The 71,437-nt window shown below is 41.1% G+C and overlaps 3 protein-coding genes, 1 long non-coding RNA gene and 5 other non-coding genes across 12 annotated transcripts; 4 read left to right on the top strand and 5 right to left on the bottom strand.

Moving 5' to 3' along the window:
- The first annotated feature begins 26,675 nt into the window (after positions 1-26,675).
- On the top strand, positions 26,676-39,841 carry ctps1a (CTP synthase 1a). 2 transcript variants are annotated; one of them, XM_030063668.1, is made up of 18 exons: positions 26,676-26,809; positions 28,260-28,441; positions 28,559-28,729; positions 29,611-29,705; positions 29,912-30,028; positions 31,626-31,709; positions 32,219-32,299; positions 32,389-32,540; positions 34,627-34,759; positions 37,072-37,160; positions 37,292-37,386; positions 37,522-37,584; positions 38,038-38,081; positions 38,170-38,266; positions 38,343-38,398; positions 38,503-38,599; positions 39,377-39,521; positions 39,745-39,841. In XM_030063668.1, exons 2-18 carry the CDS (start codon positions 28,276-28,278, stop codon positions 39,827-39,829), a joined length of 1,770 nt encoding a protein of 589 aa, XP_029919528.1. In that variant the 5' UTR covers positions 26,676-26,809; positions 28,260-28,275; the 3' UTR covers positions 39,830-39,841. The 2 variants fall into 2 exon arrangements, with proteins under 2 accessions (XP_029919528.1, XP_029919529.1); XM_030063669.1 differs by lacking the exon at positions 26,676-26,809 and adding an exon at positions 27,360-27,396.
- A 1,316-nt stretch (positions 39,842-41,157) lies between these two features.
- LOC115367507 (uncharacterized) lies at positions 41,158-42,916 on the bottom strand. The gene is made up of 4 exons (XR_003928927.1): positions 42,852-42,916; positions 42,610-42,664; positions 41,957-42,053; positions 41,158-41,778 (listed from the first exon to the last, which is right to left on the bottom strand). It is a non-coding gene; the product is annotated as an uncharacterized LOC115367507 (long non-coding RNA).
- Positions 41,839-41,913, bottom strand: LOC115368457 (small nucleolar RNA SNORD99). Its single transcript, XR_003929036.1, has one exon. It is a non-coding gene; the product is annotated as a small nucleolar RNA SNORD99 (small nucleolar RNA).
- On the bottom strand, positions 42,402-42,533 carry LOC115368451 (small nucleolar RNA SNORA44). The gene has a single exon (XR_003929030.1). It is a non-coding gene; the product is annotated as a small nucleolar RNA SNORA44 (small nucleolar RNA).
- On the bottom strand, positions 42,733-42,817 carry LOC115368458 (small nucleolar RNA SNORD103/SNORD85). Its single transcript, XR_003929037.1, has one exon. It is a non-coding gene; the product is annotated as a small nucleolar RNA SNORD103/SNORD85 (small nucleolar RNA).
- An 87-nt stretch (positions 42,917-43,003) lies between the features above and the next one.
- Positions 43,004-43,141, bottom strand: LOC115368459 (small nucleolar RNA SNORA16B/SNORA16A family). The gene has a single exon (XR_003929038.1). It is a non-coding gene; the product is annotated as a small nucleolar RNA SNORA16B/SNORA16A family (small nucleolar RNA).
- Positions 43,142-43,901: 760 nt separating this feature from the next.
- rab42a (RAB42, member RAS oncogene family a) lies at positions 43,902-55,336 on the top strand. Of its 3 annotated transcripts, none has more exons than XM_030063291.1 (3): positions 43,902-44,101; positions 45,746-45,981; positions 47,027-50,802. In XM_030063291.1, exons 2-3 carry the CDS (start codon positions 45,767-45,769, stop codon positions 47,466-47,468), a joined length of 657 nt encoding a protein of 218 aa, XP_029919151.1. In that variant the 5' UTR covers positions 43,902-44,101; positions 45,746-45,766; the 3' UTR covers positions 47,469-50,802. The 3 variants fall into 3 exon arrangements, 2 of the variants coding, with proteins under 2 accessions (XP_029919151.1, XP_029919150.1); XR_003928926.1 differs by lacking the exon at positions 43,902-44,101 and adding an exon at positions 55,325-55,336 and having other exon boundaries at positions 45,644-45,981; positions 47,027-49,465; XM_030063290.1 differs by lacking the exon at positions 43,902-44,101 and having other exon boundaries at positions 45,644-45,981.
- Positions 51,687-51,821, top strand: LOC115368454 (U11 spliceosomal RNA). Its single transcript, XR_003929033.1, has one exon. It is a non-coding gene; the product is annotated as a U11 spliceosomal RNA (small nuclear RNA).
- Positions 52,854-71,134, top strand: gmeb1 (glucocorticoid modulatory element binding protein 1). The gene is given in 11 exon segments (XM_030063289.1): positions 52,854-52,955; positions 54,532-54,671; positions 56,893-56,946; positions 57,102-57,197; positions 57,200-57,222; positions 57,926-58,029; positions 63,749-63,897; positions 64,671-64,796; positions 66,618-66,755; positions 67,193-67,315; positions 69,104-71,134. Coding segments are annotated over 9 exon segments (1,626 nt in total). The 5' UTR covers positions 52,854-52,955; positions 54,532-54,671; positions 56,893-56,924; the 3' UTR covers positions 69,949-71,134.
- The last annotated feature ends 303 nt before the right edge of the window (positions 71,135-71,437 follow it).

Genomic DNA, 71,437 nt, shown 5'->3' with positions numbered 1-71,437 from the left:
AGCGTTCATAACTGCCTCAATTCTATAAGTGACAGGGTGGAACTTTCCTTACAGCCAGACAGAAATAAACTTTCTGGATATCAAAATCACAAAAACTCCCTCGGGGGAGTTGTATACCACAATTTTTGTAAGGACACAGACCACAATACCATTCTGCATGCTGACCGCTTCTACCCTCCTCACCAGCATCCTGTTTGGACAATTCCAGCACCTTCAATGCATCTGCAGTCGAGAGGAGGACTTTGATCAGAAAGCTGTAGAAATGCACTTTGTACAGCGTGGGTATAAACACAAGGATTTGGAAACATCATACCATAAAGTTAAACCTATGGATAGGAAGAGAGCTCCCACCAAAGACGTCTTGGTTCCATCAACCTGTGGGCACCTCACCTTGTGGCAACTGTTGCCATTGGAGCAACATTTCTAAAATGGATAGATTTGCAGATGTGTATGCCAATAAGACAAAGATAAAATATCTCTTTGTCAGCTGTAACACTTCTTGTATATGGCCTGGAATGCCCTTATGGAAGTTTCTACATGGGGAGAACAAAAAGGAGATTTAAGGATAGACTAGGGAAGCATAAAACTTAGGAACAGACTGAAAATGCTCCTCCAATGAAAAAAACATTTTTGATTGTCACTTTAAAGGCCACTAAGAGGCTGTTCCCACCTGGTATTAACATCCGTCCTGAGATATCTGAATAGAAGCTGACACCTCTGAGTACAGGTGTAAACAGCTGCAATGCATCCTTAATGCCTCCGTCAAATGTGTCTGAGATCCAATCAGGATGCATTCGGACATGGCCTGGGACACTTTTGTCTGCATCACATTAGAGGGGTAAACAGACATATGTCCCAGGACACATCGATGGACCACCTACTAACTTGACATCCTCTGTCTTATCCAGGCCAACACCCCCAACACCGGCAAGACCGTCACTTTTCCGTCCATCATGTTAAAGGCAAGCAGGCAAAGTGCAGGTCGGCTACAAAGTAACTGGTTAATGAATAAAAACACAAACTGTCTACCTGCAGGGTGGAACTACAGGGGAGCCAAAAGGAGCTCAGCTCCCCTTAATAAGACATGAGCTCCCCTAAAAAATGATGCTAGAAATTTTGGGGAGTCTCTAAAATATGTATTGACAATATGCAGGGTTTTTCTTCCATATAAAATTCAGAGGCGGCAGCCATTCTTAAACTTCATGCCCCAGCATGATAAAAAAACACATTCTGTCTAACCCTAGATGTGATAGAGTTACTGTAGGAATACCACAGAAATATTATAGGTGGCCGTGTGTATGTGGCATTGCAGTTGCAATAGGAATACCACTGAAATATCACAGGTTGATTTATCCACCTAAGTGGAGAACCCTCTCAGACCTGCTGGAATAATTCAATAATCTAAGCCTGAACGTGATTGGGTCGGGTCTGTAACAGATGTGAAATATGTCTTCAGTGATTAATAGAGCATTAAAATGGGGCTGGATTGAATTCGGATGTCCCCTTTTGTTAAATACCTGCTGCCTGCTAAATGCTGTTTTATTTTTTGCATGGAAGGAGGACTAGCACAGTGGGAATTTCATTTCTCTCACACACTCTCTCTTTCTCTTTCTTTGAAATGATACATGTGTGTCTACATGCATCTGCTGCATGGCGTCCTGATTCACTGGTTGAGGTACGTGACGTGCGGCCAGTGACATTTTTTAATATCAGTCATTGATCCTGTTGTGTATATTCCACATCGACATTCCTGGGTGATGATAACAGCACGTGGAATTACCAAGGCTAATATCTGCTGAGAAGGTTGCGTACAGCCAAGGTACCTTTTTGTTAGTGTAACATTGATTTAATCAATATGTGAATAACTGCTGACAAATGGTAACACATGCCTTTGCATCCCCGCAGAGCAGAGACTGCCACTGCTGCTTTGCCTTTTTAGAAACTGAAAAAAAAACAAAAAAACAACTGGCTTACATTTTATTGTGGCTTATTTATTTGTTTTTATCAACTGGTGTTAATAGATTTTTGCCTGTTTTTATTAAAGGGCCTGTTGAATGCTTGATCAATGTGGGGTATAGCTAAGCTGGGGTCAGAGTGCACGGTCAATCTTCCACTTGCTTGCATGCATTGACGTGTGCGTTACTTTTTTGGGGTGTTTAAGCCTGTGTTTTATAAATTGGTTTGCAGTGTGTGTATTCTATGCCATTGTCTCAAAGCGCCTCCTGCTTCCAGTATTGGCTGACCCCCTTTCAGGTTAGGCAGTACTTTTAATGTAATGATTGTTTTATTTGGCTCTGGCCGTTTTGAACTATTAGGCATTGGATTCTGTTTTTAAATGCTTTTTTTTTCTTTTTTTTTTATCTTGATCATGTAGAACTGTTTAAGTAAATTAGCCCCTTTGGCACAAATGCACATCTCTGATTCTAGTTGTGGATTGACCTGTGATGGTGCAAACCCCCTGAATCCAAGTTAAAGTGACCTTCTGAATCTCTAGCATATTAGGTGTATTCTTTGGGTGACACAAGGTGGTGTTCTTTTTGAAAACAATGTTTTAGGGTTTTTTTGTACTATAATGTCTAATGCTATGTCATACAAATAAAGAAAGTCAGAGGACTTCATTACACATCATTTATTAAGCAAAATGTGTTACTGACTAATGAATCACACTGCAAATATAGTCTAAATCTAGCAACATCTCCGTGTTAGCTCAAAGAAACTCTGAGCAATTGGTGGTGGTGACAAAATTTAAAATTTGTATCTTGGTAGTGATGCTTAGCAGCAAAGATGGAGACAAAAAAAAAGGATGTTGTGGATTAAAATGGAAAGATTTCAGATATACAGTAGATTTCAGTGGGGGGTGGAGAGGTTCTTAGGATTCAAACCACATGTCCATCAGTTGAGTTGTGACTCATACTCTTACACCATGCCTACGCATCTATCCCTCTGATGCCCACCAGTTTTCTCTGTTTCTGTCTTTCCCTCTCCATCCCTGTCTGTTGTTGTCATGCACGCACACTCAACACACACAGGGACAAACACACACACACACACACACACATTTATGGACAAACCCCCCTCTTTATTCTGCAAGGCAAAAAGCTAGAATACAGTATTCTTCGCTGCCACCGATCTGTGCCCTCCTTTTAAACATATCTCCTGCCTAATTCACTCAGTTACATAACAGACAATTATACAACCAATTCACTGTGCTCCTCAATGACTAGCATCGCAAGGGCACTTCAAGCACAACGGGGAAGGGGGGATAATGGCGATAGGGGAAGAGGAAGAAGAGTGTGAGTGATGTTAATAAGGCAATGAACTACAGATAAAAAACACCATGAACTAATGATAGGAACAGTGGCGGACTCAGGCTTTTTGAAGGGCAGGGGCAAAAATTAAAAAGGGCACCTTTCAGTAAGAACCTTTCAAATTTTTATTCACCAGCACCTCTGAAGTAAAACACAGAAGCAACTATGAACATTTGCTTTACACACAACTCACTCTTACATTTGGAGAAAAAGCTATTCACACCAAACTTTAAAGTTTTGTGCAAATTAGATTCAGATTCAGATTCAGATTCAGATTGCTTTATTAGTCCCCGAGGGGCAATTCGGTTTCTACAGCAACATAAAATACATACAACAATAAACAACTGGGTAGACAACCCACTAAAACACATTCTAACATTACATGTGCAAAAGGGCAAATAGGCGCTCAGTGCAAATTCTGGGGTGCAGGGACCATACAGTATTCACAATATTAGTCCATAAAAGTCAAAAAGTCAAAAAAGAGATTATGCTACAGTTATGCTACAGAAAAAGCCAGTGCAGATTCCAGCAGAGATGCCATCAAAATGCTAACAGATATGAGGCTAACCGGTTGGCTCTTTGTAAATAAAAAAGGTGCAGCAAAGCCTCTGCAGTGAGTTTGGGGGCAGCCCTCGCCTGCTGTCCCAGCCTCACTTTGGGACAGTCGGCCCCACACCACACCTGCGACGGAGACCAGAGAGCGCTGCGGCTCCGTTTCTCCACTGGGAGTTTTTATTTCCATTGTGAGGACATTTGCTGGTGTTTCCTCAGTTGGAGGGACGTCTCAGAGGACACCTTGTGAGTTTTCTTCAACAGAAAGGCAGCGAGGGAAGCTCCTGTTTGTCCCGCTGTCAGGCCTCCTGTCCTCCAGCAGCACTTCACATTTTCTCCACTGGAGGCTCATCCAGGAAGAAACTTCCACACCCTCACACATGTGCACCTCTTAGGGCACCTCTCCATTAGAGGAGCACCTCATTCATTATAATTTATAATAATTATTATTTTATTGATTGCATAAAAGGGGCACCTTACGGGGCATTTGATCTTTTTTTCCCATGTGAAGGGCAGACAATGGGGCACATCCTATATTGTTTTTGGCACTCTAGAAGGCATTGTAGCCTTAGCCGTGCTTTTTCAAACAAGAGGGGCACGGTGGGGGGGGGGGGGGGCGGTGGTTGCCAGTGTTCAGAACTGCAGGAGATCACTACTGTTAAGTTACAGTAGCTTTTTTCCGCCTTTCTTGTGAAGCTTGGATGCTTACAGTTGTACTGAGCACCACAGATCTGGTTGTTGCTGCGTCAAACCGCAGCGTGTGGCAGTGCTCGCTCAGCTCACAAAAACAATGGACAAAGTATATTCTGTATTTATGAGCTGCAGAAATCATAGACCCGTGAAACTGTCTTATCAATGTAAATGGGAATCCATATTTACCAAACTTGTCTAATATTTCTGTTGCCCAACCAGTAAAATTCAATTGAGCAGCAATCCATTCATGTTCGCCTATTTGCACTTAACAGTTAGGAGTCTGAATTATGAGCTGTTCAACTGTCCTACTTAAATTATTTACAGTATATTCTTATTTAACTTGATATTCAAATTACATAAAATTACAGCTCGGATATTAAATTATTGATTTCTTTGATTGGTGATCACATCATACATTCACCCTGTTATTGATTGTCATTTATTTATGGCCCTCAAGTGATATGTCGATTATTTCTGTTTCCTCTACAGCACAGCTGGAACTTTCAGTAAAACGCCACCTAGTGGTCAGACTGAGTCCTGCCTCATCCTTCCCTGGCAGCCTGACCCCTGGCCATCACCCGCCTGCTCATCTCGTCAGTGTCGTACCTGATCCATAACCTCACGTTTACAATCTGGGTTAACAGAAAACTGAACTGGGGAACATGGGAGCCTTTGTCATGTTCCCATTAAATACCATCTAAATCTGGAGAATGTAGGACCTTGGGAGCATAGGAAAGACTCCTGAATGTGGATATGAATGTATGCTGAAAACATGCTGAGGTTCACAGTCTGAGCTCATGTTTGAGCTCTAAGAACAGCACAGCACAATGTCATGCAAATATGTTGGGATGAATCATTTACAAGAAATAGATGATATTTATGGATAATATCCAAGGGGTAAAGTGGGAGAGAGACTGAAGGAGGGAGGAGCACATCATTCCAGTGATAACTAAGATACTCCAGATATTTTTGTGTAACAGCCCAAACTTGGAAAGTGGTGCCATGTTGAAACCAAAACAGGTAAACCATAAGAAATTAATACGGGATGAGGGAAGGATTTGGTGTAAAATTGTCAATTAGGATTTTCTTCCTGCAGTTACATCAGGAAATTCGGCCAGGCAGAGACCAATAGAAGTCCAGTAGTGATAGAGTCTTCGTTCACATCCTCTCTAACTGTGTGGTTTACAGCTTAATTTGTTCAGGCTCAAGGCAAACTGCAGCGCACCAGGGGCCTGCCGGGGTTTCATGAATTCAGTCAAGTGGTCAGAGATCAACCACCAAGTTATCCCAAACACTGGGAAACAGCTTCCTCCAAGCAAAAATAAATCTCGACACAATCTCAGTAGTTTTAGAGTGGCGGTCCCCATCCACCAGCCTCCTGTTAGGGTTGCACTGAGATATTTCGTTACAAAAGGGCCTGTCACTGTGGTGCACTTCTGCTATGATGGATGTGATGCAGTTTGATTGATTACATATTTACGGCAGAATTGATGAATACTACACTGGTTGTCTATGTTTTGCCATTATCTACTCACTCCCAAGGACGTGCTGAGGGTGCCGGACCAAAGAAGTACCAAAGAGAACATGTTACTACTGTGGTTAGGGCACTTACCACACATAGTACTACCATAGTAAAACTGCGGTAATACTATGGAAAAATATAAAGAATCACCATAAAGAACCACTAAAACTGTGAATTATGTATGACAACATTACTGTGCTGTGTTTTTATCCTGTATAGTTGTTATTTTTGGCATAAACATGGTCAAGTTCATGATTTTAAATATCAACATCAAATATCTAATATTTTAAGGCTTGGCAGCTTCAGTTAAAACATATTGGTATAGGCATCAACTTCCAAATGCCTGTATCACATGAATAAGCACCCATATGAAACCCTATTTCACACTATTACTCACCCAGCCCTGCATATAAAATGTAGTTCTGATTCAAGTAAACTACTGATTAACCGTTTCATCTAGACCGTTACTTTTTCTCTGGATTTGCTGCCATAGCCACTTGGCTGCTCCCTTGACAAGCGAGGGTAACCAGTCCTGCGAGAAAGCCTGTCCAAATCCATCCTGAGATTAGCTCGTCTCCTGTGCTGTTTTCATGCTGATCCCTGTGAGCTTCCTACTGCTCACTCACAACAGAGCCTGACATTCCTGGGAACATGTGATTTTCCCCTCTGTTTCCCTTCCCCGTACCCCTGGCCACCCCAGCCGCCTGGACACGTGACCGCGGGCCTGTCACTCCCTGGAAAACAGCCCAGCTGGGAGCTTTATGGAACTGGAAGCAGAGCAAGTCAGAGTGTGCAAAATGTTGTCTTCTAATATATTACTACCACTGTACCTGCTGTTGTTACTACTAATACTACTGTTAATACTGTAATACTGTCATTGCTACAACTTGTCAATGAATACAGTACAGAGTACCACCACTTTGGACAAATGTGCATATAAACATTTTTCTCCAGTTAGTATTTGATTTATGAACAAGACTTGATGAAGTGTTGGATTTGCTGTGCTCTTTTTGTTATGTTATGGTTGCCATGTGTTTTTGTGTGGACGGTTTTAGCGTTGTGTGGGTGTTTTTATTGCTGTCGATTTGACAGGCAGTGGGCACAAAACAAATTTCCTCTCTGGATTAATAAAGGGAATCAATCAATCAATCAACCAGATAAAACTGATATCAGCACGGTAAGACATGCAGATGCAAGGCAAGAAACTACAAAAGTAAAACACACAAAGCAATTAACAAACTATCAGTACATAAAAATAAATCTATGAAAATGAATATTTAAAGACAAGATAAAAATGATACTAATTTAACCAGCCTAAGCTCCTCAGGCAGGTCGATCCACATTTGAAGTTCCAAAGGACTTTAAATGACCCAGTTTAAAAATGTGGAAAGTTTGCAACTGTAACAGTTTCCTCAAACAGAAATAAAACACAAGAGCAACTGGAGGCCATCTGTCCAGATGGATATAAGAATTGGTTTGAATGGGATTAGTCTGCATCACTCCTAGCCACTAAAGATGGTAAATGAAACAGCTGTGGTGCACCACACTCTAATCTTGTACTAGCCAACATATCCAAGAAGGTCACTAGGCCAGCTGTTAAAACTTAGCCACACATCTGCTTCTTTGAGAAAAAAACATATACCAGCCCACTCGGGGAAAAACATGAAATATGCAACCAAACTGGGAAAAGTGAGGGCATGAGCATCTTCTGATTCTCTGTTGTTATAATTCATTCCAAGGTCGAATGGGTTTTGTGGAGTGAGACAACACAAAATTTAACATCTGCAAACACTCCCATAGTGTTTATTTGAGGGTGATGATGTATTTTCTGGGCTTAGGACTTGCCAGTATACCAGTATAATATTGCCCTTTAATTAAACAACTTGGCAACTTTGCACATTGGCAGATCCAAATAGCTGTGAGATATGCATTCTGAGGATACCTCCTCAGTATTTGTTCGAGGTAAAATAAGGGTTTAATAAAATTCTCAAAAAACTGAATGTCACAGATGACCAACCAATTTTTCAGCAATTAGTCACACTAGTGTGGCAAGTGGGTGCCATACAACAAAAATATGTAGCATGTGGTTTTTCAAGCACATGCATGAAGACATGCGACCATACCAGGAGCATGGAGTACACAGTATTTCGTGGAGAGGGATTTTTCCTGTTTGCTCTCTCAACAGGTTGTTTTCAGATGATCAGATGATGTCCTCTGCTCTACAGAAGCCACAGTCCAATTTTTCAGACGGGGGCCTTCCTGTAAGCTGACGCACCAGATGGTTTGCTACACAGAGCCATCTTAGAAGTTGTCATTGGAAACTGTTTGGAAAAGGGCAGGCACTTGCAAAATACACTTAGTGGGTGATTGGATGAACCATCTGTCAGTTACTTTTTATCACGGGCAAACTTCAACCAATCACATTAACAAATCATAAGACACAGTAGGACAGTGAGAGAGGAAACAAGATGCAGTCTAAGGAACGTTGACTGGCTATGTAGTTCACATGTCTATAGATGATTCTTGTTAACTTCTTAAGGAAAATTTGGGCATCCAGTTCTGATCCAACCTTCTAACCTCTGTAGGAGCCGCCATTATTGACGTTTCTTGCTGTCATCACACATAAACCACGCCCATAGCTGCCAGTAGGATGCTGATTGGTCTGAACCACTGTGTTTTGGTTACAAGCACAAAACGTGAAGCTTGATAAGATGGATTCTCACATGATTGTGATCACGTTAATCCAGGTAAGCCTTCCACTCCCCTATCTGAAAAGATTTACTCATATTTTTATTTTATTCTCTTTGAAAAACCCCGTCCAGGAAATTTGTACTGTTTGTTGGGAATTATGTATTTTGTTTCCTACTACAACTGCTGGCCGCCTAGTATGGACCCAGTATCCCTGATCAGGAAAGGAGCAGTTGGATGGGATGTTACTAATGATCAATGCAGCCTGTTCAATATCAGCTCAGTTAAACAAAATAGAACGAAAGGCCACAGCAGAAACAAACATGGTACATACTGGCACTCTGTCCATCTGCTTTGTGTTTACCTCTCTGAAAATCTATGCTCCTCAGAGGATGAACCCTGTCGGTTTTGGTGACGATATTTCTTCTAGCAATATCCCCAAGCCAAAATATCAGCCTTTCACACAAGAGATCCATGAGAGGTAATAAGTTGGTTGCTATGATGAGAGGAATCTTCCTTAATACTCCCCAAAGGAGGGTTCTTCTTGACTGGTGAACCTATGACCTTACCTGTCAAGCTGACCTTTAGCCAAAACATCCACTTTGATCATTACAACTGTCCTGAGTGGATTGACATGAAATTGGGAAGCACTTTCATGCTACCCAGAGGATGAACCTTGTCAGCTTTGACAACATTATGACTTTTTCTCCAGTGTAACCCTCAGGCCAAAATGTACAAAACCCATCCTCTCGTTACTTACATTCCCTCATCATTCACCAAGCCCGCAGGGAACCACAGGCACTTGTTATTTCTTGAGCTAAGTGTACTGGCTTTGCCTACGTGGAGTGTTTAACAGTTGTTCTATACCTGATGCTCTCACCTTCACACTTCCTGTAACACAACATACAAACAAAGTTACCAGTAACAGACAAAGAGATTTAGCACTCAGGATTCATTTTGAGATAACAACTCGAGTTTCTCCTGATAGACAACAGTAGTATTGCAATTGTTAATAAGAATAGAGTTGTTTTTGAAATGAACAAGAATCGTGTATTTGTCCCCATTTGCTCGAATGAAACCGTAGGTGGTCCAGCAGCATCATCAGTGAGTAGGAAAAACATCTAAAATTAAAATATTCCAAAATGTTATTTTAAGTTTTGATTAGTCATTTCCAGTGGGCAGAGAAGATTTACTGTCAGTGGGCAAATCTGATTTCAGCAAAAAAACAGATAATGATGAGTCAAGTAGTTGCGATGGGACACTCCTCTCAGCTGGAGCCTCATTTTGTGATTCAGCCTGATACAAAAGGTGCATTTTTGCATAAAATCTTGCCAAGTGCAGGTTTTGAAAACTGAATATTGTCCAAGCCCCTCCCATTCACATCCAGTATGTTGAGGGTCCTCTATAATTCAGCTCCAGTGGTATCTGTTTGTAAAGCCTACAGTGGAAGCCTCATTTGAAAGGACAATGATTTTTAATGTCTGACCAGTTTACAACAATTTCCCCACATTTTACATTGGAACAAACCATTTTGCAAATCATGCGAGGTTACTCCAGATTTCACATGTAATCAACATCCCTCGAGGTTGTCACCGGTCAGAAACCACGGAACTCATAATTGACCATGTAAAGCAAACATTTCCCCAGGGACTATTTTCTGGCACAGAGACCATTTCACTCCACCCAATTTCAAGTCATCAAAACTGCAGCTTTTAGGGAAACTAATGTGGGTGATTTCATTACTGTGATGGAATACTGGAGTGAAAATGGTTGAAGTCTGAAAGTTCATTTTCATATTGCAGTGGAATGAATGGAAATCAAGGGCCAGATAAAAGGGAGGAAAAATGATATCACAGTACTATTGCTTGCTTTGGGAAAAGATTAGCAGAAACATGAAGTATATGCATTTTGTAGATACTACGCTGAACATCCCTGGTATGGTCCTTTTAAAGAGCTGCTAACCTACCTAACTGTAGTTAATCATAATTTCAGTGGAGATTTTTAGTGTCCAGCGGTGTAAATGCTGTAAAAGACTGTAAAAGACTTCCAATCCCAACTGGAGTAACATTCAAGGGAAACACTGAATTCTTATAATTTTTAAGAATATTTTGGTTAAAAAACAGCCCCATCTAAAGATATTGTATGTCATCACAAAACATGAACCGTCAGCTGCCTCAGTCCAAAAATATCTGTATCATATCGACCTTCAACAACTCATATTGGTTGAGCACTAGTGTTCTCTCCTTCAGCTGTCTCATCCAGGGCTGTGACAGGGTGTGGAGGACTCTGTTTTTTTTTTTTTTGTTTTTTTTTTATCTAACTGATATCCTTGGAGCCTCCCCCTCGCCAGCTGCACAACAAGAAGACGATCAGCTTTGGGCATTCAGGATGGTCATGGTCAGGACAGTCACATAAACCCAAATGGGAAAAAAACACAATCTGTCACCGGGCGGGACGTTGACTCAGACATTTCACTAGGCTGCGTTCAGACACGAGTAGCAAAACCAAGGACAACGTGGACACACTCGCACCCCCCTTTCCCCTTCATCCAGCAACATTTATATGAATGAGGTCCTAAAGAGAGGACAGGAGAAGAGGAAGAGGAGGGGAGTCTTTGCCCTTCCCCTCTCTGTCTCAATCAATGGCAGCAGGAGGGGTTTGATTTATGTTTCCTAGTATCTGTGCTCCAGGAACAACCCCAGCTGTTCCACCGACACTGCTGAGGCCAGGGGAGAGATGGGTAATGTAATTAACCAATGAATGAAAGGGGGAAAGATGGAGAGATGAGTCTGTGTATTGCTCAGGGAAGGAGGAGGGGGGAGTGGGCAAGGCATGGAGGTACAGTTGCCCGCTGATGTTCCCAAACGACAGAGCGATATCTCAGCATGTACAAAAACCCCTGCTCGAATGTCATCCTCTCAGCATAATTAAATGAGATAAAAGTCGCAGTGGAGGACCGACTGAGCCAGCTCAAAACCTGACGACTATATCAGCTCCGGCATGACTGTATACGGTTGGTTCATGTTTCTGTGATAGAAACATGCTCAATTACATCTCTGTTGCAGCTCGGCTGGGGCACTCGCACATGCTGTAGCATTAGCAGATGGAGAATATGTATGTGGCATTAGACAGGGGCTTTTCCCCAGGAGGGTTTGCAAAGACCAACAGACATTTTTGTGTATAGTTCACAATGGTTTTATGTAGTAGCCACAGTTTTACCATGGTACCTTATGGTAGCTATGATTTTTATAATCTTAACAATGGCACTACCACAGTTTTACTATGGTACTCTATGGTAACTGTCCAAATCATAGTAAAAATTTTATGGTAACTATGATTAATTAGTAGCAATACTGTAGGAAAAACAGTGGTTAAACCATAGGAAAACCATGGTTTATGGTTTTTACTTTCTGCCAAAAAAAAAAAAAGTTACCATTGCCAGTTCATTTTCATAAGGGTGGTCTACCTCATAGAATAACTGTCCTCTGGTGGGGTACTTTTCTAAAAACTAAACTGGCTTTCCACAAAGACACACGGGAAAGGAGGCACTTATTAAAAAGTACTCAAAAGAAAAATAGGACAAGACTTAAAGGGGAATTACGTAATGCATGACCTCTAATGAAACAGGAATTGCAACAGCATCACCCACCCACCCTTCCCTCGAGCTGTGGTGGCCTTAACACAAATAATAAAGTCATATCTTTGCAATAGAGAGGATCAAGCTAGCTAATTAGAGCAGATCCAAAAGGTGATGGTAATATAACACCATGCTAAACATTGGAGTAAGATTTCTGCTTTTTCTTTTTTGGCTTGAGAATGAAGTTTTTTTTTTTTTTTTTTTTTGCCTTCGTAGCTGAAATGTCACTTGATGCCAGTGGCTTGCTTGTATAACACCACCCTCCACTGCTGAGGTCTAAAACAGAGAACAAGGCTGACAAATTGAGCTCTGAAAAGCAGAAATCTCAACCTTTAGTCAAGTAATCACTGAGTCATTGGTGCTGATCAACAGCCCTGTCAACACATTTTCTGCTATGGGACAGTAACTTACTGTAACTCCAGTGCTGACCCTTTGACCTCAATTATTACCATATTTCTCACCAATGACCAACATCGGGCTAATGCATTTCAGCATTTAAGCTTTCATCAGAGCATCATAATAAACACCAGTCAAATAATCAGTATGATACACTTAAATTGAGACAAACTGCAGTGTATCTCACGCTGGATCTCATGATATAAACACAACGAATTCTGTATCATTTAATCAAGAAGAAAACCCAGCCAGGACTGATGGTCAACGCCATGTCAACCTGATAAGATTACAGTACCGCTTCCAAGAGCTGACACTTAGTTCCAGCTTTAATTTTCTTAAATGTGGCTATTTTCAAGCAGAAAATTGCATGCAGGCAAATTTTCTCCCTGAATTCTATTCAGGTTAGACTCCAAAAGCCTGTGAACCTCTCCATTTAAAGCCACACTAATGAAATTCTTTTAGGGCTAGCAGCTCTTTAAGGCAGGGTGACCTACTCCACCTACTCAATGGCAGGGAGACTTTGGGATTAGGCTTTTAAATGAGGAATTAGCTGGCAAAAACATCATTGAATAATTAAACCAGTAAATTAAATGGGCAAAGAAAATAAAACTGTATTGAAGGTTTTTCCAGTTTCTTTTGTGTAGCTGTGGTCAGGGAGGACCCTCCATCATCACCATGGTGTAAGACAAAGTAACGCGCCCATCCCCCCACCCTCACAGCCTTTACCCTGCTCCGTTGTTGGGTTCACACACTCGCATGTCAAGCCAGTCCTCCCTGTTAACGAGTTAAGGCTCAGTCAGTCAGACCAAACTACATTTTTTCCTGGTGGATCAGTGGGATGCGGCTCACATCACATACTTGGAATGTGATGGATTAGACAGTGTGATTGGACTGCTGTTCAGTATTCAGGCTGGTATTGGCCCTTTATTAAAAATGAAACATTTGCCAGTCAATATTGGCTACCTCCAAAATTGTGGAAATTAGAAATCTTCAATAAAACCTACCCCACTCCGCCTTAAGAAGCAGCTAACATTCAAAGACAGAATATTTGCACAAAATATTCACTTTGGTAGTTTGACTATAGAAATATTACTGTTGGTCTTGGCTTTAAAGACTAATATTGGAAAAAATGTTTTGATGGGCCTGGTTTGGCTCTGTTGTGTGCATCTATTCTCATCCACCTATCCATCCATCCATCCATCCATCCATCCATTAGTCTGTTGTTTCTCTTAACTGAGTGACTGTATTGATTCTCCCTTGGTAGAATGGAGAATAATGGGAAATAACCACTGTAAGTATGAAATTCATATTCTATTGAATTGGATGTAAGGAAATTTAATATTGCTTACTCTGATGAGCATTGTTAAGCAGTTAGGGAACTAATGTTTGGTGGTGCTCTTTTCTTTGTCCCTTCAGACATGGTTGGTATCACTGCTCATGCTAACTACCCAGCTCTCTGTTTATTCCAAACAGACCGGAAATAGAAGACGCATGACTTCCTGGACACGGTGTACATCTCTTATATCAACAAAACAAAGCACTAGAATGTGTTGAAAGTCATCTTGCAGCACCCACTGTTACGTAAGCAATTACAAGATGTACAGATTTGTGTAACCTTTGAAGGAAAGTGCTCGGGTACAAGATTGCACACTTATAAGTGCAGTTCCATGAAATGACCTCTCTGTAAGTCGTAAGAGGTGCATCCAAGGTTTTGCACTTTTTTGGCTTGTGAGTGACACTGTGTACTAAATTTGGAAACTTCTTCCCTTGTGCTGGCTCTGACTGGACCTCCTAACCGCCCCTGATATTGACTAAACTCCTGAACACAGCCTGATTTGTAGTGATTTTAACGTTGCTTAATGCTGTGGGGTCATGGAAAGTTACGAATCCAAATCAAACAGATTTAAATTCCTTCAAAATCAAGCAAGGGGAATAAATATCACTGCAGTTTATGACTGATTTCACAACAGCGGCCATACAGGTTGTATTTAAAATCTGCAATGTGCTGAAATAGACAGGTGAAAAACAGAACGAAGCTGGGATGATGACAACTTTGGCTCCCAATTTACTCCAAACAAACTGGAACTGTACAATGCATCACTTTCCCAGGAGAGACCTACCAGACACTGGGTGTTTAGAACAGCGAGTGTAAAAACTTTCCTGAACTGGCTTTGGATTTTAGCATTATATATCGGTGAGAGTTAAATAGTACCAAAACAGAAATGTATTTACATAAAGATTTCTTTTTCATTGTGGATAAATGACAATCCGCCGGTGGTCATAGTAGAAATGATGTAACCAACGTGCACAATGGATATTGTATTGCTGTGTTTCAGTTCATCCATTAGGTAAAGCCGAAAGTGAAATTTTCTCCACCCACAGAAGAACCATAAACCCCTTCAATAACATGCAGATCATAAACTGCATTTATGAGGTCTCCACATGAAAACAGTGACTTGTTTAGATGCAAACCCACCAGTGCTGTGCTGTCTTGTAATATTATCAGTGCGTACAACAGTGTAAATACATGGGCAGAGCACATGTAGCGCCGGCACGACCAGCAGAAGCAGATGGAGGAACGCATACACCTTTCTATAACATGAATGGAAGGACACCAGTCAGTTTCATCTGAGATTGTGTCTTTCAGACTGGCCTCTCTGCCTGCTGCCTCTCCTACATCTCTAATAGGAGGAAATGGCTTGTGGCGAGGAGGGGATCCAGCCCTTCTGTGGGAGTTTAATTCAATCAGCGCTCTGGTCAAAAATGAATTAAAACTCTCTCATTAAGCGTCATGTTCCAGAGAGAAAGCTTGCTGGTGCTGCTCGCAAGTAGGACTGGGGTGTTACATGGAAGCATCAGTCCCCTCTGCAAACAGCTATCTGTCTCTGAGTCAGCCATCAGTCTCTAACTCCATCTATTTTTTACTTTAATTTGCAGTGCTAGCTCTCACCCACACACAGTGTGCCCAATGAACCCTATGGCAGATGATTGAAACAACAGTGAGTGGACATCTTGTTGTCTAATTTGAATGAGCAGAGAGTAGCACACTGACATAATGGAGACTGCAGCAATCCTTGTCTGGACTTCATATTTCACTGAGCACAATGAAGATAATATACTGCGATCCACATCATAGGACCATTGACCTTTCCACAGTGCATTGTGACTAACCACTTTGGACCGTGGCCATTTATTATATGGAACAGAGCAACAGAAATTGTTGTTTTGTGTTAGGGGAGAGAAAGAGGAACCTGTGTGTTGAAACCCTGCAGGAAAACCTCTCTCTTCGACCATTCCAGTTTTGCTGCAGGACTCATTTCTAGCTCTATGACTCTGGAGGCACATTAACACTTTGCAACACTTGCACTCTGTTGCTCGTAAATGTGGTGATCTGCAATTTGAAGCATATTCCATTGTTCCAAAAAAAAAAAAAATCATTAAAAAATGTCAGAAAAGCACTGGGCACCTTTAACTTGTTTTCAATTTGTGGTTTAAAAGAAAATGAAAGACAATAAATCAATCAGTTATCTTTCAGCCAAAATTCTGATACCTTATTATCTTTTGTTTGGCAATGGGATGTGAAGAATACAATGCAAAAAACTCTAATGTTGATAAGGCGTGTAATACAACCCAGATGAATCAAACAATCATGTTATTTGAGATCATCTTCTTGAGCCGTCTCAAAGCCTCTGTGCAGGAAAATGCTGTATTTATGCTGTATTTATTTAATTATTTTTTTCCCTCTGTACTCAGTAACTTCCTTGAAAATTTCAAAGTAAAGCATGAGCGCCACCTGCTGAAATAAAGTGGAACACACAGTGGCTCTGCTGCTGCCTTCAATTGCTGTCAGAAATTTTAGAATTGCAAGTTCACAGAATCTCTGTATCTGTATAAATGCAGTTTCTACTCTGAGTTTTGTTTTACTGTTTTACACACACCGTTTTCCCTATCCTTATTTAAATTCCTTCTTCTGAAACTGTCATTTGATTGTTTTATGCTGATAAAGAGAAGTGTGTTTGTTTGTTTCAAGGATTCAAGGATTTTTATTGTCATATCTAAACATGCTGTTCACATGAAAGGTACAAAATTAAGTACTGAGATCCCAGGGAAAGGAGACATACAAGTTTAAAAAAAAATAAAAAATAAAATAAATAAATAAATAAATAGTAAGTAAGCAAAAATAAAAAAAAAAAATAAAAATAAATATATATATAAAAATAAAATAAAGTAAAATCACAGTAGGGTAAAGTAAAATCACAATAGGATAAAGTAAAATCACAGTAAGATAAAGTAAAATCACAGTAGGGGTTTGTTGTTGGGGTGGTGTCAAACAACAGCAGTGCAAATATTATACTCTTGAGTTTATTTATATTGCTTCAAAGCCATCTAATAAAAAAATGGAAAAATTTGTGACACTCAGTCAGAGGCGGTCCTGGCTAGTTTTGCGCCCTGGGCGAAACATCCTGTTAACTAAGAATAACACACTAGAAATTACTCATAAAGCTATATCACATATAGCTTACAAAATGTCATGTCAGTGTATAGGAAGTTATTTAGGTTACCATAGACCTACGTATAGCAAAAAAAATTAAAAATTCCACAGTCAGAACGTATTGTTTACCAAATCCACAGACTAACAGGCCAATGTGAACTTGCACTTGTTGTGTTGCAAACACAAACTAGCCTATGGGTGAAATTAAATCCATGACATGATGCCTAAAATTCTAATAGTTGCTAGTTCAGCAAAACTAAAAACCAAAAAAAAAAAAAAAAAAAAAAAAAAACTTCTGTGGCTAAGTGGCAACATATTAGCAAGAGGCTAATAAATAGGGTATAGAGGGTATAGGCTACTGTTTCATTACATGCACAATTAACGTCACGCATAGAGACTTGCATACCTTTATCTTTTGAACGTTTCTCCTCTTCTTCTCTCCTTCTCTTTCTGAACTGGGCACCTGATGTTTTTTTTGGCCTTTTGTCCATGATACTCCATTGACTTTTGTTGTTGTTGTTGTTGTTGTTTTTTGTTTGTTTTGTTTTGTTTTTTTTTTTTAACATAACCCAATAAATTACATGTAGCTATAAGGGGTCTATATTAATTTTATGAATGAAATACAATTTATTTGGAAGCAGCAGTTTGTGTTGTTTGGCCTGGGACCTTTCATATCAGAGGTTAGTCTATCCCCCGCCCCCCTCCCCTTTGCTTTTCCTGAGACTCACAACCTGCGCACAGCCTCTGCAGTCGCAAGTTGATCCCCCGCGCCCCCCTCCCCCTTGCCTTTTCTTCTGACACACACGACCTGTATACATGACTCTCAGCAGCAAGTTGACGTGATAGTAGGGGCGCCTTAGCGCCCACTGCACCAACTTGACATGGAAATGAGCGATATTAGTCTAGAAACGTTTTTTTTTTTTTTTTTTTTTTTGCGGACGCACTTTTTTTTTTTTTTTTTTTTTTTTTGGACGGCGCTTGTGCGCCCCCAAGTAGATTGCGCCCTGGGCGGTTGCCCACATTGCCCATAGCAAAAACCGTCCCTGCACTCAGTAATCCATTGATCAACAGATAAATCTATCAACAAAGTAGTAGTCAATTTATGGATAAATCAATAAACATGCAAACTGATGATTAAGTGTATAAAATAATATGTAGACAATACCTAAACAATATTAAAATGAATCAACAATTTGAGAGTCAAAAAACAAATTAATAAATAAAAGGATGAAAAAAATCATTGGCACCACAAAGAATTGAAAATAAAATAATAGACCAATTGGCAAATCAAAAACACAATAAGCAATAAAAGAAACTACAACTGACAAATAAAAAAAAAAGTAACAATCACTTAGTTATAACACTACAACCATTTTTTATTAATTCATTATTACTTCACCAATTTGTGTACTTACTCATTTTTTGATGATGAGTCTGTTGATTCATGTATACATTGTTTTACCCATTTATCCATTTACATTTTTTGTTTGATTCTTTGTTTGATTATTGATTTGTCAGTTGATTCATCTATTGATCAACTGATTGTTGCAAATCGGTCACTATAGGATAAGACATGCCTGTAAACAGCGACTTAATAAATTTTAAATTGCATTCCTGATGTGCATTTTGTCCTCTTCATTCTGCTGCTGAAACACAGCTTGATTTCAGAAATAAGACAGCCACAAAAATCTCCTCTTGTCACAGAGTCCACTGTCTCTCCTGTCTTATGAAAAAGCTGTTAGATTTAAGCTTTGTACTTGAAAAGCCAATTCATGGCATGCATTTCATTCATCCTCCAGACAATTCTGTTGAAATAGCAATATATGATTTGCTATGAGGCAAGGCAAGTTTATTTAGATAGCACCATTCAGACACAAGGCAATTCAAAGACATACATTCATTTAAGTCACTAAATAAGCAAGTGGTAAGTAAACTTTATATAGGACTTTTCAAAACAGCAGTTCCAAAGTGCTTCACAGTGAATAATAGAAAACCAAATGCATAACAGTACACATGATAAAAACAGGAAGTAAAAATTCAATTTATAAAATAACAACAAACACTTAAAAATAAAAGCAATAAAAACAAAGTAAAAGCCAAATAAAACCAACAGGAATTACAAAGCAACACATTATAAAAACACCAGTTTGTACAAGTAGGTTTTTAAAAGTTTTTGAAAATGTGATACAGACTCAGCTGACATGACCGTGAGGGAGAGGTGATTCCATAGTGTTGGAGCTAAAACAGTGAAGCACAGTCTCCCTTTGTTTTGAGACTGGATGTAGGACATTGAGGAGCAACTAGCCAGATAATCTGAGTAATCTTGGTGCAGAGTATGGAGTTATCAGTTCAGAGATACAGGAGGGTGTCACGCCATGAAGGGCTTTGAATGTGACAAGGAAGATCTTGAACTGAATTCTAAAGTGTACAGGCAGCTAATGTCAGTAAGCCAAGATGGGGTAATATGCTTTCTTCATTTACTGTTGGTCAGGAGCCTGACTGCTGCATAGTGAACCAGTTGGACTCAAGCAATAGCAGACTCCCTTAAACAAGAGAATATTGAGCTGCAATAATCCAGGCAGGAAGAGAGAAAAGCATGGATGATTTTCACTACAATGTTCTTGGTTCTTGAGCTGGAAAAGCACAACTGAACTAATTACTTTATCTGTTAATCAAAATTCAGATTTTGATCGAACACGACACCAAGATTTCTAGCAGCTGGTTTTATATACCCCACTGAGTCTTTGAGATTTGGACTAATACTCTCTGAAAACTGATCTGGGCCAGTGACCAAGGTTTCTCTTCTGTTTATATTCAGCTGTAAAAAATAAATAAATAAATAAATAAATAATCAGTGACATCCAGTTTTTTATAGCCATAAGGCAACAATGCAGACATTTGAGATTTTTAGCTCTTCAGAATGATAAGATACATAAAGCTGGGTGTCATCTGTGTAACAATGGTAGGCAATAGTTTTAAACTGATGAATAATATGACTAAGAGCAAGCACATTTAAGCCAAACAGAATGGGACCAAGGACTGAGCCTTGTGGGACCCCACATGACATCAGTAGCCACTGTAAAAGATCTTTCTGTAAGATATGACGAAAACCATCTGAGAGACATTCCATCTATGCGACCCGGTGATTTAGTCTATCCAGCAAGAAGATATGGTCAATAGTGTCAAAGGCAGCTGACCCATTTAACAATACTAAAATGAAGTGATGACCTGAATCTGCAGTCATCAGCATATCATTTGTGACTTTCAACAGAGCAATGTCAGGGCTATGCAGCTGGCAAAAATCAGACTGAAATGGGTCGAGAATGTCATTGGCTGCCACTATGTCCAGCAATTGTTTAGCAACAGCCTTTTCCATTATTTTTGAGATAAAGGGTAATTCAGAGATTGGTCTGTAATTCTGGGGGGCTGTTGGATCAAGGCCAGGTTTCTAAAAGGGGCTGAAAATGGGCTTGTTTGAAGTAACCTAACAGAGACTAAAAGACACTGTATGCGTGACTTTATATCAAGCAGACAATTCCTGGAAATTGGGGTAAATTCAATAAACAGAACTCCAGAATTATACTTTCTTGCAGCTATGAGGTTTAGAAAGTATGAAAGTCCCTCTTTTTTAAGTAGGGAATTATAAGCAGACAAAAGCTGTTGTTTTCTTCCACCTTTGTTCTGCTGTTCTACATTCTCTTTTTAGATGGCGAGTAGCATCACTCACCAAAGGTGACGGATTTAACTGTCACTTTGTCCTTGCCCTAATGGGAGCAATTTGATCTAAAACTGATGAACATAAGATATTAAACTGATCAACCAAGCCATTTACATCATGAAACTGAATTAAGCTGCTACAATGAGCAGATAAGAAAGAGGAATAATTATCAGCAGATCTCTCATTAAAGATTCGAGAGTGAACTGTACATTTTGGGAGGCGAGCAGCTACTTCAAGGGCAATATTAAAGATGGCAGATTTGTGATCGGAGACAAAATCTTTCAAGGTGAGGGAGTTAACAGAGAAACCCACAGTAAAAAGTCCTGGGCTGAGTCCAAAGCGTGGCCTCATTCATGTGTGGAATGTGGTACATGTTGTTTCAGGTTAAAAGATTCACAAATACTTAAGAATTCAGAGGCAATGCTATTTTTGGGACTGTCCACATTAATATTAAAATCTCCAAACAATAAGAGTTTGTCATAGCTAAATAACAATACAGCAGACAGGGGTATCACAATGGAATCTGAACATTAACTAGGAGGTTTCTTTACTGAGATGAGGTTACAGCTCCCATGCTTTTAATTTTTTAATAGCCACAGCAAGGCCACCTCCATGGCCTAGGTCTAGGGTAGTCTAGGGGAATTTAAGAACATAAAAGGCAGGACAAAGCTCAGTAAAAGAGCTAAGACCAAAAGAGCTACACTAAATCTTAAAAATAGAAAATCCAAATTGCAAGTTGTAATAGAATTTAAAACAATGATCTCATTTGCTTGTATTTATGAGGGCTAAATTAACAGACATAGTGAGACTCATAGGTTGAGGAGCAAGTTAACATCAACTGATGACACACGTGCACATGGACTTGGATCCATGCCAACGAGAAGGGTGGGATAGGGGATTGGTACATGTGTCTGCAAGAGGGTGTTTGTAACAAATTTGTCCTATCCTTCCTTCTTGTCAGAGAGACTGCAAACTGTACATGATGTTTGCGTTAACACTCTTATTCCCTTGCGGTTTGATGGAAAATATCCTATTTGTGCAGATCCTTCCAGAAATAGTTAAAGTATATTTAAATAGCAACACAGTAATTGAGAAGCCAGTGATGCATGCTAAAAAAAAATACAGCAAAAATTCTCACAGGAGTTCCTCAGTGTAAGGATGGGACCATGCCTTGTGTCATAACAGGAAGGGCAGTTTGATGGTGGTTAATAATAACAGGTGCAAGTTCAACAATCCAGGATTTTCACCCCATCAAGACATTGGGTGATTCCATTTGGAGTTTCAACAAACGTAATTACAGAATCACCAGTTAGGACAACCTCCGGCTCTCCATCTACAGAGCCACCACTGTAAATGGAGAGATTGGCCAGGCCAAAGTGGGGGGCAGTATGTTTCATGTTTCATAGGTTTCATGTGCAGAGGAGCAGACTGAGCAGAGGTAGCAGCAGCAACAGCAAGAACATAGTCTGCATAGTCATGGGTGGATAGTATATAGATAGAGGCTTGAGATATAGGGAAGTGAGTCAGAGAGTTAGGACTTTTTTGAGAACATTTCTTGACCCGAGGCATGGCTCCAGCTCTATGTGCAGGCCACTGTGTGGAGGGGGGCACATTGTCAGTTAACTTGTCTGATGGTTCAAAAACTTTTGAGAGTGGTAATGCATCCTCATCCATGTTTTGGTCAAAGAGACAAAGACAGCCCAAGAGAAGGCATCCCCATGAACCAAGCCAGGGCTGGGTGGGTCCAAAGCAGCTAACCACACTTGAAGTTTAGTCTGTTGTTGGAGAAAGCAATTGATGAAACTTGAAAAAGTTCAGAGCTAATGCTGGAGATCTCTGCAGCAGACTGCATTGTTGTCCACCTGGTGACTCAAGCAGTCATACCAGGTAAGACCAGGTGGGAACCTTAAGCACTTACCTTGGATGTTTTTACACTGGAGACAGCTAACCTGCTAAAATCTCAAAGCCAGCAACGGCTTTGGTGAGCAAAGGACAATCCAGAGCAATGAAAGTCAAATCATGTGAAGGGAGAAGGATCCAGGAACACTCAACACAAGGTCACACAGAGCTTTTGTGTGAGGTAGACTGAAGAATGACTGATTTCAAACATGTGGATGGATGGGGCCTGCAGTGCCAGAGGCTGTTGAATTGAGCGTGAGGACATCACTAGAAAGAGGTCACAGTGGGATCCTCACACAAGCACACACGCACACACATGCACACACACAAATGGTTGGGATGCTGGTAAACCCGTGATGTCGTGCCAGGCAGATGTTGTTCCCTAGTCTGACTTTATTTTTGCCTCGAAATGCCTTGATGATGTCAGTGCTGCTTAGCAGAAACATAAATAAAGGGCGTCAACCACATTGCCCACATGGAACAAATTAAACTGAGTTCCTGTGAGCAATGTACTCACGCTGCAGTACATATTTCTGTTGGTGGGTAAGTGGGAGGGAAAGTGATAGACTAGATTTAAACGATTTAAAGGAGCCGGCAGATTTAACAGGCCTCATGTATTCAGGAGGCTTGCTCCACAGGTGTTGAGCGTAGAAACGGAGTGCTGCTTCACCTTGCTTAGTTTCGATCATGGAAATACTGAGTAAACCGGTTCCAGATGACCTGAGGGGTCTGGATGCTTTGTAGCTTACAAATAAATCAGAGATGTATTCAGGGCCAAGACCATTTAGTGCTTAATAGATCAGTAATAGGATTTTAAAATCTATCCTTCTTTGACACACATAAAGCCAGTGCTGTGATTTAAGGACCGGTGTAATGTGCTCCACTTTCTTTGTGCTAGTGAGGACTCTAGCAGCAGCATTCTATATAAAAGTAAAAAATAAAAGCATGAAATAAATTAGATTTGGAAAAATAGTCTAGCCTGCTGAAAATAAACAAATGAACAAGTTTCAAGTTTCTATGTTGTAGAAAATTCTTGCCTACCCACTCACTGATTTGTTCAATGCATTTCATCAGCAAATGTAAAGGACTGAAGTCATGTGGTGACACTGTGGTGAGTGCTGTGTCATTAGCATAAGAGGTTTGAGAATAGACCCTTGAGGAACTCCATGTGTGATTTTGGTTTGCTCAGATTCATAATTACCAAATTACACAAAGTACTCCTTACCTTGTAAATATGATTTGAACCTCAGTGCACAGTGCCAGAAACCCCCACCCACTTTTCCAGCCTGTCAAGCAGTATCTTATGGTCAATCATGTCAAATACAGCACTGAAATTCCAGTAATGCCAAAATCAAAAGTTTTGAAAACAATTGTTGTGCAGCAAGAAAGCATTAAGTTGTTGAAAACAACCTTTTCAATGATCGTTGCTAAAATGGTAGCTTTGATATGGGCCTGTAGATACTTGTTACAGAGGCATCCAGATTAGACTTTTTAAAAATAGGTTTAATAACTGCAGCCCTCAGGGCCTGACTAAAGAGAATTATTAACTCTCTGTACTACATCTGATGCTATACAGTTAAAAACATCTTTAAAGACTTTAAAGTGTCAAGACAGCAAGGCCTTGCATTTTGACTTTGTACACTCTCTTTTTTTGAACTTTTACCCGTGTAGCATTCCTTCATGGAGACAACTTTGATCTTCATGGGGGCAATGATATCAATAACAATCATAACTTTAGAAATGAAAGTCTTTAAATCATTTAAATCAAAATCATTGACAGGAATTGAAGGCAGAGCTGGAGTGGGTATAAAAGCCTGGGTGAATAATATGCCAGTGTTTTCATTGATATAACACTTTCTGATTACCTCTGTTAGTTCTGTTGGTGTCAGCAGAGATGGTTATTTTAAAGAAAACACAGTAATGATCAGAAAGGGCAGTATAAGGGACCACAACCTTATAAAGTGTCATTTATTATGTGTGGAATCTGTTACATGCTGGGAAAGTCTGAAGTTATGCAGCTGTTCAAGAGTCTTTTGCTCAGCAATCTTTTGAATTTGCAATATGACTATTAAAATCACTATGACAACACGGTTAAAATCAATACATACGGCAGACAGTACTTTAGAAAAGTCATCCAAAAAGTGTGCATTATATTTTGATGGCCTGTAGATGGTTACTAATTTTGCTCCACAGGAGGATCTCAACTGAAGTGCAATATATTCAATTTTCCCTTATGAAAACTTTTTGCACTGGTAGATATTATTAAATAAATAGCATGTTCCCATACAACTTACTTGCATTCTTAATTACGTTTAGGGGACAATATATTTTGTTGCAAATTACGTTTCTTTCTGGTATATCACAAATATGTTTCTGAATGTCAACATACTTGTGTATCATGCCAGGCGGCATTCCTAAATTTAGCCACTAAAAGCACTTGGTTATGGCTAGAGAAAAGTTAGGTTTAGAAATTAAAAAAACAACTTGGTTAAGGTTAGGTTTAGGCATAAAAACCACTAGGTTACAGTAATGTAACATTTGCAAAAAACAAACACCACTGTCACTTTGTGTTACACTTGAACTCGGGTTGCTTGGGCGATTGTTTGACCATCCACAACCCCACCTGCCTCCTAGCCTTAAAATTAAGGGGTTAAAAATGTTCTGTGATATGTTACAAACATTATCCTCCAAGTTCCTATTGAAACACAACTGAGAATGCAGTTTAGCTGTATGAGAATGTAATTTTTAAGAGATACTGCTCTTTCCTAAGTACTCTAGCCTCATTGATAAAATGGATTTGTGAGGGAGCTGATTCGATAGCAGCTCCTATACTATTGTTTTCATGTGACCAATTTTTAGTTAAGAACATAAAATCAAGGTTATTCTTGATAATACAATCATATTACTGACTTGCCAGAGACCTGATATTTAATAAAGCTAGGTTTAGTGTACTAAAGGCATTGTCTGACGCGGTCTGTGGCTATAGCACACAACTGGAGTCAGATTAGATAGCTGTGTGCGTTGAGTACACTTTGTTCCTTCTGATGCTGGTGAAAACAGGAACAGCAGCTATTGGAGCTGCTCCTTGCTGTCTGGGGTGGCCTGTATCAACAGCAGCGGGTCCATACCCACTATGCAGACGGAGACATGAGCTGGACGGGAGGGTGGGGTAAGGACCCAGTTGGTCCTAGATGTCAGCATGCCCTGTAATGCTGACTGCAGGGAGATTGCCCCTCGTCTGTCTGGATAAGCGGGAACTTTTGGTGCCACATACAATACTAACATCTCGTCAATCCCTTTTATCTGCATACGGCTTGTGTGAGCTTGTGTGAGATATCTCTGACAGGCGGGGAGGGGGACTGGGAACAATCCCAAGACATGTAAGACATTACGTAGACATTATCATTGTACTTATAAGTGTTCACTAATCAGGCACACCCATAGTCTGCATTAAACTTAAATCTTTGCTTCTTTAGAGCTTATATTACAACTTTTAATACAATTATGAAAACGTTTGCACTTTCAGTAATTCATTGCTTTGAACACTGAAGTAAGTGGTTGTTACCAAATAATATGAATGCAGCACTCCCCCAAATTTACCAGCAGCACTTGAAGGCGTCATATTTTGTGTATCCTCAAAGCTGGAGGAAGTAGTTTACGCCGAGTACGTGAAGGCAGCATGTTTTGCATGTGAATAAATGATGTAACGCTAGCGCAGCCAGGAGGAGCCAGTCGTGCTCCATACACGTGTAGTGTGAATCTGTTGATGGATGGATCCTATAGCTAATTGCATTGTAGCAAAAGAGTATTTAAGCCGAATTTGAATCGTCCGGGAAAGGTCTTGTGGACCGTTTTCGTCGCTGACGAGTTCATGTGAGGAGCAGCTTTGCCAAGGGATATTTTGGTGAGCTGAAATTTGATGCCGGGCACATTGAGAAGCCGCCAGTTTGCTAGCGAGCGTAAGGTTACCAAGCCTAATGGTGCATAGCGTAATGTCGGGAATACTAGTACTAAGCCTGCCTAAAAATAATTCCGTTTGAAATAGTCAAAAAAGCCAAGTGACCATTTCAGTACAGTGCTTGCTGCTATGCACGTGCACCTTCTCATTATTTTGAATGCCATTTGGCCAAACGTGCGTTATTACCATGGGCATCTGCAGCTAACTTGATGGAGCTGCGGGGAACACGGCAGCCTGGCAGCAGGCAGTCACAGAAGATGGCTTTTACAACTTACAGCAATGTTTTTTTTTTTCTCTCTGCTTTGTGATACATATTTATTCTCACAGAAATACGATGTCACAAACGGCTAGCTGGGCGTGTTAACAGCACTGGCGGCATTACTTTACTTAGGTGTCGCCTCGTAAACTGTGGCCACCTGGACTGGCGATGTGCCAGCGTGGGGTCTCCCATGAGCCGTGTGGGGCTCCTCTGTCCGCCGGTGGTGTGTAGCCAAACGAGGGCTCCAAATGTGCCATGCTTCCACGTGAAACCGGTGGGTTTCGGAAACGCTGGAAATCTTAACATTATCCGCAGGACAGGTGTTGGTGTATTTGACTTTCACTCTGTCTGCCAAGTTTGTCTTAATGCCCCGCATGGTTTGGCAGAATTAGCATGGATGCATAGCGGAACTGAATACAACAAAATATGGTACTGTAAGCTTATCTTTCGTATCGACAAACAGTGCGTGTGTTTAGCATATTTTAAATCTGTGGTCAAATCTTTGGGAGTCTTCGGCGCACGCCATTACTTCAACCTGTACTGTTGTCATCAAAACCTTAACTCCTTTGTCTTGTTAAGCCCCACTGTGTTATTACACGAAACTCCCCGCGGATAGCTATAGATAGATAACCAGCGGCGTGCTGCATTTCTAAAAGCTGGAAATTTGGGGAAGACAATTGTGCTGCCTGTTGAATTTGTCAGAAACCGACTATTTGAAGTGTGTCCACATGTTCTACCAGCTTTACCAATTTTCCAATTATCGATGTAACATTAAATCGTCTGATTGTTAAAAAGAGTTTTACAAACAGGGTTAGGACCAGCTGACGTTCAGAGGTCTTGTCCTATTAAATTTTTGCGTTTGGTTTGTAAAAGAGTGGAACTTGCATGGTTTTAAAGTTCAGCAGGCTTTTTGCTGAATTAAAAAAAAGCTGAGTTTTCTGCCTTTATTTTAAACTGTAGCCCAATCTGAATTAGTTATGTCTAATTTACTATTAAATAGGAGTGGAGTAAGTTTTTGAAATGACTAGTCTATCAGTATTTTTCTCTGCAATTGCTCCAGATTGGTCGTGGCCTCTGAAACATTAGAATACCTTACAAAAAGTTTCTTGTGTTATTAATCCAGTCTTGTGTCTCCAGATTCCAGACCACTACAATGAAGTACATCCTAGTTACTGGAGGAGTCATCTCAGGCATTGGCAAAGGCATCATTGCAAGCAGCGTGGGCACAATCCTCAAGTCATGCGGTTTGCATGTGACGGCCATCAAGATTGACCCCTATATCAATATAGATGCTGGCACATTTTCACCCTATGAGCACGGTATGCTGAGGAATTGTGTCTTTATACCTCTGAATAATATTCAGCATTGGCCATATTCCTAACTGAACAGTTGCAGGTCCTGTATGTGTTATGAAAGTGTCGTGTTCACCTGTTCAGGTGAGGTGTTTGTGCTGGACGACGGGGGCGAGGTGGACCTAGATCTGGGAAATTATGAGCGCTTCCTGGACATCCGGCTAACCAGAGACAACAACCTAACCACCGGCAAGATCTATCAGTCAGTCATCAACAAGGAGAGGAGGGGAGATTACCTGGGCAAGACTGTGCAGGGTAAACTACTGAGGTTATCGGTTTTGAACAGGGTGTGGTGTTGCTGTCTGAAGATAATTGAATGTCTTTTATAAGTTATTCAAGCCTTTGGAGTGTGAATCCCTATTGTTCTTGTTCTAGTTTGTTATGATTTTTCTTCCTCTTCTTCAGAAATGTTTTTCGTAAATATTAGAAACACAATATTTTGCACATTGATTGGAAGCTGTGTGTAAGTGCTGCCCAAGAAAAACCAGTTGACCCCAGTTGGCTTAATCTGAAACTTTGAAAAATCATAACTCCTACACCACCCATCTATCCTCAGTCTTCAAATTTGCCCGAAGAATCCATGAAGTTCACCATACTGTATTTTCTGCCATTTTGGATTTTTTGAAAAACATAGTTTTGGCATGTCCTCCTAGACCGTACATCCAACTGCTACCAAATTTACTATGGATCATTATTGGACCATGCTTATATAAAGTTGGATGAAGCTCAGGGCATGGCTCAGCACATAAACAGACCAAAGTCAACAATCATTGGGCCTGTCATCATGAAACTTGCAGGATATGTCTACATAAATACCTGAAATGTACCTGAAAAGTTTCATTCCAATCCACCACTAGGGTGCGCTACAAATGCAAAAAATGGCTGTGGCCTAACACAAATCATACTGTAAATCACAAATTGTTCTCCATTCACTACAAAATGCACAGGATATGTTAAGCATAAACCAATGGCAGTTTGTCACCAAACTGGTGGTGGGTAATTTGGTGGGTATTTTTTAATTAAGCTGTTGAAGCTTTCAATTCCTAAGGGCTTCTGTTGGCCTGAACCCCGAATTTGCCATTTGAAGGCCTATATTTTATTTATATATGTGTTTGATCTCTCCTTTATCATTCCAGTGGTGCCACACATTACAGATGCCATCCAGGAGTGGGTGGTGAACCAAGCCAGAGTACCTGTTGATGATGTAGAACCTCAAATTTGTGTAATAGAGGTGAGGCTACGGTGGCAGTCCTGTATAACTTGATGTACAATTCTTGGGGTCTTCATCACATGCTGTTTTTGATGAAAAATCTGACCTATATGCTACAGAACTCAGGCAATATCCTGCAGGGTTATCTGCTGTGTCAAGGTTCTACTAATGGTAAAAGATGTCATCATTACTACTCTGTTAATATTTATAACTCTGTTTGGTTGCAGTTGGGAGGCACTGTTGGAGACATTGAGAGTATGCCTTTCATTGAGGCCTTCAGGCAGTTCCAGTTTAAGGTGAAGAGAGAGAACTTCTGTAACATTCATGTCAGCCTGATACCACAGGTAAGAGACTGGGGGCTTCATGCCTCTTGATTTTCATCTCAAGGCAAAAAGAAAGAAAAAGCTAAAAGTAAAATATGTGGAAAAAATATTGTTGTAAATAAAGTATTGTGGTGCCATGGAGATGCCCAGGCCTACAAATTACATTATCCAGATGTAAGAAAACATGTATGTTTGGTACAGAAGTCAGCAAAAATTGCTACTGTCATTTAAAATCTTTTTCAGTGAAAATGAAAATTATAATGCACGATTATCATTCCTACAATTGTGTATCATATCAATATCTGCCAAATTAATTGCATTATGATTGCTCTATGACCTATCACCACTTAAAATGCAATAGTCAGTCACAGAGCTTGACAATTTATGATGTATTAAGTAGCATTAATGAGTCTAATAATTGCACTATTACAATTACAAGGATACAAAGAAGTTTATTGGTCATTATACAACAGGTTGTATAATGAAATTAAAATGTGGTTCCCTCTTGATTGATTAATTGATTGCCTCCTTTTTTCTAAAATCAACTATCAGCTCTTTGGTTTTGCTGATGTTGAGCAGTAAGTTATCTTCTGTGTACCATTCTGCAAGATGGTTGACTTCCTCCTGATATGAAAACTCATCATTGTTGGAAATCCGGCCGATGATGGTGGCGTCATCCGCAAACTTCACAATAGACGTCTCTCCATGTCGGGGGTTGCAGTCGTGGGTGCCGGAGGGGACTGAGCACACAGCCCTGGGGGGCTCCGGTGTTGAGCACAATTGATATGTTTCACAATTTTATGGCCCTAAATGTGTTCTTAATCTGCATGTCATCCGTATGATCAGGCCTGACTGCTTCGAAAATGGTGATGTCAAAATCACTTTCTGGGGCACTACTTGGCACATATTATTGCCTTTTCTACCCCAAGTGAAGCCCCTATCAAGCCCTTTTCATGCATGCATCCAGTCAGCATGGTTACGCTGGATTCCAGTAGGGTAAAATAGTCATTTGCATCCTTATCAGCTTTAGTGTGATTGGTTAGCACTGGAACCCCCATTCAGTACCATTATCCATTTGGCTGAAAGGTAAAGGCTATTAGATCCTGCTTTTGGATGGACAGTAGGTTAGTATTAAGTGGCTGAGTACAGTGTCTTATATGTGCTCGATTGCTCCATATCCACTATGGGTGTGAGTCACTGGATAACTGGTGATACGATACTATCATGATATTTTACTTAAAATAACAGTAATATCATGATGGAGGCGATTCTGTGATGTTTTGTAAGATTATCAGCTAAGAAACATTACAGTTTCTCTAACTGAGGAAGAACACCCTGGAAATGGTTAATTAATTTTTCATTAAGCAGAAATGAGTCATGTTTTTTAGCATTTTTATCTACACAGTGACTGCAACATGAACATGACAGAACAATTTCAGTTTAAATAACTAAAGGCAGGGAACAAACACATCTCATAGGAACTCAGATGCGATCTGTGCCAACTACGTTGAAAACTCAAATGTCGATAGCACAAGTGTACTGATAAAGTCTCACAAAAGTTAGTATGATACATTACATTTTCTTGATTTATTGTTCTTCCCCTAATGTTCACATCCAGCCCAGTGCAACAGGAGAGCAGAAGACTAAACCAACGCAGAACAGTGTCAGAGAGCTCAGAGGCCTGGGTTTGTCTCCTGATCTGGTGAGTTGGAGCTTCTCGCTCTGTACATGACATTGTACTGCCTATGTCTATGTCTATGCATTATTTACACAATCTGTTTGTCAAGGTGAATGGTTTTAGAGCGCACACACCTCAGTGCTGTACACGTCAGTGACCTTTTGACATATTCTGCATATCATCTGAACAACTTAGTCTTTAAAGAGGTGTACTCAAAACATGGAATATGTCGGGGAGTCTGGTACGTTTTGTAGGGATTTTAGGAATGGATCACCTCACAGGAATATAGAAGGGTTTTTTTTGCAAACGTGTTTCACATTTATTAGCATTGCATCAACTTGTGTTTCTTTTTTTATTTGTTAAGGATTATTACTTATTTCTCCTTAATATCCAACATTTGCTTAACTCTTACAATGAATGAACTCTGACTTCACTTCTGTTTCTTCTTTGATCTTTGATATTACTATTTTGCTGCTGCAATGACCCAGTTTCCTGGTGGGGTTATTAAACTTTCATCTCTTCTTTGCTGGCAGATCATGTGTCGCTGTTCTGCTCCTCTGGAGAACTCAGTCAAAGAAAAGATATCAATGTTCTGCCATGTAGAACCTGAACAGGTACAGCCAGTGACACTGAACCACACAAGCCGTCGTTTTGAAGAAAGCTGAGCCCCTCTGCCATTTGAAAACACACTGTGTTGTTGCAGGTCATCTGTGTGCACGATGTCGCATGCATCTACAGAGTTCCGTTACTGCTGGAGGACCAGGGCGTGGTGGGCTACCTCAGCCGGCGGCTCAAAATGCCCATAGAGGCCCAACCCAGGAAGCTGCTGACCAAATGGAAGGAGATGTCTGACAGGTGGGCCAGCCTCTCGGTGCCTAATGATGCTTAAAAAATTATTTTAATTCACCAAACTAGGGTTCAACTGATATGTTTTCTTTAGATAACCAATACTGTTTTTTTGTTTGTTTGTTTGTTTGTTTTTGTAACTGAAGCTTCCCATAGGCAGTATTTTATGCTGATATTCGGTATCTTTACATTTGAAAATCTCTATACAAAAAAGAAACAAGAAAACTATTAGTAGAAAAAGCCTCTTTTAAATTATGTGTTTGAAGAGACAAAAAGAATAATATTGCAAATGCAAGTAAAGATGAGACACTACCACAACTATCATCAGGTATCAGCCTAACAAATCAGTAAACTGACACATTGATATATCCCTACACCACACTAATGTTTAAGGGTATGACAAAATATCTTAGTAACCTGAAATAAACTCTTAAACAAAGTGAAAGTGCGGAAACTAATTAGAAACTGAAGTCTGCCTTCAGAAGTAACTGAAATGGAAATTACCTCATTTCTTTTCAGTTTTCTGTGCCAGGTGCCTTACTCTGAAGGAGGTGAGAATTGTGAATTCAGATCAGCTATCAGTGTGGAATGAATTGACTGATGCTTACCATGCACATCTTAAGATGGCTAAAAAACCGCCTAAAAAAGTCATTTTTTTTTTATTTGTCTTTAAGTTTACTGTTCACAGACCACAGAATGCAAAACAAAAAAATAGCAAAAAGCCCCACCAAAAAAGTGAAAAGAAAGCTAGTGGCCTATTGCAAACAGGAGGAAAAAACACACAAGAAGTCATAAAATACAAAATTATAGGCAATAATAGTATGCTCAGAGAGATCTGTGGCATCACCCCTTAAAAAGCATTTCCTTCAACTCTCTAATCAAGGCCTCCTACAGAACGATATTGGACACTTTGGCTTCTTGAATGCATGCGACTGACATCCTATGCAAGCCACATCCATAAAGGATAAGGCCCAGCACTGGATAATTAAAGGCTGTTTTTGCTATCTTAGCACAGTCATTTTCTTGGAAGCTGTCATGCCCGCCAGAAAAATTTTGCCTTTGTATAATAGTCAGTAGACATTTGTATAATACAGACAATCTGGCAAGATCATTGAGGAGGAAGACAGGAGAGGATGGAATGTCAACAGATTAAATGGTGGATAATTTATTGGCCTCCATTTCCAGAAATGCAGTAACTTTTTGACATTCCAATACCATGTCAAAATAAGTGCCTAAGTTACATAAGAAGCAGAAGGTACAATTAGGGTTGTTGGATTTTTCAACCAGAAACTCTTAAAAGGGTTTGTGTAAATTCTATGAATAAACTGGTAATGATTTTTCGTGCTCAGGATTCCTAGAGGCCAGTAGCACATTGAATCAAAATCCCCCAAAACAACTCAAAAAACAAATAGAGGGGGTGATGCAGCATTGTCGAATTCCAGAGAACACCATATTTTCTCATGTAATCCCAGCCATTTGAAAAAACAATTATTATGATCAGGGAGTTCTAACCACTGCTTAATGTGTTCAAACAAATACAACCCTTGGTCACCTGTGTCATCTCCCAGGTGGTGAATACTTTTATTTTGCTAAAAGATCTTTTTTGATTTGCTTTCAGTCTACTAGAGGTTTGAAATGACCGAAAATAGGAGAGCGACTAAGCCATTTGCCAGTAAAGCCACAGGCTTTGTTAACCTGTAAAAATAAGAAATAAATATAAATAAAAGGTCACCCAAAAATAAAAGGTCTTCATCTTCATGGAGATCATGCAGCTTCATACAGATTCATAACACAGTTTCAAACAGTTTCAGTGAACTAAAACTGTGCCCTCATGCCATGCAGATAATGATCATGGAAAAACTAAACTACAGCTAGCAATTATGAAGTCAAGTCTGACTACATAGTCAAGTGCAGCACTGAGAAACAATGTGACATTGATCTACACCTAAAATACTGTCAGTTCACTTGTTGCAGTTATAGAGGTAATGCTGAGTATTGTCTGTCTATCTCTTCAAGCTTCTGTATTCCAAGGACATCCTTTTTAGATAATATACGTAATGCATGTGTGTGTGTGTGTGTGTGTGTGTATTCTCAGGTCAGACAGACTTTTAGAGCATTGCTCTATAGCGCTGGTGGGGAAGTACACCAAGTTCTCCGATTCCTATGCCTCTGTTATCAAGGCTCTGGAGCACTCAGCACTGGCCATTAGCCATAAGTTGGAAGTCAAGGTACGCAAAAAATATTGTTAAACCACACACATTACACTGCTTGTCATCACCAGTTGTATTTATGTCCACCTACAGTGTCTTCAGTATAGGGATTAGTGTTGATCCAGTCCCAATCACTCATTCTCAGACTTGCAAATGAACCATCTTGGTAGTACTATACTGCAGACACACTGCACTCCTGTGTGAAATGTCTTCTGACAGGTGAAAATAAAGCTATGCTGCTATTTGTGAAGTTCATAGTCTGAGCAGCTATTGCTTTGAAGGGGCTAAATATCACTGTTTTATTTGATCTAACTTTAACTATGAAGTTACTCTGAAAAAATGTGTTTTTATCTGGTAGCCTGAGCAGGATTATTGATCAGCCACATGGGGCAAAGGCCAAGAGGCCCCAGTCACCAGAGGCGCCGGTGGTTCAATTATTTTGTGGCTATGTGTGGGAGTCTTAAAAACAGAGTCAACTCATTAAACAATACACTGGCCCAGATTTTTCTTTTTAAAATTTGGGGCATTCTGTCAATATGTGGGCCACATCTAGTAGCACTATTACCATATACTGAGGAGCTAGATACCAGATGGCAAATTTTAAAGGACTGGCTCATCACAGACACAGATATCTAAACAGACCCTTTTCACGAGCAGATAAACACAGGTGTTAGAAATGACATTCATTAAGAGGCCACTCACACTGGCAAGTTTGATCCGCGCCCAAGCACGATTGCCCTTAAAATCCGGATTCTTTGACCAGTGTGATCGCTCCGTATCGTGCTTGAATACAGTACACTTCCCCCGCTCTGGCACGGTTGGAGGAGGTGTGCTTCAGCGCGGTACGGGCGCGTACACGAGCACATGCACGGTCACGCACGCAGTGCGCGGACGTAAATTATGCAACTTTCCTCCTGCCTCTGCAAAATTGTTTAATGTGCGCAGCGCGATTACCGGCGAATGGCCACGTTGCGCAATCAATAATCAACCATGTTGTCTGTGTCTGTCCGTTGTGCTGCTGCAACCGCGTATAAACAAAAGTCGGTTTATAATGAAAGTACAGCAGTCTGTGTGCGGAGATCCGGCAGACCTGGTGCTGGCCGGCACCGGGTCGGCGCCGGCCGTCACTGGCCGCGGCACCGCGCAGTGTGCGGCCACCCGGTCACCCGGTCTGCCGGATCTGACAGGTGCCGCTCCGGCTGTCAGTTGGACGCTTTCTGAAGGAGGAAGTTTCCTCCAAAACTGTCAAGGTAAATAAACATCCCATGTCTGATTAAAAGGACCAAAAACGTTTTTTAATTAAAAGGAAGACATGATGAATGTATTTGAACTATACTGATTTATAATGACGTCGGGCCATGCCTGTTGTCGTATTTCAACGTGATGACGTGCACAGCGGGGGCAATCGTGCTTGGGCGCGTTTGGGAAAAAGGTAATGTGAGTGCAGGCCAGCCGGGGACTGGGGAGGGGGGGATTTTGGCTTTAGCACGATACGGACTCAAACTTGCCAATGTGAGTGGGCCCTAAGGTTCTGTTCTATTCTGTTTAAGTGTACCAGAGCTTTTCTACTGAGCTCACAGAACCCTCATTAATGTTCTTTGTGAGACCTGTGTTTACCTGCTCTACCCCTTGCTTTAAGCGAAGCCCAAAGCGTTGGGCATTATTTCATTTTTAATGGGAGTGGGAATAGTTGCATGAATGTCTATAGAAAATAAAAGTAAAAGGTATTCTCCATATACAATTTTTGGATGCACTATAGGAAGAGGGACCAGGCAGATATTATCTTCTCATTCTTATTTATTCTGTTTTTTTTTATTATTCTATTGTGTATTATTAATAATGTGAACACTGTACAACACCAACCTGCCAATGGGACTAGAGATGGAAATTAGCCACACGGCTATAATCTCACGTTTACATGTACATGTGCATTAACATGTACTGTCCCATTTTTTTAAAAAAATAAATAAATCTACAAAATCTACAAATTTCCCTTAATTGCTGTTTTTGAATTATTGGCAGATGTACCAAGGCTATTAAGTTTTGTTTGTGCACATATTCATCATTTCACTCAGTGAGAGCATGGTGAGAGGGGACCACATAGTCCTGTGATCCAGCCCTGCAGTTAACTTATTTGAAATAAGCTGATTGATGACTAACTGCAATTATACTCAACTATGTCAGTGATTTATAGTAGGCCAGTATTATGTGTGAGTGACTAAGCCAAGTAATGCTTCAATAGCTATTCTTATCAGTTCTTAAAAAATGGCAACTCTCACACCTCTTTGTTTATGGCTCCTACCTGAATATTTTCTCTCATTCTTCCTCAGTTTATAGACTGTGCTGGCCTGGAGCCAGCCACTCTGCAAGAGGAACCAGTCAAATACCACCAGGCCTGGCAGAAACTTTGTAGCGCTGAGTGAGTTCTACTCCGGGTACGGGGAGGGTTTTTATCACTGAAAAGCCACCATATTTTAAGAAACACAGCCTGGGTGTTAAACAGACAGTATGATTAAAAACCAACAAACAACTGTTAACTTGTATTCACAGTGGCATCCTGGTTCCTGGAGGATTTGGCGTTAGAGGAACTGAAGGGAAGATCCATGCCATCAACTGGGCGAGGATACAGAAGAAACCATTTTTAGGTACAACACAGAGGTTGTGTCAGCCATGATCACACTATATTACACATAATATCACTAAATGTACAGATTCATGCATCCGTAATGTAGAGCTGCTGAAATGGTTTAGGAACACAATGTACATTCATGTCTCTGTAGGGGTGTGCCTTGGAATGCAGTTGGCTGTGTGTGAATTTGCTAGGAACGTCCTCGGCTGGAAAGGTAATGTCTTCCCTGTGGCAAAGGCCTAAATGACACTGTTGTGCTGTGCATTTGTGCATTGCAGAGCTTGTTTTGAATTGCATGTCTGTGATTTAAGGGATAATTGCGGTTGTGGTTGGTGCCATGTGATGTGTTCTCTGGATTCAGACTCACTTTAGAAGTTGCAAAGCCAGTCTCCTCATTTGTTCTGGATACATTCAAGTGGCATGTAGAATCAGACCATTTTTATTCAACTCTGTGGTTAGGTAGTGCCTTGAACAGAGGATCTGTTGTCTGAGCTATGCCAAGGGATCAGAACTGCCAAAATCTTGGAAGTTTGGCCATTGTTCCATGTCAAAAACATCTGTCTACACTGACTAGCTGGGCCTCCCACAAAATGGCCATGAGTGACTGTTAATAGCATCCAAATATAACTGACTGCATGTCTGTTCGCTTTGTTTTGCTCTTTTCCAGATGCAAACTCCACTGAATTCGACCCAGAATCAAAGCATCCTGTGGTAAACTCTAAAATGCAGACATAATCCAACTGTGATACGAGCTATAAGGTCTATAAATGTCACAATTGTTGCATTTTTGCCTTGGCAGGTGATTGATATGCCTGAACACAACCCTGGGCAAATGGGCGGGACGATGAGGCTGGGAAGGAGACGGACCATATTCAAGTCCAACACCAGTGTATTGCGTAAGAATAATTTATTTCACACTTAAGTCAGCTCATGTGTTATAAACCCTGTGCTGATAGATGTGCTGCATTCCAGGCCAGCTTTATGGAAATGTCGAGTATGTTGATGAAAGGCACAGACATCGCTTTGAGGTATGTTTGATAATTTATCATTACATCATTAGCATGAACAGGCATGCTTGACAGTGACAGTGTTTTCTCTTCATTGAGTTCATTGAGTTTTTCTCGTTGCTCAGGTCAACCCTGAGCTCAAGAGTCACTTTGAAGAGAAGGGCTTCCACTTTGTAGGTGAAGATGTTGAGGGGGAGAGAATGGAGGTCATAGAGCTGGATGGTACGTAAAAGGAGCAGTGAATTGTTTTTGCTAAAATTTACAACACAAAGCAAAAGTTTTATTGATGTGGTCGATACTGGTATATGAAATACCAATAGTAAGCCTTTTTTGTTTTAGTTTGTTTGTTTTTAATTTTGATGATTACGGCTTACAGTTCATGAAAATCAATGAAAATCATGGTGTTATGGAAGCCCAGGCTGCTTTGATAGAGGCCTTCAGCTCGTCTGGACTCGAACAGTTCAGTCTCCCTTCCTCAAGGAACTTCTAAAAGATTTGAGATTAAACAAGCAATTCAGCATGGTTGCTTCTACTCTGGTTTATTATTTCTTTTTAGGTGCCATGTATGACCATCCCCAGATAGATTTGTATTAGATTCCAGTTAAAAAGGAAGTGAAATACTTAGGTGGTTATAATAAACTTAATACACAGTCCAGACAAGCTGAAGGCCTCTATCAAAGCAGCCTGGCCTCAGCAGAGCCACAGGCTGAAGGCCTCCATGCCACGCTGTATTGATGCAGCAGAGAAAATGAACTTTTCCATGATATTCTAAGTATTTGAGATGCACCTGTGTACACCTGTGTACAATAAGGTAAAACATGTCGCTCCCTTAGATAACATTGATGCATAGTTGTGAAAAAATATTGCAATATTATCAGTTCAGCTTAAGTGCTGCCCTATTAATATATATATAAAATATGTAACAAATATAAATATTATACTACTCCTTGTGTCTAGATTCCACCCTCCAATTTTTTTTTTTTTTATTTCACCTTTCAGATCATCCATATTTCGTTGGAGTACAGTACCACCCCGAATTCACCTCTCGTCCCATCAAACCATCACCCCCATACTTGGGTCTGCTGCTGGCCGCCAGCGGGAAGCTGCAGGGCTACTTGCATAAAGGCTGCCGCCTGTCTCCAAGGTAAGCTGTCAGCGTCACATTACATCCCACCTCAACAGACTGATTTCATATATGCCCAAGAAGAAGAATGAAGAATGGCAGTGGATCGATAGAGAACAGATAAGAACTAGCATGCATTTGTGGGAAGAGCTCTCTTGGTGTTGCCTAATGTGAGCTGGCACATGGATCTTTTTCACACATACAAATCACTGAATTACAGATGTCCTATTATGTTTATGCACAGGGAAAACTACAGTGATCGGAGTGGGAGCAGCACCCCAGACTCTGAGATATCAGAGCTCAAGATGCCTTCCATTTCACCGCAGTGATGTCTGTGAAAGGTGAGACAAGTCTTTCTGTCTTCTAGTGTGAAAATACAGGAGTGTTACAATGAGCACGTTTACATGCACACCATATTTCTGTATTATTCAGAATATCCACAATATTTCAGTTGCGCACGTGTCATGTAAACACGCACCGAACCCTAACCCTAACCCGATTAAGGTCATATTCTGGTTGGAGAGAATTCCGAATAAGACCCCTGGCATATGCCTGTTCCAACCGGAATATGGAGGCGTGTAAACACCTTAATTGGAAAATGCCCCATACCGGAATAGTCAGTTGCGTCTGCACATGCTCGATTCACAATGAATCCTGGGGCGCCTTTGTTGCTATGGTTACCTGCAAGCGGGCAGAATGACATGGCGAACAGCATGGCGAAAAGCAGCAAGAGCCAGCATTTTTGGAGCGAGGAGGAGACTGCAGTCTGCCTTCAGCTAATCAAACACTTAAAGCATATCAATGAGAGAAAAAACAGAAATAGCGACAGAAGAAGAAGACTTCTTCTGTATTTCCAGCAGACCAGACGCCTATACGCGTACTGCTGTCCCCCACGGCTGAGTGTCGCATTACGTAAGAGAGTGGAATACGCCGAAACATGGGAACATGCCAAGTAACATGTAAACAGAATATTCCAGTTGCCGCAGCGTAGTTACCTTAACCGGAATATGGAGTGCATGTAAACGTAGTCAGTATGTCAGGCTGTATACAAGAGTTTAATTTCATACTGGTAATGAAACCATATTTGCCATTCTCCACTGTCATTACCATCCTCAGACACTATTAAGTACTCCAATTTTTCCTCCATTCTTGCAGAAGAAAACTTGCAAGATGGGATGTGGACGATGATTCCCTCTGACAGGGAATCAGTGTTAAGCTTTTTGCCGGACCATGAACTGAGTTGTTCCTTCAGCACTCCAGTAAACCGGCAGCTGCCAATGAACTGTCCTTTGGTAACTCTGGGAAGAACTTTGTCTAAGTTGCAGACAAGTTTATTGCCTTTTTTAATTTGTTCTGAAATCTGTCTATGGGATCAACTATGCATTCTGGCAGCCAGTTTTGATATTCACCTCTACATTTGTGTAGAATTTGCCTTATGTCCTTAACTGACTGCAGCATTATGAAGGCTATCTTACTTTGCAGCAGTGTCTTACATTTTACTTTATCAAAGTAAACCCAAATGTTGGAATTACATGAATTAAAAGAAAACTCCAACAGTGAGAGTCAAGTTTCCTTGTCTTGAAGCTGGGCACATTAAGTTACATCAAGTCGGTTTTTCCACAGTCACATAAGGACAATGAACTCTCATAAGACTGAGAAGTTGTTGCAAGGCTTTATTGTCCATTTGTCAGATGACTGGATTTAAAACATTTTGTCTTTGGGCACCTTCACGAGTTTATTTTGCTACCAGTCTAAGCTTCTCCAAATATTTAATTTTAAAACATACAACTTTGGTGTGGGTGGTTTGTTTTGTTACCGTTGGATGAAAGGGTGGGGTGTTGGTGTACTTTTAGAGAGTTGACTTTAAAAAAAAAAAAAAAAAAAAGCCACCTCAAACTGAACACTAGCTGCTCATTTTAGCCACTAGAGGGCAAAACTGAGGCAGGTTTAGCAAAATATATAGGACACAGACACATTAGTACTCAAATCTCTTAATACATCCAGGGATTTAATGTTGACCAAATGAATGGCATTACAAAAATTGTACTACAACAATTTTCAGCTCAAAATACTTTAATGGGAGTTACTTCAAACAGTTGGTACAAAGACCATCATATGTTTATGTCAGTCCTTCAAACTCCGGTGACTAATCTGTCAATTTAAAACAAAGCCGATGTAGCATCTTTCCACTCATGACCATGCTGTGGTTTTGCGCCCATGGAGACTTGACACTGGGAAGTTATCATCCTCCATCTGCCTGGGCTCCTCTGTGACACTTCTGAAAAGGATAACACTTGTTACTGTAGTTCAAACAGTTTATTTCAAAATGCAACAAGAGAGCTGATCTCAGTCCCATATCCGCAAGCTTCATCCAACAGTCAACATTTTAATCAAGTAGTCATCATGGATCAGAAAACAAGGTTCAACAAAGCCCATGACAGTGGCATGTTCAATACCTTGGAGAACCAAAAGAGGGTCCATCATAATGTCCCAGCACACTGGCTCCAAGTACACTGCATATGGAGTAGGTGATATGCCACAGGGTTTCAGTGCCTGTCAAGACAAGGTTAAGACTTAAGTCCAAGAGTGTCAAAGATAAATATATTTACTTACTCATCCTTAATCACTGAATATCTGACATTTTAATGAAATGCACTTCCTCAAATTTGTACACAAGTTAATGAAACCAATAAGAGTGACCTTGGCATTTCTTGGCTCAGTGCTAAGCTTTCATAGTATGGTTGCAAAGACATCTGATCTCATGGTAAAATTTCACTGAGCCTCAAAAATATAAAAATAATTCTATGTGCAATAAATAAACGAGTGCAGCCTTACTAAACACTACATTTAGTTTAAATATTGAATCTCTTCTCTATTCATTGCTCATTGAACCTGTGATGCAATTGTAGGACAGTTGAGTGGCTGCTCATGGCAAACGAAGGCCACAACAGTCAAAGACTACCCACTTTTCTTGCATGCACTTGGAGAACCTGGGGCTACAAACAGAGCTCAGGTCCTTAGGATAGCATGCTGCCATCTGGACTCATTGAAAATCTACAGCTTCACTGAAGGCTGATTTCAGCCTAACAACATCAATCAAATCACTTACCTCACCATGCAGGAAGAAGTCCTAGGCCCTAGTACTTGGTCATGTGTGACGTCACCTGTAGGTGGATAATAACTTTATTACATTTCTGTGCAATTCTGTCCTCACAGCTTAATTTGTAACTTGTGTGGCTCAGGAAATATGAGTACAAGAAATTCTCATTATCGAGACTGATCTCTCAGTGAGGGGCAAGTGTGTCATCACAGCCAGAGTTCCTCAATCCAGATTGTAGCTGAAGTAATCACCTGTGCTTGATGTGTCAATTTCTCCAGTTTTGACCTTCCATCTTCAGTGTTAACCAATACCTGCAAGAAAGATGGAGGCAACATTTTAATTAAATTCAGCTTATTACCACAACTCCTGCTTAGTTAATCATGATGTTGAAACATTTATATTCAAGTGTCCTTCCCCTAAATGTTGCTGAAAACAGTTATTTTAGAACTGAACAGCGACCGTCGGTGAAAGTGTTCATCTTGGCATCCTTTTGACCGCCCACTGCTACAATAGAGCATGAGCGGCTTCGATAGGAGCCTGTTAGTGGCAGCGACCCAACATGAACCTCCGAGTGACTTGCCTGCTTTCTGCAGTAGTTTCTGAAGCACAAAGACGCACATCCTGTCCAGGTTGCTGGTTCAGCCTGAGAAGAGAAAGGTGGTACAGTCAGTTTCTTGCTGGCTTAAGTTCAGACAAATTCATTGGTCAGTGCATGAGGCCAATACAGGATTACCAAGGGAAAACACATTGCTCCAGTAAGTAATGTGTAGGAGAAAGGTGCAGGAGCCATGGCACAGCTGCATATAACAATCTATCTTTTGGTATCACATACAACAAATTCATTGTTCACTGTCTTTAGCTGTCACTTGGGCTGGGTGATTCATGCGATTCATATAAAAGTAAATATCATCTGGGATATAAAATCATAATACGGCATATGTGTTGTCATTTCTGGTTTCAAAGGCTGAATTACAGTAAAGAAATGTAAGTTTATGAACTGAATTGAATGTTTTTATTTTATCTGCCTGGTAATCATGTCCACATTAATTTAATCAAAAAACATATGGAAAACACTAGTAATCATCCTTACATGATAGTGTCAATAGGTATTTGGTCAAAAACGGATTTTATTTTTGTCCATAACTACCAAGCCCTAGCTGTCGCATTTAACATATTTACAAGTAGGCCTCTATGTACAAATTCATGAAAAAAAATGCACACCCAATGCAATCTCTGCGACCATGCGACGTTTTGCACATTTCAATAAAACTTTAAGTGTTAACTGAAGCCATCAGAGTTTCTTTATTCCTGTTTGTAAGCACTACAGTGCAGGACAAGTTCAGGTAGGAGCTTACAGGAGGCACCGGAAGGCAGCATCCATGGTGGCTCTGGTCAGACATCGGGTGGCTAACGTAACTACATGAGCTTGGGCCTTACTGTGACCTTAAGTAACTAAGCGCTTCTAGAAAGTAACTCTTCAGTACAGCTATCGACAGCAGAGGTAGAAATATATTGTTCTGTGATGAGCTAACACTGTGCATTTATTAACACCGTAAATAAAAGTTTAAACAAGAATCAGACCACGTGGTTCAGCCGCGCCAAGCTAACGTTAGCTAACTAGCACCCTAGCGTCGATGTGTCTTGTTCAACTGAGCTCGATACATTAGTCTTACTTTCGGAAACCACGTTACCTGGGAATAAAAATATATCTATTAGCAGATACACCAGGGAGCATTTGCTTGAGAAAATAGGGATATGAATGCCCAAGTTAGCACGGCAGCGAAACACGGTGGTGGGCTGCAGGGAGCAGTATAACCCGGTTCTAAACGTTAGCATTATTCAGTTACATGTCTGCAACATTTACCAGGACACCTAGACCAGTCCAGGGCTCTCACAAATGTACATTAATAAATTTCTCCATACATGACCCAAAGTTTAAAGCTGCCTTCGTGGTACCACGCCATGTTTAGCCATCCTACTTGGTCTCTCCCGGTCGGAACTCCCTTACTTCATCCAAGTGCCAATTTGATAATCTTCGGCGTTTTACTGCTAAAGCGTATTAAGTATAATGGTCGACTCTGTGACACAAGTAACCTCTATGCCAGAAAACAAGAGCGTAACTTCATATTTCAAGTTGTGGCGGACATCTTACCGATAGCTTAGCTTGTTTCTTCTCCCTCCTGCTGCCCGACTAGAAGAGGAAAGAGGCTAGAGAGAGGCTCGTGCGCGGCTATATACGACAGCGTCCTCCAGCGGCTTTCTGATTGGCCCGAATCTCTCACACGGCCCAGTTGAATGATGGGATATGTAGTTCCGTGCATGTTTTAAGCCAGGCTTGTGCCTTTTTTGTCACCTCAGATACTAGATTTAAGAGGAAAACAAACACCTATATCAACCCTTGACATTTTCACTTTGGCGTACAAAACAGTCAAATATAAAAAAAGGGGGAGAATGAATATAGGTGTATCCAGAGGGAGGCCATAGCTGAAACGGAAACTACATTTTGTGCTGACTCCTCCACTTCAGAACCACGGACAGCAGCCCGCTCTTAACCATTGACCCGTCCGTTACAGCTCGGAGATAACAGCAGTGGAGACTGTAATAGGCAAAATAAAACAGAGCTGTGAAATGTTGCCCTGCAATGGCGATGACGCAAACTTTCATTAAGCAGACAAGAGGCAACGGCGAGAATTTAACATACATAGAGAGAGAGAGAGAGAGAGAGAGAGCAAGAAAGAGAAAGAGAGAGAGGTCTTACTAGATAATCAGGCCTGGATGAACTCTTCTTTACGAGTCAGTTTTAAATGCACATGTCAACCCCATTATTTAAGCAATAGAGTTATCTGTAAGCTGGGCGGCTTATATAGGGCACTATATAGGCTGAATTCCTGTTTTCTTATGGGGGGGCAGCTTAAAATCCCAAGAAGGCTTATCTCTCAAAACACAATTGTCTTATTCACTGCTGCAGGTTTATAGTTTTAAGATCCCGTGTGGCAGAGCATAGGTAAATCTATCACATGATTGCAGCAGTCAAGTGTAGCCCAGTGCTCCTGTTCGCCTGCATGCTCCTCTCTTCCTGAGCAGAAGGCGAAGCGGCAGCAGCTCCATGTAAACACGGCTGCTTTGTTCCCCGCACACCATACAGGAGCTCCCCTCTAGTCATGCCATGGATATTTTGTGGCAATACCAGTTCAGGATTATTTTACTCGGGGATTCAACAGTGGGGAAATCGTCGCTGCTCAAGCGCTTCACGGACGGAATATACAGCGATGTGGCGGATCCGACGGTCGGCGTAGATTTTTATGCCCGTTCCCTCGACATCGAGCCAGGCGTGAAAATCAAGCTTCAGCTGTGGGACACGGCCGGGCAGGAGCGGTTCAGGTGAGAATAGACGAAATGTGGCTCATATATCTCAGCCGCTCGAACACATTTGATAATGATTTATCCCGCACCGAGCAACCTGGTCGTTAAATAATGGAGAGGCCTTGCTGGCTGGCAGCAAGGATCTGACTGCTATTTTAAAATGAAAGCCTCTAGATAAAAGACAGGGTGTTTCTTCCCTGGCTGGAATGCGAACAATATAAAATGGCAGTGGTGAAAGGGGTCAAGAAATGATAGGCAGGCCTGCATCTTGTTGTTTGGCCTAGTATGAAAATTCAGGACGCATCATTGCATTTATGCACGGATGACGGCCAACCTCATTTTATTTGGTCTGACTCCCCGGGCTAAGCCTGTGCTATTGTGCATCCCGCAAGGCGACATTTGACCACAACAGGGATGACAGTCATCATTTTGGATTTTATTGCCCTCGGTATTCCTGTTGCTTGTATAAACTGCTAACAAGAGCCTCCTCATTGTTCGCTCCTCTGTGATTGCTCCGTTTCATGGCCCCTGCTGTCATCAATACATTCATTCAAAGAGTTCCCCCTGACACAAGAAGTAGCTCCTGCTTTTAGATCTGCTTTTCCTTTTGAAGCCCCAAGCTTCTGAGGTTGTTTTTCTTCCGGCTTTGCCACACTTCAACTGTGTTTCAACAGGTCTGCTTATAACTATCTGACAAGGGTTTATCACGTAGTTATGTTTCATTAGGAAAGGCATGCCACTGAAGCCATGACATGCACTAATAAATACATGTAGGCGCTGTGCATCCATGTGTTTTAATGGAGCCATGCGTGCCATGATTGGATCTTTCACTGCTATATGTTTTCTTGTGCTGCCAATACATTTTTGCATTACTTGCAGGTGGAAATATTAACAAGCAGCACATGAAAACTCGTTAATCCATGTAGACCCTTGGAGATATGCAAGGAAATGTTTGTATGGATGGTGGAGAACCTCTGCTAGTGGTGGTGTTTACCTCAAACTGAATTCATCATCCTATGTGATTCCAAATCACTTACCTGTGATCCATCCGTCTACCCAACAGGTCCATCACAACCTCATATTACCGTAACTCTGTGGGTGGGCTCCTGGTGTTCGACCTGACCAATCGCAAGACCTTCGACCATGTGAGGGAGTGGCACAAGGAGGTGAGCGAGCACATCCTGCCCCATCACATGGTCTACATCCTCATCGGGCACAAGAGCGATCTGAACAAGGACCGCAAGGTGAGCCGGGACGAGGCGGAGCAGCTGGCGGCCGAGCTGGGCATCCGCTACGTGGAGACCTCGGCCAAGTGCAACAGCAACGTGGACCGGGCCTTCGAACTGCTGACCAGAGACATCTATGAGCTGATGAAGATGGGGGAGATCGTCACCCGGGACGGCTGGGACGGCGTGAAGAGCGGCCTCACCGCCAAGGTGCTCTACCCAGCCGAGGAGGAGGAGGAGGTGGCCACCGCCGCTGCTGAGAAGGGCTGTCACTGCTGACTGAGCCTGTCCCTCGTCTGTGCGTCCAACATCGCCCCTCCTCCCCTGTCCCACAGACAGCTCACCTCGTCTCACAGCCTCCTCGCTGAAATCACTGTCCCAAACGAGGCTCTGTGCCATGTGATACCGCAGTCCATCACCTGCTCACCTTGTGCGTTGTGTAGCTTGCCCTCTTTGTGTCAGCTCTACAGAGAACTGAGATCTTTTCTCACGGGGCGCTCAGTGTACATCCTGTCGCGTACCTTTTAAGCATCTCTGCTTGTGCATACTAAAATCTGCGCGGTGTACCGTATGGCTGAGCTGCTTTGGGCCTTGCTCAGACGACAAATAAAGGCATGTGTAAAGGGTATGGGGCTTCGAGGTGTAGAGTGTAGCCACTACTCCTTTTTACAGCCTTGGAGTTACTGGACTACTGAGTATTAAGAAGGCACACATCGATTTGGGGACAATACATTACTGTGGTCTGGCATCAATCTCATTTCATAGGGCACCATTGTGGGTTTCTGCCTGTCAAGCTTAGTTTGTGCGATGCTTTGCCTGCAATCTCTTGTGACTGTATATAATGTATAGAATAGTGGAATCTATTGAAATCCAACCTAACAGGCCACTGAAAGATATTTAATTGAGTGTGCACAGACACAGTACACTCTCTACACTACGTGTCACCATGATATTAAATCAATGTGCTCCTCCTGCTACTGTAATCTGTGTGTGCACTTATGCCAAAATGACTTAAATTTTTGATCATTTTGTGAATACATGAGTACTGTTTGTAAAAGAAATATAACTATCTATCATTTCTAGTTAAGGTGCAAACCTAAAGATAGGCCGTTGTAATTAAAGTAGCTTGTCCCATTTAGGTATTTGTATTATAGCATTGGATGTCTCATCCGTAACAGGAACATCTATCAAGTGTATCGGAGATTGTTTATTTCTCAGCCATCAGACACTGAGTCACTGACTTTGTCAGCATGATAGATTTGTGAACAAAGGTGAGTTTAGGTTTGAAGTGATCACAGTGTCGCCTGCTGCTCTTTGCAGCTCAGCCTTACAGGTGTGTCTCTCTCATTCAAAGCGCATTCCCCACAAACAATATTCCTTTCAGATTAGAACGAATGATTGATGCCAACTCCTTAAATCCTTTGGCATGGCTGTATGTGCAGCTTTTGAGGGCTTATGCTGCGTTTTAGGAATGAGGGAAGTTGGATTTTCTGTCTTTGTACTAAAAAAAACATATAATTGAACGGCCTCTGGGTCAAGTAAGAATCTCAAGTTATCTGTCATCATGTAACCTGGAAACCTATACTGTAAGCACAACCTAGCATTCTTATAACACATTTGTAATCCTCACAATACAGTTAAGTTTACCTCCAGCCTTGCATGACATTAACTTGACCAATAAATGGTTAAACATATACATTTAAAATGTAAAGCTTTGACATAGCACTAGCTGCAGCATGAGGACATGATGTGGGGCAAAGAAAATCTCACGACCCACAAACTTCGAATTACCGGCTTCCAACTTTGAATAGCATGCAGCAATAATACCAGCTTTCATGCCACTGGGGTTTTATGAGGGTCAGCAAGCTTTCTTGTGAGGGTTAGCAAGCTGCATTTTTTTCAGGAATACATGCACATATAGCTTCCAACTGTAGAAGTGCCATTGCTTCAAATGGACTCTTCTGGTAATGATATATGTGCCCAAAAAAAAGGCCATGGTTGATTTGCCTGTTTACTAGTGATTAACTGTAACCATAGAAATTGAATTCAGTTTCTGTGATTGCAATGCAGAAGTTCAGGCTGTTGGTTACAGGACACAGTTCATAATTTGTTTTTCACCATTACTGAGGCTGCACGTTCATCACCAGAGTACACAGTGGACCACAGCACACTTTGCCTGTGAACCTCCCGTCACCGTCTTCATTCACATTTCACCAGCATCTCACTGAAATAACACCCACTGCACACGGTGGGACACGGATTATGCATTCGAGCCTGTGCTTTATGACTTCAGTTGACCCAACTCTGTAACTTTTTTTTTTTTTTGAGTTGCTTAAAGCTATAAGGTCTATTCCATATTTAGACCTAGCTGCAGCTTAGCATTACGTAAGGAATGTATCCTCCACCATGACTTGGAAGCAGACTGAGGCATTTGCAGTGTCCATTCAATGTTGTGTTTTCTGTACTTTTCAGTAGCGATTCAAACTTGTATGCTATGTTAAGTCAGCTTGGTCTTGGTCATTGTGTATTGGTGTAATTCCTCATTTTTATTATTATTATATTATTAATTTATTATTTTTTTAGATCAGAGTCAGATTAAGGCTAACTCAGTTCAGCTTGATTTATAAACCAGCAGTATTAAGCCACTGCCTGTCATAACTAGGTTAGATACAACATATGATTCATTACTTTGTATGACAATCAGATGTCTGCAGTTCATGTTCCGAGTGATGTCGAGGTCTTCGTCGTAGGATTGCTGTGCTTGTCCTTGCCTGGGACTGAGGAACATTTATTTTAAAAGAATCCATCTGTTGGTCCTGACAAAAGTAATGTATTGGCATTTTCTTTGGCAAACATCCCTCTCAGGCATGCCAGTCTGGCTGTGCTACTAAATCTACCTGTCTTCAGTTTTCTCTGCCATCTAAACAGGGTTACTTTGTCGACATTTGTTTTGATCTGTAATATAACGCTGTGATGTGACTGACCTGTTCCTCGGTGCATGCTTCCCATTCCGAACACTGTTTGAAAAGGAGCGCTTGCACCGGTCGGTGGACACAGTTTTAAGGACAGTGCTGGAAAGGTGGAACTAAGTAACAGAGATGAAGAGATCAGTCTCTGAAGCGAGGAGCATCGACCCAGAGGAGACACCAGAGGAAGATAGAAGCTTATTTCTCATCAACCATTAGTCGATATCACTGGTGACATAGATCATTAGAAATATTTACAAAATGTCAATACAAAAAAAAAATAAATAAATAAGTTGTAATCTATAGACTCTTTAGACGAATAAACAGTGAACATCCTGTGTGGTGATGCTGATGCTGATGATGGCCATAACCAAAATCCACTCCAGATCAAGCCTCTATAATCTGACATGTCACTGAGTGTGTTTCATATCGCAAATGTGGAATGATCCAATCAACACATCTCTGTGTTCAGACCTCAGCAGCTTTTAGGGCCTGCAGGACGTTCTTAGGCTGTTTCCCACAGTCACATTTCACAGCTTTATCGAATAAATGTATTTATTTTATTTAACGCATATTGTAAGGGATCAGCCCTTTCTTCAATGTGATTCTATTGATTGGTTACAAAATAAATAGATGTCCAATGCCTAGAATGCTTTGAATGGCAGTGTTTTTAGTGAGGTTTGGCGCCCTCATCTGATAGCTGGGGGACCCTGATGACCTAGATTAGTTAGTGCAGTTTTATTTATTTATTTACATGGTCTAGATAGAGATTTGGAGAAACTCTTGTTCATTCAGTGAAGCCAAGTCTGATATATTATCGCTCATTTGAGACAATGGTGTGAATTAGGCCACCTTGGTTTACTACTGAGGGATATTGTTGCATTCATCATCAAATGGGGGAGGGAAAAACTAGATAGAAATATAACTCACATCAGCTATAAGGGTATTAATAGAGCCAGAAAATACTATTCATCTCAGCTGTCAGTTAGCATACTATAAACAATAGTGATTTATGATCATATCATGATCTGTATGATATGACACCACTACTTGCTGTATTTTTTGGTTTATGGTTTAGACCGCAATGTTAATTGGGAATAAAATACAAATTAAATGTATAAGGATTTTTACTAAATGCAAACGGCGAATTATGATCATTCATTTATATATTTATTTGCAAAATAGGAATGTCAGCTGGAAACCACCTACAAGTCGTTTCAGACGGTTGCTTTTCCCACGACACATGAACGCAGCACAGCGGCCACTGCACGCCACCTAGCGTAAGCTCGCCCCGCCTTATTATTACCCGTCATGCTTTACGCCGGTCCCTACTATACAGATAAATATGTGCTTGCCTCGCAAAGGAGGCGTTTAAAATGAGCGACTCCCGGAGATTCAAGGTTCTAATACGTTTAATCATTAAACTGGCGCGTGCAAGATGTTTCCAGAGGGGAGCGCAGACCCGCGCCACACCTCTGACCGTGGTGCGTGTCTCCTCGGGTCTCCAGCTGGAGCCTACATCATTCATATTAAAAAGGGCTTCTGTCGTGAGTGGCACAGGGGGAGTGGACTGATCCACTTCTCCTGCGGAATCGACATCAAGAGATTTCGGAAGCACAATTTTTAAATCTCGGGACTGCTAGTGATCGCTCATCCTGGCGTCCCAGTAATATGGTGAAATAAAAATATCATTTGATGTTACTGTCTTCTAAAGTCTTTAGTAATGTCGGGTGTAATAGGGCTTGGAATCTTCTTTATCCTTATCAATTAGAATAACTTTAATATGTCGTTAAAAACCATAGAATCATGATAAGGGCCATACTTTGACTTTGAAATCACGGTTTGGTTCGTTTTCAGTGCATTATGTGGGGACATGTCAAACATAAAATAGTTTATTATTTATATTGAACTTTTGTGAACATCAATACTATATCCTCTCTTAAATAATAATAATATATTTTTTTTAAAAAATCCGGCCAATATACTCAATACTGCCACAAACAATTAGTAATAGTAAATTAGTAATAGTAAATTCTGAAATTAAAGAGCATAGCTGGTAGACTTCTGCTTTGAAAGAATATTTGATTTCATATTTTTCTGCCAAATGTTTGAATAAAAAAAACCATTAGAATTTATTTATTTTATCTTATTTATTTTTTTGTCTCCATGGTGTATAAAACGAAAACCAAATCGTCGCCCAAAACCTGCAATACAAATGGAACCATGTGCTTATTGGGGCGGGGTTACCCTCCCACTGCATCTGTGACTACAGCTTTAAACTCTAATATGAAGTGTAAGCTAGAGATTTTTGTATGAACTCTGAGGATCTACACAACTGAGTCGAGGACTGCACAGTGCTTGTGGTCACCAGTTCCTACTCTCATAGATTCCCCACATCAGCATGACTTAGTGTCTCCTCTCGCTCTGCTGACCGACAGCAAGCACTGCTCTGTACCTGTGTAAATCTTTTAAAAAGTGTCTTAAGAAGTAAGATGTAAGCAATGAGATTAAAATGTCACTATTCATATCATGAAACATTAACTAACAGTAGGCTTTATGCATGTGCAGGAGGCATCAAGCCACACTAGAAACACAACCGAAAGTCTTCACTTGTCATGAACAGTTAGCTGACAGTGTCCAGGTGAAGAAAGCCCAGTGGAGAGTGATGAGATGTGGAAGCTGGGTTCACTGATGAGGGAAACAGGCGAGCGCTGTTCAGCAGGAAGTAAAGCTATATCAGCCGAGTGCGCATGCGCCGCAGCACTCCACAATGTAAGGATGCGTTTCACCTCATAAAACGGTAAGGAGAGACCAACTTTTAACAGCGTGTCTGTGTAATGTTTGGATAAAATCGTCAAGCGATTCAATGGGGGGGAAGGAACGACAGCTGTGGCCATGAGACGGCGGTATTTTTCGGAGGGGGCACAAGCCACCCAGGCTCGTACAGAATGGCGGGGTAGCGCCGTCGCCGCGCCGTCTGTTTGCTGTACGTGCGCGCCGCACAGGGAGACGTCATTTTGAGGGGGGAGCGGAGAGTTAAAATTCAGACTTACGAAGGGACGTACGGTTCACAGACAAGCGGCACGTAACCGTCACGCTGTAATGCAAAGCTTTGCCTGTCGCTGGCAGTATAGTTGACTGTATGTTCATTTTCCCACACAGTAACGGTTACGCCCTTATGTTGGCTGTAATGGCTACCGCCAAGCCGAGACTGTAGTAGTAGCAGCGAAAGGCAGCCAGCCACCACTGTGTCGTGCTGAGCTACTCGGTAACTTTGGGTGAAGTGTGTTAGCTGCAGTAGAACAGGGGCATTTTTACCAGCCTGGAGCGAACTGTGGGCGTTTTAACTAAGTAAACATACCCTGTGTCTGTCAGCCTTCCCCGAAGTAGGCAGAGGCTGCGGTTTTCCGTCGCTCAGACTCACTGTATACTCCGGGGAGAGAACAGCTTAGCGCACTCAGTTTAAAAAAAAATCTGAGTTATTGTGGCACTCCTTATCAGCAAAGATACATGCCTGTCCCAACAGGACATGAGACATTTTAGAAATTGCGAGGCTATTGTGGTAAATACGGCATTAGGCAACCATCAGGCAGCTATTTATTTCAATAAATCAACTTGTCTTGGCTCGCGTCGCGTGCTGTCATCCGGCGCACTGTGTGCTGATGGAAGAAGATTGCGGGAATAACAATTTTTAAAATTAAAAGTTGAAACTGTGTTTGAACAAGAGCTGTTTGGTATAGTGGATGCATGCCGGATTGAAGAGATGATCCTTTTAATTCGTAAAAGTTGTTAAGGCATGTTCCTGATGGTTGCATCTTTTGCCCATAAGCAAGGCACGGCTACATTACAATATTTCTGAATGGGGTCTGGCCAAGTAACAATTTGCGAGAGGAGAAAGTGATGGGAGAATTTGACGTCGTGACTGTTTAGGGATTAGTTGTACATCTTTATCTTACAAAAGTTTATAAAATGTAATTATCCAAATCCAAGACTTCAAAAAGGTGGGCGTTTAAATCTGGGTGTTTGATTCATATGTTAGAGGTCTGACCTTAGTATGCTGCTTTCCCCCTGGTTTCCCAGACACTTTGCTGTTGTCTATTCATTAAGCTAATATCTGAGGTGAAAATGGTCTGTTTATGTCAAACTGGGATTAAAACTGACTTTAAAAAAATTGATTTGCACTTGTAATCTTTGAATTCTTGTGGTGAGCAAACACTGTGTGATCCCCATCAAGTTACATCTTCATGTAACCTGCTGGGCAACTGGCTGTAAATAAACGTTTCAGATCATCTTTCCTATGCATTTAGTCTAATCTTTTGTTGTTGTAGTTCTGTATTTTTAAAAGCTGTTATAACAAAAGGTGCCATCCTCTCTAGTATGCTGTGAGTTGTGGCGACCACTGAACGAGGTGACGTGTATCCATGGGGAGGTGGTGATGGTGAAGGCTGAAAGTGAAGGTGACCCTGACGGATCCAGTAAGACCCAGGTATCCTCCAGCTGCAGCCCATCACCACAGGTAGGTACTGGGGATCTAGACATTTTAGTGTTGGCTAGGATAAACAACAAGGTGGTGCCAAGTCAGAGCTCCTGCTTGCCAACAGGGTTAGATGGACAGCCTTCCCTCACGTTGTTCCAAGATGGGAAGTAGAATTCCTTATTCCTCATCTCTCACAGAACAAGGTTTTACTTATGGGAAGGGAGGTTCAGAATCACCCACACCCCAGCTGAGGATGCAGTACGACAGCAGGACAAGGAGGACTAAAGCTGCTGTGAAGACAGAGAGGTCATACATTCACTGACATAAAGGATTTTATGTTGCCATCCTTGGTGTCAAAACCCAGAATGAGCATTCATTACAGACGCTAATCAATAAGAATGATACCATGTCACAAACGATTTCCACTACCGAGGAAATCGTTTGTTAAAAGATTGTAACATGTTCCATCTGGGGCTATTCCATGTTAGGCCACCCCTCACCAGCTCAATAGTGATTTCTGGTCCCATCAGATCCACCCCACTGACCTCTGAAGTTACCATACTACCCTGGACTTAGATCTAGACTCATCCCAAAATCCACATAGTAGTTAATTTAGCTTATTGATCTCAGTGCAGCTAATTAGTTCCCTCACCAGAACAATAACCAGATGTTGTTGGCATGTCCTTTGGTAGTTTATGAGTTCAGAGGCAGAATCACTGCAGTGTAAGACAAGAATAAGCTAATGTGATGAGTGATTGACTGCTGAAGGGCTTGTTCAGCTGTTCAAAAACTGAACCTATCAGTACGGACACTTCATCTTCTTCTTCTTCTTCTTCGTCTTCCTCTTCCTCCTCTTCCTCTTCCTCCTTCTTCTCTTCTTTTAATTGGTGGTTGCAAAACAATTAAAAAGTACATTACCGGCCACCAACTGGACTGGAGTTGAATCAGTGGACTTAAGGGGAAAACAAAATGAAACAAACAAACAAAAGTTCTTCCACTAGACCATCTCTTGTAAAAAGTTAATTGTGTGCTAATGTATTTTCTTTCCTGCTTTATCCATTAGGCCCTCTCATGAAAAGTTATAAATGTTTATCTTCCCTCAAGTGGCAAAGCGTTTGCCACGTTGTGTTATTGAGTCCTGTATGTCCTACTCTTAGATGAGTTATAATGTTCTCTTCCTTTCGATTCCCCCTCCCAGTTCTTCCTGTTTATCACAGAAAGACACATTTTTTTGTCTTATTCAAATGTCAGCCCGTTTCATTACAATCCAGTATTTTTGCCAGATTTCTTTGCATATAAAGTTTAATGTGAGTCTTTGCCTCAGCTCTGTCTTAATGGGATTCTGTAAATCTATATTGTGCCATCTAATTGCTTGGCTAATTTGTCCAGCTCCTCATTGCCCTCTACTCCAGCACTGGCAGGAATCCAAAGAAAAACATTGAACAATTATGGGAGATATTTCAAACGATATATCTAGGGTACAAGAGGATCTACCAGATTTAAGACTTGAAAATGCTGCAAAACTATCAGAACCAATTAGCAAATTATTTTCTTTTAATTTCATCAACTCATTATAGCGCTAAAACTGTTGGCAGTAGAATGAGATTTTTGTTGATTGCTGATTTGCTGATTTTCTGTTCCTAATAACTATTTTATATTCAGGAATGAATAGTGCCTCTTTCAAGCTCAGGGTCCTTATTTCCCTCAGTAAATACCACCAGCACTGGTGACACGTGCTGGTTAATTTAACTTTGAACTATACTCCAAGCTGTTAGACAATCAGAGTTTTTCTTTCATTTCTGTTGAAGATTAATTTATATGTTCACTCTTATAAATAGCCAAGGAGTAAATGGGAATATTTCAGCTATGGAGTTTGCTTTTGTATCTCGAACATTTTGCTCAGCAGATTAGAATAAATGTACCAGATCCATTGCACTAACAAACTACTAGAGCCGTCATCCTACCTGCAAACAGTGTATCATATATCATGTTAGGAAACCAGAGGCTAACAAGCCAACAAGCATGCTACCTCCAAACAACCACAGCAGCCATGCTTTGTCAGCTAGTATGCTACAGGCAAACAAGAACATAACAACCCACAAATAAATCAGGACACCGGCAAACATTATATCTACTTATTTAGGACTTGACATTGATACATTTAGGCTTTTCTGGTTGCTTGTCCACCCCCCATTATGTGGTATTCTAGGAGTGCTTACTGGGTAAGATGAATTGTCAAACTGCATGATGTTTCTTTTCAGAGATGAGTCAGGGGAAACGGATGAAGCTGTCATGGCTGTTGAAGCGCATCCAGGTAAGAAACTGTCAAAATGACAGTTGGGTATCTTTAACAGATACATAGTTTGCAGATTGTGTGCCAGTAAGGCATCTTATCTCTTTCTTTTCCTACCCCCCCCCTTCCCAGCCAGCTCTCATGTTTACATAGTGTGTCTGTCTTCATTCCCTTAGAACAAACTGCAGTGGAGGGAGAGGAGGTTGAGCTTGGCTATCCAATAACATGCGGAGAGAGCAAAGCTGTGTTGCTGGTCAAGAAGTTTGTGTGCCCGGAATCAATGTAAAATGTGTAAAGGTTTGTATTCCCATTGTTTTCATCTCCGCATAGTAGACCATTGCCTTTTGCATCAGGGCTGGATCTCTCTAGGCTTATGAAAAACTATAATGATTTGGCGTTTCCCCAGAACAGTATTCTTGTCAGGGTTTAAAAGCATTTAAAAGCCTCTGAAACAGTGTATAGATCATTATAGGACCCTTGAACTCTGCTTTCAAACACATCATTATTATTATTTCAGACACATATTTTGCATTAGGGCTGGACCACTGGGTTTTTCAAAACTACAATGAATCAGCATTTCAGGGTTTAAAAGCCTCTGAAACAGCATGTAGATCATCATAGTACACCAACACTCTTCTCTTCAGGGACATTATAATGAAATTCCTAAAGGGTCAGCCGCTCCATAAAGCAGGGTGACTCATCCTCATATTCAATTTTAGAAAAACTCAGGTATAGATTGCTGGCTTTAAATGAAGTATTAAAAACAGGCTGCTACCCTGAATCTTAAGTAGCTATGGTCAATGAGGGATCTTAATTGTGTCCAGTTGCTGGTACCAATTTTTAATAAAAGAGTATTAGCAAAGCAGCATATCGGTCTAATCCTATCCTCCATCAGCAGAATAATAGTCATTTTCGAAGTCATGTGTAGTGCTTTATGCTTTATGCTGTGGCATTTGCAGCAGTCTGACCTCAATGTTGCTTACAATATTCTTCTTGTTAGTACGAAGACCAGCTGATCAGCCCCAAGCAATTTGTGCACATCTCTGGAAAAGCCACCCTGAAAGACTGGAAGAGAGCCATCAGGATGGGTGGAGTCATGCTAAGGTGAGGGGACTTGCATTGGGAAATGGAGCCAAAAGCCACATTTAAATTTTAAAAGAGCTAAGCGGTTGCACCACTTGATATCATTATTAGTCATCACTGTCTGCGTACAAGCTCATACATATTTATCGGTGCTGGGTGTACCTCGTGGGCTGACATAGCGAGCGGAGAAATGGGACTCATACATCATGAATAAAAATCCAAAACAAGGACAAGTCATAAATATTCTGTGTAGCTTTACATGAGTGAAGCAGGAAGACATTATTCTATCACTTCTGACCTGCAAACTAGGTGTAATGACACTTGGCTTCTCATGAAACCTCTAATCTTTTGACTGGTGGTAGCAGTGAATGCGTAATATGCATAAAATATTCTGGGATACAAGTCACAAGTGTTCCTGCATACATGAATAAACAGACTATTCTGAGAATTGCCTCTGAAACGGGGCGCTTGCAGACAGCAAAAATCGACAGGGAACAGATATTCGAGCCGTCTCATTTGTGCTTTTCATAACTAGGTTAAGTGCTAATCTGGGTCATTTTCAAAGTTGTGGTGTCAACATGAGCCGGCTAAAAAAGCAGATACTTCCGTTCCAGGTGAAAATGACAAATTGCTGTGCATAAAAATTGACTCAGTGAAATAGTAAACTTGATTCAATAAGGAAAAAGATAAAGATGTAACAGTGGTGACTTCAGCTGTCTCTGGACAAAGCACTGAATTTCTGCAGTGGTGGAGAACAATTCCCACCAGTGATCATATCATACACCAGAAATTAATTTGGGCTAATAAGGTGAATCTACCGGGGCTCAATTAGTGGGGATGGAACGCTCTTCTGTTGCAGTCCCACTTTGTGATTTTGGCTGATATATATATATATATATTTTTTTTTTTTTTTTAAAGAAAATCTTTCCTGGTGCAGCTTCAAATGCAACTTCTGTGTTCCATCCGTGCACTGCTGGCATGGTGGGATGTTTGGAATGTGCTTTTTCTCACATATTTATCTCCTCGTTTTTTTTTTTTTTCCAACAGCCCACATTGTTTGTGGGCATCTCCTGCACACACATCGGTTGGATATTAGACAAAGGCAGTCCAGGTTTTCTGTGTATCAGCTGACTGTTCAGTCCAGGGTTTCTCCTTCTGTGTAGTCTCCCGTCTTACTTTCTGTTTGCCTCTTTTTTACTAAAACAATTACATGGTCATAAATCATTCATCCTCATTTCCCCATGCTCTGTAGTCTCCATAGTCTTAATCACACGGTTGTCCCGAGGATGAAGGAGTGATTATTGCCTGGCCAAGGAGGTCATGTTTTTGTTCGTTAGTTAATTTCTCTGTCAGCCAGCAGGAGATCTCAAAAATATATGAGCAGATTTCCCATGAAATTCAATTCAAAGCCTTGGACGTGTGATTAGACTTTGGGGGGGATTTGGATATGTCATTTTTTATTTCTTTTCCACTAAATGAAGACTGTTTTTAGTCATACTAGGTACTGCTATTCACTTCCAACTTTAAGACTTTAAGACAACTTAAAATTTATGAAAAAGAATGATTTTTCTTGAGTGTAACCATAAGTAGCACTGTTTGGAATTGGCAGAGATTTGCACTCTCCATGTGCCTTCCATTTATATGTGTACGATTAGTTTGGCAGAGTTTAGACAGCAGGCTCTGTCTACATGTGTACATGCTGGAGTTGCTGTTAGATTATCAGGACCATGGAGGAGGAGAGGCATTGGCTAAGTCTGTGTGCACATAGTAACCTGGCTATTGTCCAACCTCTGGTCAAGGTCCTACTCATGAGAAGCTGTTCACATTAAACTTTGATATCCTTCAATCGAGTCTCCTTGTTGTCATGAATAAACCAGTTAACAGAATATTCCCTCTCCCTCTCAGACTGAGCAGTAGTAGCATACTTCTCATAGCAGGGATAGAAACATTTTGACATCAATGGTTTTTTTTTTTTTTTTTTTTTACATCAAAATGTGCTATGTCTGAGTTTGTACAGACAGTGAAACCAAAAGTGGAGGGAGGAAGATGTTTCCACGCCATAGAAACCTGATTTTAATTTGGGAGTAAACCGTGCATCCTAACCAGGTTTCTCTTAATTAGACGATGAGCTTATTCGGGTTATTCTAACCCAGGAATGAAATTTATCGAGGGCAGGACTTGGCAGTCTGTGGCCCTCTTTTATAGCAAGACAGATTTTATTTTTTCCTCTGGCAAATATGTGGATGGCATTATAAAGAAAGCGACTTTAGACTAATGACTGGATGTAATGATGCATTACAGTGCAGCATTCATTGCACAGTCCGGTTTCAGTCTGCTCGAGGTCAGCAGCACCATGCCATACTTTGTGTGTTCCATTAAAAAAGATTTATCTGGATTTCAGTTAGGGCTAGGCAATATGGACAAAATTAAACATCACATTATTTTTGATGGAATACCTCCAGCAATATTGTGATGATATCTTATGGATCGCTATTAGTCTTTCAGAAAATATTCAAACAATACGATTTTTGATGAACGATTAGTAATGTGGATATAATGACCTAGCAGATTGAGGCAACAGCTACAATAGTCTTAATAAGTTTAGGAAATTGCATCCCTTTACTATAATGTATCATATAATGAAACACACAGGAAAAATATCATTATATTATGATATCCAAAATCCCAGATGATACCCAGTCTTATGTCTTGATAGTGATATAATATTTGATATATTGTCCAGCCCTAATTGCGACGTAAAGCAGTTAACAATAAAGGGAGTGAATTTAGGCATTAATTTGTATAAATTCTAACAAAATATCTACACTACATACAGAAGAATCCATTTTCTCAGCAGCTTTGGCTGCTTTATGCATGGTGTAGCTTTCCACCGCTCAGCAAGAATGACAGGCGGTTAGAGCACAGCTTTACATGACCCCCCTCTGTTCTCGGTTATCGCGATTTCCTGTCGAGCATTTCGGCAGCAACTTGGGAACTCCCTTATTGGAGATTCATATCCAGTGACTTGTCTGTCTGTGGCCACAATGCCAGAAATGAGGTTTGATGAAAATGACACACTGCCTTTGAACACAGGCACCTTCTACTAACTGTAAAGCACAATGGTGTGGGCTTTGTGGTTAGAGGCTGCTTTGCTGTTTCACGGCCTGGCCGGCTTCCATTTATCGACTCAATCGTAAATTCCACTCTGTACCAGAGAGGAGAATGCGATGCCATCTGTCAAAAGGCTGGAGCCGAGCTGAAAATGGATCTTGCAACCGGATAATGATCCAAATCGCTCAAGCAAATCCACAAAAGAATGTCTCAAAAAGAAGACATGAGAATTTATCGAATGCCCAACTCAAAGGCCAGACCTCACTCCCATAGAAATGCTACGGGGGCGAGCTGAAGCGGTTTGTGCAGGCAAGACATCAAAAATGACACGGCTGAAGAATTTCAGCAAGGAAGAGAGGCCAAAAACTTCTCCCTGTTAATATAAGACACTGATATACAGTACAGGCCAAAAGTTTGGACACACCTTCCCATTCAATGCGTTTTCTTTATTTTCATGACTATTTACATTGTAGATTCTCACTGAAGGAATCAAAACTATGAATGAACACGTGGAGTTATGTACTTAACAAAAAAAGGTGAAATAACTGAAAACATGTTTTATATTCTAGTTTCTTCAAAATAGCCACCCTTTGCTCTGATTACTGCTTTGCACACTCTTGGCATTCTCTCGATGAGCTTCAAGAGGTAGTCACCTGAAATGGTTTTCCAACAGTCTTGAAGGAGTTCCCAGAGGTGTTTAGCACTTGTTGGCCCCTTTGCCTTCACTCTGCGCTCCAGCTCACCCCAAACCATCTCGATTGGGTTCAGGTCCAGTGACTGTGGAGGCCAGGTCATCTGCCGCAGCACTCCATCACTCTCCTTCTTGGTCAAATAGGCCTTACACAGCCTGGAGGTGTGTTTGGGCTCATTGTCCTGTTGAAAAATAAATGATCATCCAACTAAACGCAAACCGGATGGGATGGCATGTCGCTGCAGGATGCTGTGGTAGCCATGCTGGTTCAGTGTGCCTTCAATTTTGAATAAATCCCCAACAGTGTCACCAGCAAAACACCCCCACACCATCACACCTCCTCCTCCATGCTTCACAGTGGGAACCAGGCATGTGGAATCCATCCGTTCACCTTTTCTGCGTCTCACAAAGACACGGCGGTTGGAACCAAAGATCTCAAATTTGGACTCATCAGACCAAAGCACAGATTTCCACTGGTCTAATGTCCATTCCTTGTGTTTCTTGGCCCAAACAAATCTCTTCTGCTTGTTGCCTCTCCTTAGCAGTGGTTTCCTAGCAGCTATTTGACCATGAAGGCCTGATTCGCGCAGTCTCCTCTTAACAGTTGTTCTAGAGATGGGTCTGCTGCTAGAACTCTGTGTGGCATTTATCTGGTCTCTGATCTGAGCTGCTGTTAACTTGCGATTTCTGAGGCTGGTGACTCGGATGAACTTGTCCTCAGAAGCAGAGGTGACTCTTGGTCTTCCTTTCCTGGGTCGGTCCTCATGTGTGCCAGTTTTGTTGTAGCGCTTGATGGTTTTTGTGACTCCACTTGGGGACACATTTAAAGTTTTTGCAATTTTCTGGACTGACTGACCTTCATTTCTTAAAGTAATGATGGCCACTCGTTTTTCTTTAGTTAGCTGATTGGTTCTTGCCATAATATGAATTTTAACAGTTGTCCAATAGGGCTGTCGGCTGTGTAGTAACCTGACTTCTGCACAACACAGCTGATGGTCCCAACCCCATTGATAAAGCAAGAAATTCCACTAATTAACCCTGATAAGGCACACCTGTGAAGTGAAAACCATTTCAGGTGACTACCTCTTGAAGCTCATGGAGAGAATGCCAAGAGTGTGCAAAGCAGTAATCAGAGCAAAGGGTGGCTATTTTGAAGAAACTAGAATATAAAACATGTTTTCAGTTATTTCACCTTTTTTTGTTAAGTACATAACTCCACATGTGTTCATTCATAGTTTTGATTCCTTCAGTGAGAATCTACAATGTAAATAGTCATGAACATAAAGAAAACGCATTGAATGAGAAGGTGTGTCCAAACTTTTGGCCTGTACTGTATACAAGACATGCATGCAACAAGTTTTGTCTGCCACAGAGGGCAACACCAACTACTGAAGCTAGGAATGTATTTAATTTTTTCCTGCACAAAACTTGCCTTTCTGTTGACTTTTGCTGATTAAATGATTGTGAAGTGTAATTTATCAGTATTATTTGTTAAATTAGGTTACCTTAATCTGTCACTGGTGTTGAAATGAAGATTAAATACCAAATAAATGGCCAAATACCGAATACTGTTATGCTGTACATAAACAAAATGATGCAGATGCAGGCAGAAAACAGACAAAAAGCAGGCCAGATCGTAATATACTTATCATAAATAGATTATCTTGATATTTGTAAATGGGGAAGTTAAATTGGGTGTTTACTGCCAAATGTACTGTAAATATTTTGAGGGGAAGGTACTCGCGTGACAGTTTTTATTGATGTAACTGTCAATGTTATTTTAATGTCAAAAGCAGGTCTGAATGTAATATGGTTCCTCACTGTTCCTCACTGTTTTTCTAGAAAAAATATGAAGCAGCAAATCTTGCGTCAGATCAAAATCTTTTCTTTTTCTTCCTCTCTTTAACTCTTTAACCCTCGCCAATCTGTCTTCTCTAGAAAAATGATGGACTCAGGCCAGCTTGACTTCTACCAGCACAGCACCCTGTGCACCAACACATGTCGCAGCACCAAGTTTGACCTTTTAATCAACAACACGCGATTCCCCCCTGACGGCAGCGGGCTGACCACACCCACCTCCTCTCAAGGTGAGACAGTAAGGTTACGCTGTATCATTGGGCTCATGTGGGCCTTTGAGTAAAAATGACAAAATCAGCCAAGCAGCATCATTCAGTTCCAGTACAGTGAATATCATGCAGATAGATTGATAGATGGATGCTTCACTGTCTCCATGGGGAAATTTGACTTAAAACATTAAAGAGTATAACCACAGGAAAAACAAGAAATAAAGAATTACAATACTTTTAAAAGATTAATTAATACTACACCAGTTGTTTATGAGAAGCCTTTAACCTGAATTGATCCTCATGTATTTTGATAAGATTTTACACAAATTATGCATGATTAGTTGTATTTATTATTCTTTGTGTAAGATTTTGCATACAGAACACTGAATACTGGTAATTTTTTTGGTATGCAAATGTTATAGTTAACAATACTGAATATTGCCACAAAAAGTATAAATATGAGTGTAAAGCCCAAAGACTCTGCTTTTTATAGTCAGTGCTACTTTATGTACTGATATGTGCTCGTTCCTTGTTTTATGACATTCATAAATAGCAAAACAGCCGCTGTGTATTTATTTCAACAGCAGCAGCTCTTTCCAGAAACAATGACACAGATACCCGACATAATCCACAGCCTTCGGGGGTGAAGAGTTTCACTGGGGACTAGTTCCTGTAGGCTGTATAACCTGTATCTAACCTCAGAAACTACCTCAAGTTTTTTTGTATTTGTATTTTTGTGTTTTGGGTTAACTGTCTTTTTAAGCATGATGTCTGTGCTGCTGTATGCATTGCAGCCCAGGTGGTTCTGGGTAACGGTGCACTGGTGGGAGAGGACAGGCCAGAGGCTCTGACTGGGAAGATGGAATGGAGCTCAGCCACACTGGAGTCTCCAGACAAGAAGGAAAGCAGCGAGATCTCAGGTCAGAGTCTGCACACTGTTGGCTGTAATTACATCCCTCAGCACGTCTTTAATTACACCTTAAAGAACGAAGAGCCTGCAGAGGATTTAACGAAATTGTCTTGACTTTTAGAACAACACCCCTGAGGGTATTACACAGTGACAAGGATTACACTGATAGATCAACAGATATTAGATTTAAGTCATGTTTCCCACCTCTGATCTGTACAATAAAATCTTTTCCCCATGTTATTTATGAACTTCTTCAGTTATGTTGTGGGAAATTAGTTTTTCATTTAAAGGCAGTAGTTTATATCAGAGTTTCTGTAACACTGGCTAATCTGTCTGTATCTGAGCTTTCATCTGATTAATCTGGTTTATAGTGTGTCTGTTTTGAATGGACTTTATTGGCACTGTGAGCCAGGACAGATGGAGCCCAGCAAGATATTTTACAATAACAAAGTATGTAGAGGGTCTCCAGCCATGGCAAATGTACCCATTTTAGAGTTTTACCACACTCTATCACAAACATGGATATCATAATGACATATGGACTTTAGTAATAGAAATTGAATGGGATTTTTCATTCATTATCTCATTGAAGTTCTCTAGTTGTAGTGTCCCATTATTATCCAGATCAGGTTCAGAAACTTTTCCAGTGTGACAGTAAATCATTACTCTTATGTGTTTTTGGCTGGAAAACGGAAAAAATTAAACATACTGAATAGCAGCACAAAATATGGAGTCTTGGCAGACTGAATACAAAAATATTACGACTGGCTTTCCTAAGCACACCTTGGTTGAACTGTAACAAATTTCTTTTGAAATGGGAGCCATTCAATGTAACACAGATTGCTCAAAGTGCCAGAAATGAAATTACCTAGTCTTTGTTGTCTCTACTGAGGATAATGTGCACTTGCTAGTTAGTGAGCCTGTTCAACACTGAGTCAGTGCTCAAGAGCAAATGCATGCCCCGCACATCTGAAACTGACAGGCTCCAAATTAATAAATCACTGCGAGCATTTTTGCAGAGAGAAAATTAGATGATGGTCGGAACTGGATGCTAATATTGCTTGCCACATAAGGGTGTTCAAAACAACTTAGATACCAAATCATTTTTTCTCAGGTGAGGAATTAAGTATCTGTGAGCCTGTAGTGGAGTGAAATGTCCTTGACATTAAACTGCAGCTCTGCCTTCTGACTGATTGAGGCTATTCTACAGTGTGTGTTTTCATGGATGGATGACATTTAATGAAAACTAGTTTATCACACTAGATCACACATCCTCTGATAGCTATCTGAATATGTTTGCATTAGTGCTGGACCTGGATATGAGGGATGATATTGCCCTTTTATGTAAATGATTCATTGCAAGTCTAGCGTGGAATCAGCGCTACACTAGTTGCACACCTTAAGCTGAATTGATTCTGAACTTTTTGATCGGATTTCACACAAGTATACATGAATATTTTGTTAGAAGTGATGCTAGTAGTAGCAGCAGCAGTACTTACAGGAAGCAGTGGAGGTAGTTGTAATAGTACTAGTAGGAATATTGGTAGTAGTACTAACAGTAGAAGTACCTGTAGAAGTATTAGTACTACTAGTAGTAATTACAGTCGCAGCAGCACAAGTATCAGAAGTTGCAGTAGTAGATAGGTATTAATTAGGTTTTAATGTTTTAGTCTCCCCCTTGATGGTCTAAATGCCATGTTAGAGGCTTTTCTACCCTGACGAGAATAAAGTTGAAATGAATGAATGAAATGAATTGAAATGACATACATGAAACACTGCTAATCCTCCCAAAAAACTCAAAACACTCCTGTCTGTTGTGTGGTGGCCACAGAGGAGACGCTGAACTTCTGGAAGGGCATCGCTGACGTGGGATTGCTGGATGAAGTGGTGACCAACATCAGCAGTGAGCTGCTGGAGCTGCTGAACGGCGTGCAGCAGCGCAGGGAGTCAGCTGCCATCCAGGACACCGGTGCGTAACCACACTGACAAAGACACACTGGCTGCTGGGAAACCTGACACGCATCATCAATACAGATCATACCTGACTCTGTGGCGGGGGGTTTGTTTAATTGATTGATTGACCGAGTGACTAATGGATTGATTGCTTTGTTTGCTGGCTGACTGAGTGAACGAGAAAAACAAAACTCTTGCTGCCATGGTTTATAACAAATGTGCAAGAACTAGATAAAAGTAGGAAGGGAGAACAAATGAGCCACTCGTGGAGGCAGATGGGTGAACTCAAACATCTGTTGATAACAGAAAAAAAAATGTTCCTGAGAGTTACTGGGTTGTTCATTTTTAGCCATTTCTTTAGTCCATCCTCTGGCTGAATTTGTTGTTTCATTTTACCTGACTTAGCGAACATTGAATTGATTGCTGCACTGATCCTTGATTCCTGTCTGGTAGAGGTGGCGGTGCTCAGTAATCTCGCCCAAGTGCTTGGCCTGCTTGATTCAGTCAAAAAGATCCTGGAGAGGAGAAAGCAGCAAACGGATCCCAGCCAGCAGCAAATCCTCAACACCCTCACCAGTAAGTACTGAGCAGATCCGGGTTCCCTTTCACTCCAGATCAGGTCGCTGCTTGCATTTCAAATTGGTTCATGCAAAATTGCAAATGGGCAGCTTTCACTGTGCATTGGTGTTCATTTCACGATGTCATGATACAATACGATTTGGAAACAGTAGGTGTAACTAATGACATTAATGAAGGTTGTGTTCCGTTTAGGTCTAACAGAGCCAGGGCCCTGGTGTTGTTCATGCTGGTTCAGTGGAGAGGCTCTGTTACACTTAAATAAAACAGAACCTTAATTAATGTCATCAGAAACGTCCGTGTTTACCTTGCTATTTCATGTCAAAACAGCTGTTGTGAAAGACCCTATATTTTAAATAGTGAAGATGAGTGAAATTTGCAGTGAATTGAAAAGTGATGATAAAATTATATCTTGGATTTCATGAACATTAAATACTTTAACCAAATGTGTTCAGCAAACTAAAGAGCCTCACTTACCGTGTGTCTTTAAATAACTAAAAGAAGAAGAATTGCTGCCATCTGGCTCTTGACACTGCACTGCAGCAGTCTGAGTCAAACAGCTGAAAAGATTCATCAGGGTCAAACAGTCTACCACATCTTGAATTGAATCCCTGTCCACCTAAACTTCCTGACAAAACTGGTGCCAGGAGCCAAATACAGAGTCGTTTCACTCAATTTTCACTCAGAGGGCTGGCCAAGACAGACACCCAACCAGCATATGAAAAAACACAAGCCTGCCCAAAGTTACTGCAGAGCTCTTGCTGCAGTAGCTCAAACATGGCAAAACGTTGCTTGATAATAGGTAAAACTGGAGCAAAAAAACTATAATTTTATAAATTCCTCAGCAAATGAAATGTGAACAAAGCAGACTTATGTGTTTTGCAGTGCACTAAGATAACATTTACAAGAAAATCACTGTGAAAATGTGCACCTTTATGTGAGCTGGATTGGTAGTCCTCAGGAAGCCAGACTCTGAAAGCAGTTTAGTTCTTTATTTCGATGCATTTCCTGTTGGAGCAGGTTATTGGGACAGGAAATAGGCCAGTGCAGGCAGGGGTTATTGAAAAGTGTAAACCAACACAGCATTAGTCAGGGATAAAAAGGCAGTTTGGTTTGATGTGTGGGCCAGAAAGATGGAGTCTTCGAAAGATTTTTCATTCACGCCTTCTAGTACATCATGAGGCCACCATTAAAGTAAACATTTTCCTTGAAGGAAAAGATGTTATAAAAATACAACAAAATAAAATTTCTTTTGGCATTTATTGGTAAAAAAGGTGTATATTATGATACAGAAATTTAGCTAACGAGGTCAAAGCCATTTTCATTTAATGGGGACTAACTACAACACCACCGTGTTTGAGTTACTACACAGTTTTAACATTAAATGTGGAAACTTACAGATTATGTCAACAAGATGTGTCTTTGTATTTTGGAATTTGAAATAGAACTAAACATTTGCCTTGAGATTTGCTGGTTTAAGTGTGTCGATCGTTACTGGTGACAAGACATGGTTTGGTGAGTTGGAACCTTCTTACTTGACGCTGCAGTGAATGGATCTGTAGAGCACCGGAGTTTTTATAAAAGTGAAAAATGTGACTCAGAAGGAAACTTCACAGCTATTCCATGAGACAGGGGCATAGGAGAGGCTCGTATCGATTTAGAGATCATTTGATATACATGAAAAATGAAAGCTGCTTTGTTAACACAGATTACAACCACTTTACTCTTGTTTCAGTTTTTTTCTTTCACCCAGCCTTAGATTTCAGCTGTCCTCTTTCCTCTGTCCAGATCTGGAGGTGCAGCTGGAGGAGCAGAAGAGGCAGCAGCAGGTGCGGACTCTACTTTCCAGCCCACAGCCCGCCAAAAACAAAGCTGCCGCTAAGCGCCAGAACAAGCGGCCTCGCCTCCAGAGGCCCGCCTCCACCACCACCCTCCTGACCTCCCCCATCAGCCAACAAACCACCCTGCAGCCCCAGCAGTTCACCGTCCTTTCCCCCATTTCGCTGTCCTCAGTGGGCCAGCCATTCACCGTGGCAGGCCTGCCTGTGGCCCAGTCGTCCAACACGGTCACCCTGCTCCCCGCCGGCTCACAGCTCTTCACACGCTACATGGTGGCTGGAGACGGCAAGACGGACACTTTCACCTTGCACCCGTCCTCGGGCCTAACGCTGGTGGGTGCCACCGCCGTGCAGGACTCCAGCCAGTTGGGCACGGTGGTTAGCCCCATGGAGCTGGTGCACCTGAGCCAGCAGGCCGGCAGCGGAGAGGTGGTGCCCATGGAGGGCCAGGTGGTGGACGGCACCATGCTGGTGCAGCAGGAGGTGATGCATGGTGAAGTGGAGGCCGGCCAGGAACACACTGTCATTGAGATCAACCCTGCGCCGGTGGAACAGGCAGTGGGAGTGATGGAGCTGCAGCTGACTGAGGAATCGGGCAGGGACGGGGCTGCCATGGTGGTCCAGAGCGGCATGGAGATGACAGTGGGTACAGGCGGGGAAGAAACGCAAGGCCAAATGCAGGAGGCCCAGACTGAGGGGGTTCAGGGGCTGCAGCTGGACAGTAGTGGGCAGCTGTCCGGTGTTCAGATAGTGGTGATTGAGGAAAATACTCAGGAAGAAAACAAGGTCAAATGAGAGAAATCTCCCTTTTTATCCACAAGAGCAGGGACGGACTCATGGTGGGCTTTGATGGACTTGTGAAATTGTACATAATTGTACAAATTTTCAAATACACAGTGAACTGCCTTGGCCTAAAACCGTGCATTAGAGTAGCTCGTTTCCTTTTATTGGGGTGTCTGTACATGCCATTCTTGTTTTCACAGAGATTTTTATTAAAACTAAGAGACACAGCAGGCATATATGCTTATATATGCAGCAAAGCATATATGCTTATATTTGTTTTGTAAGTAATTTGTAAGAAACATCTACAAAGCGACCCAAGGACAACAGAATGCACTATTAATCTTAAGTGTTGTAGATGCAGGGCTTTCATGGTGCTGATGATGTGTCAGTTCACATCCTCTTACTGACGTGGCCACGTCTGGAGCAGCCGGCTCTCAGTCACGGCCATAGTTCTCAACTGCTGATCAGATTCACTAGCACTACTGGTGTTGCTGTCACTTGAGGTTAGGATTAAATTGCACTGTCTGTTGTGTTGTAGTGTTGCATCCAAGCTATAAAGTTTTTGCACTGAGCGATGTCCTTTTTTAGGAATACAGGAGGGTGTTTGTAACATGATCTTGCCACTCTTTCCCTCTGTGCAGGTCTCACTCTGTGCATAGTCCAAGGACACAGCTGAAAGAAAATGCAGATTGAACTCACTCAGAATTGCATAGCTTGTGCACTTAACGTTTCGGTGGTTTCATACTGTCACTGATTACATTTTACAAACTCCATTAAGGAGGGAAGACTTTCTCCACTTTCTTCTTTGCTCTGATCTTACTTTATTCAGATCATTTTGCATATAAGGTTATAGGTTTATCTCTGTATCATAGGTAGTGTAAGCTACTGGACTGAATGTTTAAGTCGCACTATAGAGATATATATATATACTTAATGTCAAACCTAGTTCGCCTATATTTTGCAGTTGTAAGCTTATGTCATATTTATTAGTTCCTAACCATAAAAAAAACAGGTTTCTCTGTTGTTTCAGGTGCAAAAGACATACAAACATCCATTAATTTATGACAGACATCAGCAAGGAGCTGTTCAATACTTGTGCTTTTTCAAAATTTGAATTTAACTAATGAGGGTATTTGCATACTGACTTTGTAATGTGTTTCAGTATCTCACATTAAAAAAAACAAAAAACAAAAGGTGATTTAGTAAACGGCTGTGTCGGTATTTAACCACCAGAGTGTGCTAGGAGCCCATCTCACTCCAGGCTGGAACGAGAGCAGAGGGTTAGTGCTGCATTAATGGATGTCAGAAATCATCTGCCTGGGCTGCCTTAATCTCAGGGTCTCTATCTGTCAGGCTTATTGCAGTATGCTGTGTAATCTGTGCTGTCATGGGTGGTGGCCATGATGGGCAGGCCTCTCCGGGGGCTGAGCCGTGCTGACGGGGCACCCGAACTCGCTGGTTATTATATCTCCCCCCTTCCAGTGGGTCCCTAACGCTCCTA

Source organism: Myripristis murdjan, chromosome 11 (assembly GCF_902150065.1).
Source record: "Myripristis murdjan chromosome 11, fMyrMur1.1, whole genome shotgun sequence".
Classification (NCBI taxonomy): Eukaryota; Metazoa; Chordata; class Actinopteri; order Holocentriformes; family Holocentridae; genus Myripristis; species Myripristis murdjan.
Note: the sequence above shows the minus strand (reverse complement) of the source record. Positions and strands in the feature narration are given on the sequence as shown.

Excerpts from the sequence above, each read along its gene's own strand:
- ctps1a (XM_030063668.1), top strand. The coding sequence starts at position 28,276 with ATGAAGTACATCCTAGTTACTGGAGGAGTCATCTCAGGCATTGGCAAA. Across the intron at positions 28,730-29,610 it reads CCTGGGCAAGACTGTGCAGG|TGGTGCCACACATTACAGAT; the intron begins GTAAACTACTGA and ends TTATCATTCCAG. Across the intron at positions 37,387-37,521 it reads ACAGAAGAAACCATTTTTAG|GGGTGTGCCTTGGAATGCAG; the intron begins GTACAACACAGA and ends ATGTCTCTGTAG.
- rab42a (XM_030063291.1), top strand. The coding sequence starts at position 45,767 with ATGGATATTTTGTGGCAATACCAGTTCAGGATTATTTTACTCGGGGAT. Across the intron at positions 45,982-47,026 it reads GCCGGGCAGGAGCGGTTCAG|GTCCATCACAACCTCATATT; the intron begins GTGAGAATAGAC and ends TCTACCCAACAG.